The sequence below is a fragment of the Emys orbicularis genome, chromosome 7 (assembly GCF_028017835.1).
Source record: "Emys orbicularis isolate rEmyOrb1 chromosome 7, rEmyOrb1.hap1, whole genome shotgun sequence".
Taxonomy (NCBI): domain Eukaryota; kingdom Metazoa; phylum Chordata; order Testudines; family Emydidae; genus Emys; species Emys orbicularis.
Genome location: NC_088689.1, coordinates 76,052,368 through 76,123,981, shown reverse-complemented (window position 1 = coordinate 76,123,981; position 71,614 = coordinate 76,052,368). Strand labels below are relative to the sequence as shown.

The 71,614-nt window shown below is 49.3% G+C and overlaps 1 protein-coding gene across 1 annotated transcript; it reads right to left on the bottom strand.

Annotated features, from left to right (window-relative positions):
- Window positions 1–16,613: 16,613 nt before the first annotated feature.
- On the bottom strand, window positions 16,614–71,215 carry SYNPO2L (synaptopodin 2 like). Its single transcript, XM_065408333.1, has 4 exons — window positions 71,111–71,215; window positions 49,888–50,039; window positions 43,557–44,200; window positions 16,614–18,940 (listed from the first exon to the last, which is right to left on the bottom strand). The coding sequence occupies exons 1-4, from the start codon at window positions 71,213–71,215 to the stop codon at window positions 16,614–16,616; spliced, it is 3,228 nt and encodes a 1,075-aa protein (XP_065264405.1).
- Window positions 71,216–71,614: the final 399 nt, after the last annotated feature.

The following is a 71,614-nucleotide window of genomic DNA, read 5'->3' as shown; positions in this document are numbered from 1 at the left end:
TTGTTTCCCGGGCCCAGAATCGGCGTTCCACAGATAGAACCTGCCCCATCAACAACATGATCTCCAAAGCACCAGGGCCCGCAGTTTGAGAGAATTCTGTATCCATGTCCATGTCCTCATCACTCTCGTCGCCGCGCTGCCGTCGCCGCCTCCTCCTTGCCTTGTTTTTCTGGTCCTGGTTCAGCATAAACTGCATGATAATGCGCGAGGTGTTTACAATGTTCATGACTGCTGTCTTGAGCTGAGTGGGCTCCATGCTTGCCGTGGTATGGTATCTGCAGTGTTCACCCAGGAAAAAAGGCGCAAAACGGTTGTCTGCCATTACATTCATTGAGGGAGGGGTGAGGCTGTACCCAGAACCACCTGTGACAATGTTTTTTGCCCCATCAGGCACTAGGATCTCAACCCAGAATTCCAATGGGTGGGGGAGACTGCGGGAACTATGGGATAGCTATGGGATAACTACCCACAGTGCAACGCTCCAGAAATCGATGCTAGCCCCTGTACATGGACGCACACCGCCGAATTAATGTGCTTAGTGTGGCCACATACATTCGACTGTATACAATCTGTATCCAAAATTCGAATTCTGTAAATTCGGATTAATCCCGTAGTGTAGACATACCCTAAGATCCCTGGACTATAAATCAGTGTAGGGTATGGGGCTGGATTCCCCTTCCAATCCTTGGGAGAGTGGTGTGAAGCCTTCTAATACCAGGGAATAAAGATTACTCCTGGGGGAATTCTGCATCACTGTGCATGCACAGAATTTACGTCTGCCACAGATTTCTTTGCTTTCCTGCAGAAAAATGACTTTGTGATGGGGAAGGAAAGGGAAGCCACAAGACTGGTCATACGACCCTCCCCAGCAGTATTTTTTGGGTGCCCAGAGCAGCCGGCAGAGAGGTAAATCACTGTGCTGCAGGGGGCGGGACTGGGGAAGACCCGGCTGGTGGCTCCTACCCTGTCTGGGCTCAGCTGCTAGTCCTGGCTGGGCTGGGGAGGACGGTACTTCCTTTTCCCCTGCATCACTCCTCAGCTGCAGGGGGAGGGATCTCTGTACAGGGAGCTGCTGCCCCATCCGCCCAACCCCCATGCATTCAGACCCCCTCACACCCAGAGTGTGAGCTCTGAGCCTAACCCCCCGGCATCCAGAACCCCCCTGACAAGCCCCACTTCCCCCAGCATCTGAACCCCCCCACTGAGCTCCCCACATCCAGACCACCCTGCTGAGCTCTATCCCTCCCACACCTGGACCACCCCACTGAACTCCCCACACCCAGATCCCCCTGCCGAACTCTATTTCCCCCACACCCAGACTCCCTCCCCCGCTCACCCCAACCACCTTCACCTGGACCCACCTGCAGAGTCCCATTACAGTTGCACCCAGAACCCCCCAACAAGCTCCTGTGCATCCAGATCCCCTGGCACCCGGATCCCTCACTGAGCCGCCCGCGGCCAGGTTGCTTCACACACAACCCTCTCAACCCACACCTGGATCCCCCCACACTAAGCCCCTCCACATTTGGATCCTGCCTTGCTGAGCCTGCCTGCCCATACCTGGTGCACCTGACATGGAGAGGCAGGGCCCTGGGGTGTTTTCTGGGGCAGGCCCAGTCCTTGCGCTGTGTCAGGGTTGGGTGCAGCCTCACCGCTGAATCCGTGTCCCAGGGGGAAGCTGCACTGTGATCTCCCACCTCAGTGCAGCCAGTGCCCTGTGCTCCCCAATGCCATGCTGGAGCCTCCACATTTATTTGACATATAAAATTTGCAGAATTTTGGCACAGAATTTTACATTTTTTTGCACAGAATTTTTAATTTTTTGGTGCAGAATGCCCTTGGGAGTAAAAGATGACTTAAAACCCTGAGAGAAGAGTGGGAGGCTCCAGATTAGGGGCCAGTTGACAGGAGGTAAACCCTGAGAGTCAGCATTCTGCAGACAGAGTGCTGGGGAGGACCCAGAATGGATTAAAAGTTCAAGCCTGGGGGAGAGGCAGAAGTTACTTTTATTGTGTCTTGCTTGGGTGAGAGATCCCAGGGAGAAGTCCTGGAGCACTTCTCTGACAGAAGAGTGGGGCAGAAGAGGAGCCATGGAGGGACAGAAGATGGGGCTTGTTGAGGTGGTCCAGGTGCAGGGTGAGTGGGGCTTGTTGTGGGGGTTCTGGGTGTGGGGGGGCGAAGCTCAGAGCTCATACTCTGGGTGTGAGGGGGTCTGGATGCATGGAGCTTGGGCAGATGCGGGAGCAGCTGGGGGGATAGGTCTGACAGCCCCAGATGCTGTGCAGGGGAAGAGGAAGTCCTGTCCTCCCCAGCCCAGCCAGGACTAGCGTTGTGTGGGGCATTGATATCTTGGAAAGAGAGATTTCTGAAGTGAGTTGGCCAGACCACTGCAGGACTCGGGCAGCTGTCAATGGAGGTGTGCCAACAGTGAGACTCCCTTCTACACCCACCAATGCATGTGTACCACATCACTCATAACTCCTCCCTTCCCCTTCTGTAACCCATGTAACACCCCTATCCCTACCACTATGCATGTGTATTTCCTGGATTCCCCTCTCCCCATGCCCAGCCAATCCCCTGCTTTCCCAATGCCTATTCAACTCCCTGGTTCCCTTCTCCTCATGCCCACATTGGTCCCCAATCCCCATGACCCTGTGACTGGTCAGTAACCACTGTGCCTACATGACCCTCTTCATCATGCTTGTGTATCCCTCCTATTGTCTCCCCACCCCACATCACCCTCCTGCACCTCTCCTCATCGCTAACTCCCTGGTCACCTGTCACCCAGGGGAATTACATGGATGCAATGGGAAGGACTTAGGGGTTTACAAGGGCACAGGTGCTGGGAGCTACGTGGGCATGGGGGTGAGGTATCCTCATGAATGTGGGGAGAGGGGCAGGAGAGTTGTTTTAGGGTGTCATGGGCCTCTTTGTGCTGGCCGCATAGACCAGGGGGATCTCTGAACAGGAGAGAGACAAGTCATGGCAGCTGAGCAATCCAGTTATGGAAGAACTTGGCTGGATTCAGCTGAGAACAAGCCTCCCATATGGGGAACAAACTGGGGATGCAGCAGAGAGGTGGCTGTGCAGGAGGCTGCCTCTTGCAGAGTTAGGACAAGGCAAAGGAGAGCCAGGGAAGCGCCTTAGCCTGGGTTGCCTTGAACCTTGCGCAGTTGTTCGCAGCAGTGCAAAGTAGGTGTAAAACACTCCCAGTCTGACACAGGTGCAAACGACTAACCAAAGTGCAGGGTGTCCATGAGCAGAATGCAAACCCCAGAGGTCATTTGGGATTCCATTAGCTGAGTGCTGCAAGCCGGGCTCTGAGGATAAGGGATGTACCACTTTAAAGCCCTCCCTTTGACACAGCCAGCTCTTCTTGGGGGGAGAGAGGGAGGAAGATGGGTCATGTGACTCAATCAGCCTCTGGGAGAGATAAAGGAGAGGCCTGGGCAGTGAGAGAAACGGGGACGCGCCTGAGGGTGATAGGAAACTCTGGGACCAGGGGCGCCAGAGCCTTCCCAAAAATGCCCCCCACCCCTGAGGCCTGCCACCTTGAGACCCCACACCTGCCCCTCCTCTCCCCCTGGAGGCCTCTCACCAGCCAAGCCGGAAGCCGGGGCGGGAGCAGGACTGGGCAGCCCACCCCCTCCACCCACCCGTGGTGGCAGGGGCCAAAAGCAGCCCCCTTCCCGTGTTCCCGCCCAGGTCAGGTGCAGGGACCCAGGCTCCACCGCTCCCCACAGCTGCCCGCATGGCTCTCCCTGACCTGGCTGTAGCTGGGGGCAGGGGGCCTCAGAGCCACAGCCCTGCCATAATGTGAGCTGTGCGGGCAGCTGTGGAGAACTGCAGTGCACCCTCCACCTGCCCTGGATTAGGGGGGCACCAAGGGCAGCTTCAAGAAACTCTGCAACCTGCACAAAACAACATTTAGGGGGAGAATTTGCTAATATTAACCAGTTAATTTAGTGTAATAAGCTTAAATTGCATGTTTTGTTTGCTCAGTAATCTGCTTTGATCTGTTTGCTATCCATTATAATCACTTAAAATCTATCTTTTGTAGTTAATAAACATGTTTTCTGTTTATTCTATAACCAGTTTGTGTAATTCATAATTGGGGGAGGAGGGGCAAAAAGCTGTGCATATCTTCCTCCACATTGAGGGAGGGAGTGAATTTCATGAGTTTACGCTCAATAGATCTCTATACAGTGCAAGGCAATATAATTTTGGGTTTATACTCCAGAGTGTGTGCACACTTGAGTGCTGGGCAATCCCTGAACTGAGTCTTCCCACACAGAGCTGATTGCAGACTCTGTGTGATTCTACAGCTGGATGTCTCTCTACCTGTGTGTGTGCAGCTGGACAGGGTGAGGGAGCTCAGGCTGGTGGACTGAGCAGGCTCAGTGAGATCTCAGGACATCAGGTGGCACCCCAGAAGGGGGGTCCAGCCTGTCACACCATCTATGGCCCATTAACCCATTGGTACCACCAGAGGGTAAAATGCTCTTTCTCCTGAAAATAGTTTACAAAGGTTGACACCTTTGCATCCACTACCACAATGAAGTCAGCCTGGACAACAGGTAGTGAGGAAAGGGGTCTCGCCACTGTCCCTCCTGCATCATGCTAGTGAGAACTGTTTGGAGGGAGAAACTTAAGAAATCCCCAGTAACAAGCTTGGCTAGTCCATGTGCCTTGGACTTTCTGCTTCCTCGGGTTCTGAGCTGTAGTGAGAGTTTGGTCTGAATTCACCCCCTTTGTCTGTGCAGGGAGCTCTCACTGAAGTCAGCAGGCACAGCACACGTGAGTCTGAGGGGAGCCTTGAGTCCTGCATGGTTAGAACACCTCCTTGCAAAGGATCAGCTGCTGTGCATTTTACTATGCACAGTTGCCCATCTATAGCACTTGTTGGAATGGATTGCAGAGCAGCCTGCATGGAACTTCGGGGCCCTCCTGACCACTTTGTTTTCAAAAATATTTTGTCCTGACCTCACTGTGCACCGCAAACCAAAACCTTGCTACCTCCCAAAACTATTTCTGGAGAAGCAGGTGACCTTGCTAGAGCAGACAGGCCCTGCTACAGGCAGGCTGCGCTCCTATCCCCTGGAGATCCACTGTGAACTTGTAATGTACTGAAGCCTGGGCCACTGGACTCTAGTGATTTGCTTAATGAAGGGGGAAGAACTCTCCATGAGGCCTTATTCCCAGGGAGCCAACATGCCAGCGAGCCAGCATCCCAGGAGCCCTCTTCAAGTGGTAACAAACCACCTGCTGCCAGACCTCAGGGATGAGACCAGCCCTCCCTGCATATATGTGGCTCAGAGTAATTGTCACATGTGATCTGTGAATTCCAGTGAGCAAAAGATTAGAAGGGGAGGATTTGATAAGTCTGCCATAAGATTTTAAACCCTCCAGACTTAACACCACAGCAGATGAATGCGAGATCTGTAGCTGCAGTTGAGAAGAACAGTGGCAACATCTAGTGGCTATTTAAATTATAGCTCCATATTGCCTGTGGTTTATCGCACACCACAGAAAAGTACACCATACTTTACTGCATCATAAGTTATCTTACGACATGCTACATTATCCTTACTTTGATCTAGGCTGCTTTAGGTATATACTCCCATCAAGCACCTTAGAAAATGTTCTGGTCTTCAATTTCCCTTGTAGGCAGTACACTGGAGTTCAGGTTCCTCTTCATCTACCTTCTTAGCCATTAATAATCCCCTGGCTTTGCTTTAGGCTCATTACCTTAGTCCTGCCCCTCCCCCTCCCCCCCCCAGTCATGTAAAGTCAGTTTGTCTGGGTCCCACTGACATGATCTGCTGTGTTGAGAGGAATGACCCTCACTTGAGAAGGTTAACAGCGAATTTAATCAGAGCCATGGACATAGCAACTGGCTTCCAGTGTGTTTAAAGCCATCTGGAGTTGCTCATAATCTTCCTCACTAAGCTTTATTAAGCAAAACAAGTCACAGTCCCATCTTGCAGTCGGCACATATGCAGAACTTTGACTCCAGCAAGGACTGTACATGTGCCAAGACAAAAGATTCAAGCTTCTAGTGCCATCTGCAAGCTGCACCCTTTCCTTGGACCCTCCCTCTTACAAGTCAGTTAGAAATATACTAACTGGGCCCCTTGGACACCACACTATTGACACTTCTCCATAATCTGACAAGCAGCAGCCAGATTGTGTGTGGCCCTTGTAGGTATGGCTACGCTGCAATTAGACACCCACAGCTGGCCTGTGCCAGCTGACTCAGGCTTGAGGGGCTGGGGCTAAGGGGCTGTTTAATTGCCATATAGACGTTCAGGCTTGGGTTGTAGCCCAAGCTCTGGGACCATCCCACCTCGAAGGGTCTTAGACCCTGAGCCTGAACTTCTACACTGCAGTTAAACAGCCTCTTAGCCCCAGCCCCAGGAGCCTGAGTCATCTGGCATGGGCCAGCCGTGGGTGTCTAATTGCATTGTAGACACACCCTGTGTGAATACCCAGGGGGTGGGGAGCGTAGGGCCTGGGGAAAGGAGTGTGATTCAGGAAGAGACAAACATGTTCTGAACTAATGAGATTAGAGCTACACCTCCTTATGCCAGGAGTGAGTTCAGCCTCTAGTCTGAAGGCTGCACCCTAACTGCTGCTGAGAAAAATATGTTCTTGGCTTCCATAGCTGCTGCAACTACTAACCGATTGATGGCTTCGTTTGGGTGTATGTTGTATCTGATCCCCTTTGTCTGATCTTTAGTTGTAACTCCCGCCCATGGCTTGTCTATCTCTGATGCACCCAGCACAATGGGGCCCAGCCCCAGCTGGGGCCTTTGGGGCTACCATAGTACCACTAGTAATAACCCTAAGGGCCTAATGTTTGTGCTATTAAGACGACTCCAGGCCCTGACATGAAATGGAGTGGCACTGGGAACACATCTGAGAAGCAAGAAGTAACACAACAGAGAATGCAAGAAGCAGAGATTTGGGAGCCCATGCACGGTGGTGCAAAGGGAGGCCAGTGTTTTGGGAACTTGCCTGTTCCCCTTGTATTAAAGAAGCCAGACATTTCAATATTACCTTTCCTTTTGGGATTTCTATGGAAGCATTACAGCATAATTGGCACTGACACAAAATACGAATTGTTAATACCAACATCATGTCTGTCCTCCTTTATGGAGCAGAGTCACAGAAATCTACCACAGAAATTGATAAGATCAATTCATTCCAAAGTAAATACCCATGAAAGAGCCTAAGAGTCCATTGGAAAGAGGTTTTGCAACATCAGAAATTCTAAGCAGAGCAAACCAATCTAAAGCATCAAATATAATAAGACAACAACAACAATGAACATCGTTAGGACATAAGGATACCACCAATGGAACTGACACAGAAAGCGATAATATGGACACCCCATGGAGAGAGGAGGGCAACCTAGAGAAACATTACACAGAACAGTAGAGAAAGGAGCTAAATCCATGAACATGACATCCAGAAGCCTGAACACACCATCACAAGACCAGAATAAATGCTGGAAACTGGTGGACGCCCTACACACCTGAGGGGGTGGGAAGATAAAGAAAGATAATGAAAATTCCAGCCCTGCTGTGCTAGAGACCTACTTTTATTATACAGCGCCTGATCTCACTCCATGCCCTTTGTCATTCATTCTAATAGCAGCTGTTGAGTTCCCTGGCTCATTAAAACACCCACACAAGAGTTAATCTGTATGTGCAGTCATCCCAAGGCATTGCTCTCAGGTGGCTGCCCAGGGTCATGGAGGCTGCCACCATTAATAACAGGGGGAGTGATCTGCAGGCATTTTGCTTCCCCATAGAGATGTGTCAGAGATGTGTTCACCTCTGCTTTTTTCTGTCTGTGCATCTCCACTCTATGGGACAATAGGATGAGGGAGATGCTCAGTAACTCGCTGAAATGCTCATGAAAACCCCCTCAAAGGTTGCCTGAAAGGTGATCTGCAAAGAAAAATGAGTTGAGTTGATTTATGATTGCTTCTTTATGGTTGATTTAAGAAGAGACTGAAAGAGGCATATTTAAAAAAAAATCAGCCTTGAACACTAGAAATTCACATCCTATTTAAGTGGAGAATTAGCAAAAGGGTGATATCAAAAGAGCCAAGAGAGAGAAAGCTGAGCAACTGAGAGGGGAAGGGATTTCTATCTGGACTGTTTGTTTTCACTAATATCCATCTAACTCCAATGCCTACGTAAGTTTTTTGAATGAAGAAAGCCTTTGTTAAAGACTTGACACCCACACACACAAGTGCACAAGCCCCATTTAAAAAACTCCCTTTCAGGTCACCTTTAATATTGGAACAGGAGAAAAGAATGTATCCCACAACTGTACTATGGGGAGCAGCGTGGACCAAGAGCTCAGCCAGAGAGGACACAGGAATTGCCAGAGCAGACCCAAAGGCCATCGAGCCCAGTATCTGCTCTCTGACTGTAGCCACCACCAGATCCGTCGGAGGAAGATGCACGAAATCCTAGAATGGGCACTTCTGGAATAATTTCCCTGTAACAACATCTTGCCTCATCCAGCATTAGACCCTACCTCAGCCTCTGTTTCTCTCTTTGCCCAGGAAACCAAACCTCCATAACTGGCACTATTGTAGCCTTTTATTCTATTTAATGTTAATCATATCTAAGTGGGTTCTGCTCTGGTGGCTACAGTCTCAAGTTCAACAGAGTTACCTCTGTTTGTTCTAGATTTAGAGTTCATAGGAACACATAAAACTATAGGCAAATAACACATACAATTACAAGAGCATCTATCTTTTTAGTAATTTTATTAAAGTAACCAACAAAGCTATAAATTTCACAGCATACACAATTCCTATAAATACATGTGGTGAACTAGTTATACCTACAGACATACTCACATCCTCCTAGATGGTGTTAGAGTCTGTTGGCCCTCTCGTGGATTGACCATCAATATAATATGGGAGTGGTTCCTGCTGGAGGTTCCCATAGGAAGCCCAATTTCCCTGCTCTGGGCACCCCTTTTTATACTGTGCGTCTTTCTATACCTACATTCTGCACATGTAAATGAAAGTGTCAACCCTCACTTTCTTATTGGTTTATGTCCCCTGGAAACACAAGGGACCCCAAGTTCTATAGGCTGGGTAGGTTCTTGTCAACATTGACGTACCACCTTTGTCTGCGGTTAGGGCACGTGTTAGAGACAATATTTGTTGTTATAGCATTTTATGATTTAATTTTAATCTTCCCTGCTATACTTTCACAATGTTACCGATTAGTACCTCTTTCCCATCATCTTTTGGGTTATTTCTCAGTCATTGTCTTGAGCCATCACTTCTTGTCTCCAAGGCCTAAAATAGCTAAGCTAGAGTCTTGCAGGCCTTGGCCTACAGGCTTTTGCGTTTCAGCTTGTTTTACTCATGTCTACTACATAGTTCCTCTAAACACTGACTAATCTTATACTTTTATAATCCTACAAATCAACTCTAATTAACATACAGTGAATATATGTAATATAACATTGATTAATCATAACATCACACGATAAATGGATACCAAACTAAAATAATTGGCTACACTATTGAAGAGCTCTCTCCTTCCGAGACGTGGTTCATTAGCCCAAAGTTAGCATCTCCTCGCCTTCTCTGGCTCAGCAGTCCCACTTAAGGGTTTTGCCCCCTGCAGGTAGCTTCATCCAGGCCTTTCCCTCGGGCTGCTAGTGATAACTTCTTCCCTGCTCCTCCCTGACCCCGGAGCTCCTGCAGATGCCTCCCTGAAGATTTCTCTTTCCTCTTTATCCTCATATCAGAACATTAGGCCTCAGCACATGCTCTCCCCACTTCCCAGATCTCACTGCCAGACCCACTCTGGGGCTCCCCATCCTTGTCTTAGTCTCTGGTGTCTCTCTCCACTCTCTGGGGGACCAGGTTCCAGGAAGCCCCAGTTCCAGGCTCCCATCACATGAAGCCTGGCTGCCTGACCTAACCCCATCACCTAGCTGGCAGATAACTAGATACAAGTGGGACTGATTCCAACTCCTCCGAAAGTACAGCCCACACTGTGACACTGCCCTGTGGGGAAGTTTCTTCCCAACCCCAATCAGGCAGTGGTTGGTTTTAAAACCTGAAGTACCAAGGTTATTTTTGTTATTTTAAAATGTATGTAGGTATTAAATCCTATTATAACTGTGGATGTTCTCATCATCCATGTACATCTCCAGACCTTTTCTTGACTCCTGCTAATCTCTTAGCCTCAACAATATCTTGTGGCAATGGTTTCCCCAGGCTAATTGCGGGTTCTGTAACTATAACATTTCCTTTCATCGGTTTTAAATGTGCTGCTTGCATTGTTAAATGGGCACTTCTTTGACTTTTATAAATCAAAGGGAATAAAAAATATAATTTCATCTTCATTGTGTGGTTTTTCTGTACAGTGAGATCAAATGGAATATGCAGGGAAGGTGGACGTGATTTGGCAGCTCTAGTATCTGAACAAATCAAGGGACAAATGCAATGGTAAAGTGCATATCAGAAGTTTATTCCTCTGCACAAACAAGTGTAAAGTGACTGTAAATCAAAAACACAAAAGAAAACTATTTCCATACATATAGAAACCAAACCTGGTTCTCCTTCCACGGTCATCACCCCTCAGGTCCGTCCCCCTCTCTGAGCACTGACAAATTTCTTCCCAGGAGCACAGGGGAACTGCTAGACCCTGCAGAAGGAGGGGAGCAAAATCTAGCTAGGGAACAATCCTTGGTTGTACCTGACTAGTGTGTGATAAACAAATGAGAAAACAAAAGGGAGTGTTCCTACAGGTGTCCCTAGTGCGGTGGTGCCTAGGCCAGGGGCGTGTGGAAGTGAAAGGGAGATGACACTGCTTACCTTCGGGGCACAGCTAACAACATCTCAGTTGTTATCCATCAAGAGCAGCTACAAACCCCATAGCTCCCTGAAGAGAGGTTTGGGGAGGGGATGGCAATGTCCTCCAGCTAGCTAGTCCCAAATACTCCTGCTGTGGAGAGAGAGGGGGCACTGAATCCCACTGGAGAACAGACCTGCTCTGCTGCAGGTGCTGGGTTATCTTTAGGGCCCTACCAAATTCACGGCTGTGAAAAACGTATCACAGACCATGAAATCTGCTCTCCCCCCATGAAATCTGGTCTTTTGTGTGCTTTTACCCTATACTATACAGATTTCACTGGTGAGACCAGTGTTTCTCAAATTGGGGATCCTCCCCAAAAGGGAGTTGCACGGGGGAGGAGGGGTGTCATAAGGTTATTTTAGGGGGATTGCGGTATTGCTTACTTCTGTGCTGCCTTCAGAGCTGGGCGGCCAGAGAATGGCAGCTGCTGACTGAGGGCCAAGCTCTGCAGGCAGCAGCGCAGAAGGGTGGCAATACCATACCATGCCACCCTTACTTCTGCACTGCTGCTAGTGGCAGCTCTGCCTTCAGAGCTGGGCTTCTGGACAGCAGCTGCCACTTTCCAGCTGCCCAGCTCTGAAGGCAGTGACGCTGCCAGCAGCAATGCAGAAGTAAGGGTAGCAGTACTGCAACAACCCCCCTGCCCCCCCCCCCCCCACACACTCCTTTTTGGGTCAGGACCCCTGAAATTACAACACCGTGAAATTTCAGATTTTAATAGCTGAAATCATGACATTTACAATTTTTAAAATCCTATGACCATGAAATTGACCAAAATGGATCATGAATTTGGTACGCCTCTAGTTATCTGTAGGTAGGAGCCCCTGTGCCCTCCTTTGGAAGCCTGTCCTCAGCCTATCCTCACTTTCCCACTGGCACACACAGCTGTTCCCTAATCTTGTTCCTGCTCTCCTATCATCAAGACTCAGGGGAGGGGAGTGGGGAGCAGCTGCTGTGGCCAAAGGCAGCTGCTTCTCCATACCAGACTCATATGCGACATCTCCACCTCAGTCAGCCCATTAGCTCAAAGCTTCTGCTCAGAGCCACCAGTGCTAAGCATAAGCAGACTAAGCAATTGCTTAGGGCCCGGAGCAGCCCCTATTCTCTTTTTATTATGTGTTGGGGAGCACAAATATTCCTGCTTAGGGCCCCCAATGGGCTAGTACTACCTCTGCTGGTGGACGCCACAGTGAGCTCTCCTATTCCGAATACAGGGAGACCTAAATAGTTTTCCTGTCTTGCAATCCCTGTAATTTTGTAACCTACAAACATGCCAGAGAGAGAAGGGAAAACCATGGGGATCTATAAAATGGACCCCTCACTAAGTGTCCAAATGCTCAGTGAGGGTTGGGCCTGTCTCTGCAGCATGGCGGCGAGCTAGAACTTTACACAAACTTTCTGCCTAAATCGGCGTCTCTAACAGCTGGTGAATTTTACAATGAAGGTAGGCTCCAGGCAGAAGTCACAGGGGCTGGCCCTCTGAGGGGTCAGGCACCAGCCTCCTGTGACAAACTCCACTGCGGAGAATGAGCCAACTCAGATTCACCTAGGGCTGGTTAATGGGATGATTAGCTGGTCATTAATTTGTGAATGGAGCACTCCTAACCCTTGCAGACCCCAGTGTCCGGGTAGTAATTAACTACCACCCAACTACTCATCCCATTAACCATCCCCAGGCGGATCTGGGTTAGCTCATTCTCCTTAGCAGAGCTTGTCACAGGGAGGCTGGTGCCTGGCCCTTTAGAGGGCCCCCCATGTGACAGCGAGCTGCCCTGCTTTCGGCAAGTGGTCATGAGAGGGGTAACTGGCTTCTGCAGAGTAGTTATGGGATGGAGCCATGAACCACTCCTCCCCACTTCCTGGGGGAGTTTTTTCCCTGCTCTGGTGTGAGGTAGTGAAATAACAGCAGTAAGTTCCCAGCTGCAGTCCTCGGAGGAGACTCACTTTAGTTGCACTGAATCCCACCTCATGCTAAAAATGCACCTCTTGTATTCTGTCCTGTGACACCCCTGGGTCTCTCCTGCATAGATGCTGGCAATAGTGGCAGAAGCCAGCAATGGTACAGGCGGGCACTGTGTAGACTTCTTCCCAGCCCCAGGTACAGCTCAGCTGATGGATGCATCTCAATCCTGACTCACACCTCATGTCTATTGCAGCCCTCGGTCTTGGCCTGCAGCTTCCCCTGCTGCTCCAATCCTGGTCCTTGCCTGAACACAGGTGGACAACGGTGGGGTCAGGATGTGACGTGAACTGATGTCAGCAAAACGCTAGGCTGAGACCCATCTGAGACTCCTCTAATTTGGTTCTGAATACGGATTTGACTCCAGGTTTCTAGGGGTGAAAGTCCTAATCCAATGCACAACCCCCACCCTCCCTGTTCTCACCTCTTACTCTCACATTAGTACATTGCTCCATATTAGGATTCCAGCTAGGTCAGATTAAATCACCATTAATCCCAGTTTCAGATACTCTTCCTGAGACCTTCGTGTGCTGAACTAGAGCTCCCAACACAGTCCCTCCCTGAGAACACGCCCAGTCTCCTCTGGGTAATTCTCTGACAGCCAGTGGTATTAGAGCAACCACTTGCTTTTCTAATGTCTGTCTTCACTAGGGAGTTAACTCGAGCTTTTCACAGCCCCAACCTCATGCCTGTCCACACACAAAACTCTAGCTGTTATCTGAGTTTAATGGTGCTTCCCACCGGGGCTAATTAACTCATCATGGGTCTATAAACTAAAGCCCAGGTCAGGCTTTCACTTGGGCTGGTAACCCACCCACTTTGCAGTGTGGACCAAACCATTTGAGTGCTGATAGTCCTCCAGCACCTTCCCCCAATTCCTCCTGTGTGCCCAGAAGGAGAGACAAGTTCTCCTCAAATGCTCTGGGAAAGAATCACACAGCAGCTCAGGTTACTGCCGCACAGAAAGCCATGAGCTATGGCCCTTGAAGTCCTAACAACACACATGGGAGAGTGCAGGACCAGTGAGGACACTAACTCAGGTAGGGCCTCGCAGCATGGCTGCTCGCACCCAGGCAAGGCTAATATTGGGGGCTCTGACACTGGTGCAAATCACCTGAGCTGCACCATGGCTCATTAACGAAGGGCCCTTTGGGAAGTTCCCCTCAGCCCTGCTGGTGGCTGCTGGGCTGGTGAGTGAAGTCTGGAGAGGCTGCCACTGCCTCCAGTCCTGTTGCTTCTGCCTCAGAGCCCCCAGTGGAATGTGCACTACAAGCTCTGGGGCTGGGACACAGTGGCCCAGCTGGATTGGGGCAAATGTGAATGGAGCTGGCATGAGAATATGTTTATTTTACTTTGATTTTGTTCCATCTATCCCAATGACAGAGCTGCCTCTCGTTGTGTTAGGTTCCCCCACTCTCTCTGTCCCAGCAGACCATTGGGATGAGGTACCAGAAAGCTCTAGAACCACGTACCAACGGGGCATGCAGGAGCTCTAGTCTCTCATTGCAAAGGGGCCTACATCATAGGGCCTGGCCACACTGGGCTTGAGACCATGTGTAGAAAGCGAGTTTGGGTTTGGTTTAAGTGCTGTTCCAGCCAAACTGTTTTCAGACCCAGTTTGGTCAGACAGTGGAGACAGAGCTGTTCTGTGCTCTCCTCTGAGCTCAATTCTCTGCCTAAACCGAACCCAGTTTTGCTAACCCAAAGCTTTAGATCAGTCTCCTTTAATCTCGAATCCGAATTCAAAGGAAGGAGCATGTCTGCTGACTTGGAGACAGCTCACAGCCTGGGTTAGGGGTTCATAGCTGCCTGGTCTACACTTAACACATATGTTAACATAGCTGAGGCACTCAGCAGTGTGAAAAATCCAGACTCCTGAGCACCATAGCTATGACAGCCTAACCTCTGGTAAAGATGGAAGAATGCTTCTGTCAACCTAGCTACCGTTGCTTGGGGAGGTTCCTACAGCAATGGAAAACCCCCTTCCGCTGTGGTAGTCTGCATCTACTCAATGAGGTTACAGTGGCATGGCAACAGCACTGTAGCCGGGCCACTGTAGTGCAGTCATGGCCCTAGTCTCAGAGTCTCACTCCTTGGAGGTCACTGGAGGAGGGGCTGTGAATTCAATGGTGGTGACCCTACTCCCACCCCTTTGGCATCAGCAGCATGCATGCTTTCTCCTGTCTGCAGGATCAGGCTAGGAAAGCAGCTGAAACAAGAGGGAGGGGGCAAGGTTGAAGAGCAGGAAGGCAGACTGCAGGAAATGTGCAACCCAGAGCTCAACACCACCCACCCATGGCCCTTGCTGATACCCTGCATGGCTGCCTGGGGGAGGGGAGTGCCCCTTTGTCACATGTCCTTGGTGTAGGGAAGAGTCCATGCACAGCTCAGGTGTCTGAGGCCATCCTGCCCGAAACCAAGCTATGAAAGGAATGACTAACCACCTACCCCCAGTTCCAACGGGGGAGAGCTGTGCAGGTGAGTGACTGATGCTTTCCAGGGGATTTTAGGCTATTCTGTAACTATCAAACCCTCCGGGGAAGCTCTGAGTTAATGTGACTCCTCATGCACTACTCTTCTTCTCCCCATTGCCTCCAGCTGGGCTGGGTCAGCCCACATGAGGGGCCGACCTCCCCAGCTGAGCAAAGAGTCCTCAGGGAAACTTCACATTGCTCATCACCTCCACTCCAGCAGCTAAAACTCCTGCCAGAGCGGAGACTGACCCAAAAATCTGGTATGTGAATCTAAAGTTAGCCCCAACTCCATTACAAGCCAGCCCTGCACTCTCCCACAGAACCATCTCTCCCACATACAGCATCTGAACTAAACAGTCAGTAGCTGGGCCTCGTTTTGCTCTTCTGGCTTCCCAGGAAACCCCTCCTTCCCTCTCACATTCCTCCAGACTTACCACAGGCCCACATCGACCTTTCAGCCCTCCAAGCTGCCCTCTGCTGCTTGGAGCCAGCTGGGATCACCTCCTTGGGTGAAGGGCTCCAGGAAGCTGGAATTCCCAGGGTGGGACCCCGCTGGCTTCTCAAACACAACCCTGGCTGCTGGAAGAGCATGAGCACTCCATGGCTGTCCTGAGCAGGGCGAGCAGAGGTGCTGTGAGTCTGAGTAGATGCCCACATCCCCTTCCTGTCCCAGTGTCCCCTAAAGCACCTGCTGCTCCCCTGCAGAGGAAGGCCTGGGGAACACTGTCTCATTTCTCACTTCACTGGGGTGGGGTCAACCCTGGGTTCCAGTCATGTCTCCGCCACTCACTTCCCATGTGAGCCTGGGTGGGACCCTTCTGCGCACAGTGCCTTGTTGTCCGCAGCAATGGGATGGCACCTGCCTTACTGGGGCACTGAAAGGGTTAACAGAGTCTTGTTTCTAAAGCCCACTGGAGATGAAAAGTGCTACCTACCCCTTAGCATGACAGTCTGTCCCTCCCATTCCCCTGGCCCCAGAGACAGGGTTTCATTGCCATGCAGCTGTGGGCAGAAGCAGGCTGGAGACTATCGCCCTGTCTCTGTTTTCCTCCTGAGTCCTCTGGCTCTAGCCACAGCTGGGAAAGCTCATAGTGATGCTGCCAGGCTGAAAACAAAGGGGAGTGGGGGGCCTTGAAGGGAGTCCCCCCCCTTTCTGCCTTTTGCTTCACACACCCCAATTTATTGAGCTCACTTTAAAGAAAACCCAAGGAAACTATCTTGGTCAGGCACCCAGTCGTGCCCATGGGGGGAGGGATAGAGGGGATAGGTACTGGTTCACTGGTGCCCGGAGCCTGGCCTCCACACATGCGCCTGCATCCCAGTTTTGGCTGCTGAGAACCTGGGTCTAGCTGCCTGGAACCCGGAGGAGGAGGCTGGGTGTGGGGGAGTCCCTTGGCCCACCTGACTGAGCTCTGGGGAGCTTTGGTACAGGTTTGGGGCCTGGCTGGGACTGGCCTGGAAAGGGGCAGGGGTGGAGGGTGCGGAGGAGGTCATGTCCGTCTTCCACACTGGCTCATCCAGTGTGGTGGCGGAGCGGGGAGTGAGGACTGTGGGTGCCAGGCTGCTCAAAGTAGGCATGGGAGCAGGTGTGGAGAACCGCCGGATCTCGTAGGTCCTGGCTGTTTTCACAGGTGCCTGCTTGGCTGGGGTGAAAGACAAACTGGACTGCTGGGCTGGCTGGGGCGGAGGGTTCTGTGTGTCAGTGCTGGGGGGCTCCCCAAAACAGAACATGGCCGACTTTAGCTGGTAGGGTTGGTGGCGCATGAAATCAATGGCCTTGATCCCCGATTTCTGTCTGGGTGCCTTTTTCACTTTGCTCTCTGCTTTGCTAGCCTGAGACTTGCTTGCTGCTAAGGGGTAGAAGGGGGAATGCAAGGGGTTGTAAGCTATTGGGGGTGGGGCACGGATGTTGGATGAATACTTCCATGATGATGGTAGGGAAGGGGTGGGTGAGGGGGCCCTGGGCTTGGACCCTGGCCTCGGTGCTGCCTCCACCACAAACTTGTCCATGCGGCTCTGTCGCTTGGCGAAAAGCTCTGCCCCTTTGCCCTTCAGCTGTGGCATGTCATGGGCACCGTTTACTAGTCCGGCAGAGGCACCTTGCTGCTGAGGCTTAGGAGCCACTGGGGGAGGGGCCTTGAACTTGCGGCCTGAGGACTGCATGAAGTTGCAGGCCTCGGCTCCTAGGCTGAGGAAGTCCTCCTCAGGACCAGACTCAAAGCCCGCCCCTGGGTGGTCGCCTTTGGGTTTCTCATCCAGGTTCTGCACCAGAGACAGAAGCTCAGGGTTGGGTGAATTCTTCTTCTTCTCTTCTATGGTATTGAACATGGGCTTCTTGCTGCCCCGCCGGCGAGCCTCCTGCAAGATGCCAGTTCGGGGGGCTGGCACTGCGATCCGCTGCTCCCTGGATGTTAAGGGCTCAGAAGCAGGTTGTGGAGTAGTTGGGGAGACAACAGGATATGGCTGGCTTGGTAGCAGAGAGCTGCTCACCACGCTGGGTTGCTGCGGCGCTGGGCTGATATACAAGGAGGAAGAAGATGTCCCTCGTGGTTGAGGTGTTGCTGTAGCCCCCGCTGGCTTAGAGGGAGTGGTTAGAACTATGGAAGCCGTGGAGGTCATGGCTGGGTTTGTGGGTGTCTTAGTCTCAGGAGCACTTCCGCCTGTGCCTGGCTGTGGTACCCCTGGTGGTGTTGGCCTGCCTGGTGCTGGAATATACAGAGATGTTGAGGAGCTTGCTGGACCATTGTATGCCATCACTGATTCAGTGGGAGGTGGTACAGGAGTTCCTGGTGAGAAAGGTGGAGCAGCGGTGCTCTGCCCCCCTAGACTGCCACCACTTTTCTTGGGAGCCAAAGGCCTGAAGATGACGGAGGAAGTCACAGGACGCTGCCCTGAAAATCCAGGAGTGAAGGGCCGTGCGGATCTGTTGAAGAGGCCCTCTGTGCCTGGAGATGGCTGGGCACCTCCTCCAATGCTGCCCAGTGGAGACTGGACCTGAGCAGAGGTAGATGATGGCAGCTTGCTGGATAACTGTACTGCTTCCACATGGATACTCAGTGGGGTCGTGTTGGCCTTCTGTGGAGTAGGCACTTCTCCGTTCATCATGCTCTGCTTTGGCACGACACCTGGCGATGGCTGATGGCTCTCTGGCTTCTGAGCTGGGGCTTTCTCCACCATATACTGACCAGACCTCTCCCTCTGCTGCTCAAATAACCGTGCTCCTCTGCCGGAGGCTTCACTCAGACCCTGCTGCGTCTGCCCCAGCTGCTGCTCAGACTCTGGCTTGGGCTTTTCAATGTCCAGGTAAGTGTTATCCCAATCCGAGTGGTTGGTTAAGCTTCGGGCATCTGAGAAGCCTTCCTCATCAAATTCTGACTCACTGGTTGGGAAGACACCATCCTCCTCCTCGTAACAGCGGTCCTCGTCGACGCTCCCAAAGCTGACCAGGGTGTACTTCTTAGCTCTCTGCCTGCGCTTCTTGAACATCAGCACACCCTTGGAGTGAGGGTTTGGCGCATCCGTCAGCAGGGACGCAATCGTCCTGCATTTGGTTTTGGCTTCTTTCACATTCTTCTCCTGTGTGCTCTCACTGCGGTGCAGCTCTGCAAGGGAAAAAAGGAGGCAAGTTCAGGGCTCCGTAGAGGACTGGACTTACAAAGCTTTGGCAACAACTGGACTGAGTGTTTCTGGTGTCCATACAATGAGAGTCACTCCCACCTCACCCCGACCAGAACGTTAGGAAAAAATGACATGAACATAATGAAAATTGCAGCCCTCTCTTTTTCATGCACACACCGTGGGACGGGCTTCCCCACCTACTGCCAGGGACCCTCATCTTCCGGACAGCCAGCCTGTGGCAGAGGTCAGAGATGGCTCAGTCCCTGTTACCTGCTCAGACCCAGCGCTTTCTCTTAACAGAGATGGCCAAGGGTCTGACTGAATTTCCTGGGGGGTTGTTTTGTGGATATGTGTCCGCAGAAAATTGTTCCTGTTACTCATCAGGACATTTCAACCCGCACTTTGCAATTTGCACCAGGTGGAGCAGCTTGTGATCACCCCTGGGAAGCCCTGCTGGGAGGGCTGGCCAGAGACATGTCCCTCCCTTTTCAGAGCCCTGCTTCCTGGGAGAAGCGGGAACAAGCAGTCCCAGTGCTCCCCAGAATGCAGCAACCACTAGGGTGAGCAGGCCCCGCCCAGGTGTGCAAGGGCAGGAAAGCGTCTTGCTCCCCCCTCCCTAGCCCCTTGTGGGCTGCCTGTGAACTGGGCTGGACAGTGTCAGTGATGAGTGCTATGGTGATACTGTGAGCGCACCTTCACTGCCCCCTGAAAAGTGCGATAAGGACAGTACAAAACCTGCAGCCATGAGAGCAATGTTTCACGCTCTCCCATAACCTCTTGCCTGTGCCCAGCCAGGACAGAGTCACTATGCACATGAACAGGAATCCCAGCTGCCTGCCCTTCAGAACTGGTCAGCCAGGCCAGAAAGAATCCTTTTGCACAGGCTCTCCCATGGCCTTCGCTGCTGGAAAAGCCAACACCTGTCAGGGCCTTGGCCGAAAAACACAGGCTAATCATTTTCCACCACCTCTGCCAGCCTGCTGACCAGCAAAGCCCATATGATGGGACAGTGTGTTCTCTGCCCAGTGTGCAAGGTGAGGGGGGAGCTCTGAAAGAGTCAAGGGTGAACCCAAGGGCAGCTGTGAGAAGAGAGTTCATAGGCACAACTAGAGACTTGGACTCTGAAACCAACAGAAACCTGAAAGAAAAAATAATCTCCAAGTGATTTCTCATTCCTTTTTCTTGCTCCTGACCCTTTCCACTGGGGGAAAAGACCTTTCCCTGCTTCTCATCTGCACTGCATCCCTTTAACAGCAGCCTCTGTGCTTCGAGCAGCACCAGGAGAGAGGACAAAGATGCTCTCAGTAAGCTTCCACTCACTGGTCAATAAACTGCACAGCACCTTCCCCTGTCCTTCGAGCCCCAGCATTCCTGCAGCAGAGACACAATACGCAGTCCTGCTAAGGCGACCCCCACTGGATCTAGTGGGGGGGGGGCGGGATAGGAGAGGCACTAATGTACTGCTGAGGAATGCTGCTAGTTCTCCCCAGGACCTGAACTGCGCAGCCTCACAGATCTCACCTGGGGCCACTTTACCCCAGGGCATTGTTGCAACAGGGAAGAACAGCTGTGGACAAGTTAGCCCACAACGGGGGAAGGCAGCAGTGGGCACAGAGCTTGCCTAACCATGATACCAATGAGTCCTCTTGGGCCCTCTGTATCACCCCTGGGGCCGTAGTTTCCCTCTCCCCCTTCCCGCCCTCAAACAGCCCATCTGCAAAGGTCACAAAGCTGTAGCATGTGTCATTTGGTCCCTGCGGCTCCTGGTCACCCCATTCAGGAATATCATCCACTCCCACCCCAGGCTTTCAAAACAGGCTCTGGAATGTCAGAGAGGTTGTGATGCTAGGAAGCTTTCAATAAATTCAATGAAAGTCCCCTCACCAGGCTTTGCCTGGAGCCATTTCATAACAAACATCATGGCTCCAGGTTAGCTACAGCGAGGCAGCTCCAGACGGAGATCCAACAAGGAAAAGGTCAGCAGCTTCTCACTCCGTACACAAGAGCCAGCCCTCTCCCCTTGCAACTAGAGGGCTGGAAATAATGAGCAAAAATGCCAGTGTGCTAATGGCAAAAGAATGGGTGCCCCTTTTGCACTGGCATGCGCTGAGCTAGGAACCCCTCCCCCCACTCTTACAGAGTGGGTCAGTTCAGCATCATTGACTCAAGACTCATAGTTCACATCCTTTCACTGCGTCTTGTTGCTCCCCTGGCTTTGCCCTTCTGGAGTCAGCTGGGGGGAGTGGCGCCACAGGGCTACAGTCACAACTCAGTTTTCTCTCAAGCGCACAGTAGGGGAGAGCAGTGAGATTTCCCTCACAGAGCAGACCCCCACTGGCTAGTCTCAGTCACTCACCCCGTCAAAGGAACACTGCCTGGCTCAAGTTCTGGTTCCAAACCTGTTGAGGCTAAAAGCAGGGCCCCAGAGGTGAAGCCAGCCTCACTGTCCAGAGACATTCGCCCTGTGGGCTGTGAGGGGGGAGATTTCTGGCATTGGCAAGCCATGGCTAAGGAGCGGTGCCTTCAGATGCTAAGGTCTGTGCAGGCACAGGTGGCAGCAGAGCATCATGAAGGGTCTTAGCTCTGGAGTTTGGGGCTTGGAAACCCCTACTAGGAGAGGCTTAAAAGCAGCCAGGGTGTGATTCCACCAACACTGGGCCCTGCCTCAGTAACAATATCCAGATGCAGCTTCCCACCAGTCACAAGTTTGCCCCCAGCATCTTGCATCGTTCCAAGATTCCAGCCTCTTCGGCATTCATTAGAACTAGACTCCCTGTGCTTTGAGGTTCCTTGGCCCTTTACAGATAATTGCTAAGCCCCTTCCTGACACCCTGGCTTCCTGCCCATCCCCCAGTTCCTACTCCCCAGCTCACCAATAGAAAGCACTTTATTCCTTGCACTTTAAATCCTTCCCCACCCCCGGCACAATGTTCAAAGTATTCAAGTCACAAAGGCCAACAGCAATTTGAGACAAATGGGAGAGGAAAATGCTCTTCTGGCAACGCGTTAAAGTTTGGCTAGGAGAGCAGAGGAAGGAAGGAAGTCTGTACCTGCATAGGGCTGATCCAAGCTCTTGAAAGCAGCGTCCAGGCCTGGAGACTTGGGCATGTCACAAAGTCCATTTAACTCACAGCTCTCCATAGAGAGAGAGGCAGAGCAGCGCCCGGCTGGAGCAGAACCAAAACTCTCAAGCGTCCAAGCCCTTTGCTATCAGCTCCACAAGCCTTTTAAAGCCTCTCTTTTGTCTCTTAGGCATCTCTACCAAAAGCCATGAGGTCATGTTCTCTATTTTTATCCTCTGTGCTTCATCACCGGGCAGTGTGATGGACATTGTCACCTGTCACTTAAACACTCTCCCCCTCCTCTTTCCTCCCTCTGTAGCCTGGGTTTAAAAATAAGAAAATACGCTGGCTACCAGCAATCTTTGTGCAGTGCAAGCGTCAGAGAATGAACAGTGTTTCCAGCCCCTCGTTGTGAAGCATTTAGAGCTAAAGTACTCGTTTCTTTCCATACCCTTGGGTTGCTGCTGTCTCCTGTCCCACTGGGGGGAGCAGGAGAAATGCACACAAAAGGAGGGGGTACATTCAGCACAAACACTTAGGGACCACGCAGTTCTCAGATCAAGACAAGGAGGAAGAGATATAGGGGGAGAGATTCTCTCTTCCTGTGTGTATCACTTTTATTCTATGCCCTAGGAGACCCAGTCCAGGACAGGGACTCAGGGCTGCATTGACAGAGGTGTGTCAGGGTTACTGAGTGCCTGTACGTTCATGGTTGAGTTGAGTATGGGAGACCCACAACTGGACTGCAGAGGATGTTACCTACAGGGCTAAGGTGTGTTGGCACATCCATATGAAGGGCCGAGGAATGGTATTAGAAGGCAGGCACTGGATGCAAAGACTGGGATGTATTGGCAGAGCTGTGTGGATGCCCAGCACTGGAGAGAGGAGGGGGGAGGCGAGACAGAATTGTGTTAGAATGATGTGAGGACCTGGGAATGAGTAGTGATGGTGGGGCAGGGAGTGATTTGCAGGGCAGAGCTGGAGTTTGTTTTCAAACCTCTGTGGTGGAGGCTTGCACAGCACCTCTCTACTCTGTGTCTAGCTGGGTTTGTACCAACAGCTCGTCTTCTCTGTGAGCAATAAAGTCACTCTCAATTAAAACCCCCAACTTTTTTAAAGTGGCCTTACCAGGTGATTCTCCCTTTGCAGCAGTCAGAGATTTAGAAACACAGTGCCCCATGAGTCAGGCAACTCCTCTCCAGGGTTAGCATATTTAGAGTAGAGGCTGGCCAGTGATGGTCTGACAGTGCCCCTGAAATCCAATAGTCACTGCCTTACTGCAGTGAATGGGAGCTCAGCAGGTAATATCCCTGAAGAACAGATCTGCTCTCACATATATGGGCTCTCAGAGAGTGATAAAACAAAAGAGTTTAATCATCTTCCATTATGAATATTTATACATTCAGAAATAAAATACCTTAGGGAAAAGTCCTATAGAATCTAGTAGAACATGGTAACCTTTTAAAATTATTTTAAACTAACCTATGGGTGTCTATAGCAGGAATATCACTCTCTAATAACAAGCAGTTTAAAAATTCAAACAAGCAGTTTAAAAATTCTACAGGAAGGATATAATTCCACTAACTTCTATAGGTATTGAGGGTAATTTCTATAGAAACCTTTTAGTTAATTTCTATAGAATGCTGATTTGTCCCTATTACATTCTGTAGAAATAATCCATAAGGAGTAACTTATGCAATTAGGCACTGATCCTAGAAAAACTCATGCATAGGCTTATCTTTACTACCATGAAATGAGTGGAACTACTTAATGTAGGAAAGTTAAGCATATGCAGAAATTATTGCAGGATCAGGACTTAAGACAAGAACAAAAACAAGTGAATACACAAATTAGCTGAGCCACTCACATACCTAATACTGCGAGCTCATTTGTTTGCTACAGAACAATTAGGCTTAGTGGGAGCTTTTATTAATAAAGACCCAAGCCCTAAGAAGCATTATGAAGCAATCTCCATAAAAGAAGGAATGTAACTGCTAAGATCATAAATGGGAATCTATTCCTATGTGATTAAATAATTATGGAATGCTGCTCTTTCAAATGGTGTCACCTGGAATTCTATTTTTCCAGCTATTTCTGTTCCAGAAGGTCATTTTTCCATAGCTGATGTTGCAGATCACTCATTCAGTCAGTCATTAGAGGTTATGGAAACTTCATGTTCTTTAGATTTGAGGTCCTTTCAAAATAAGATCTTGAATAGGTTCCACTGGACTAAAAGGCATTTCCCTATTCAGAGCCAGCTTATCAACCCACAACTAGTGTTGGAGTTGCAAACAATAAGTTTATAAATAATTAATATATTATTTTCTTTAAATTAATGGCATAACTCTTGGGACAAAAAAAGCCCTTTCCTCAGTCCTAGGAACTGGAATACAACCATCACCTCTGAAAGGTGGTTTACTGATGTAAGCTCCCATTCAGCATTTAAACACATGTTTAACTTTATGCTTGTGCTTAGATCCATCCCTATTCAGAAAAGCACTTACTCCTACTGAAGTCATACTTAAGCACATATTTAAAATTCAGTCTATACTTAAGTATTTTGCTGAATCAGGTCCTTAATACTCTCAGGGGCCAAGATTTTCAAAAGTGACTAGTGATTTTTGGGAGCCCAATTTGAGACACCACTTTAAAGGGCCTTGATTTTCAGGGACAAGGTGCTCAGCCTTATCTGCAAATCAGGCTTCTTTAAAGTATAGCCCAAGTTACTACTTACTTTGGAAACTCTTGGCTATGAAGACTTAAGACATGGCTGACCCTCTGCTGCGCTAATAGTTAAGAGTTTTACCAAGGAGAGAGGGAGCGGAGGCATCTCCACTTTTCGCAAAGTCATGTGAGCCTTGCTGTTTCCTCCTGGAGCCCTGAACAATCTGAGGGAGAAGCTGTTCCCTCAGGCAAGTTCCCTTCCATCAGAAAGTGCTCATCTGAAGTACTCGGGAAAACTGCATGCAGGAGCGCTGCCAGCTTTTTTGCCGCCCTAGGTGGCGGAAGGTCCCGCCCCAAAATGCCGCCCCCGACAGAGGCGGCAGAAGGTCCCGCCCCCAAACTGCCGCCCCTGACAGAGGCGGCGGAAGGTACTGCCCCCGAAATACCGCCGACGACCGGGGCGGCCGAAGATCCGGCCACCGCGGTCGCCGCCTCCCAAATGTTAGTACCCTAGGCGACCGCCTAGGTCGCCTAATGGGTTGCGCCGGCCCTGACTGCATGTGTAGCCAGTGTTGCCTCCCTAACACCTCACGCTCAGTGTCACCTGTGTAGCATTCTGGGACAAGGCTACAACTGGGGAAACTTTCTTCTTGCAAAGTTCATAGCTGCTTTGGCTCACTGGAGCAGCACAAAGCAGCCAGGGCATACCAGTGAGTCTGGCTTTTGCATTTTTTGTGATAGCACTGCATCATTGACGTATATTCTCATTGTTTGCAGTGTTGTTAGAGCCATGGCCCCAGGATATTAGAGAGACAAGGTGGGTGAGGGTAGTGATCAATGTGATATATCTTGACTTTAGCAAAGCTTTTGATACAGTCTCCCACAGTATTCTTGCCAGCAAGTTAAAGAAGTATGGATTGGATGAATGGACTATAGGGTGGATAAAAAGCTGGCTAGATTGTCGGGCAGTGATCAACGGCTCGATGTCTAGTTGGCAGCTGGTATCAAGCAGAGTGCCCCAGGGGTCGGTCCTGGGGCCGGTTTTGTTTAACATCTTTATTAATGATCTGGATGATGGGATGAATTGCACCCTCAGCAAGTTTGCAGATGACACTAAGCTGGAAGGAGAGGTAGATACGCTGGAGGCTAGGGATAGGGTCCAGAGTGACCTAGACAAATTGGAGGATTGGGCCAAAAGAAATTTGATGAGGTTCAACAAGGACAAGTGCAGAGTCCTGCACTTAGGAAGGAAGAATCCCATGCACCGCTACAGGCTGGGGACCGACTGGCTAAGCAGCAGTTCTTCAGAAAAGGACCTGGGGATTACAGTGGACAAGAAGCTGGATATGAGTCAGCAGTGTGCCCTTGTTGCCAAGAAGGCTAACGGCATATTGGGCTGTATTAGTAGGAGCATTGCCAGCAGATCGAGGGAAGTGATTATTCCCCTCTATTTGGCACTGGTGAGGCCACACCTGGAGTATTGTGTCCAGTTTTGGTCCCCCCACTACAGAAGGGATATGGACAAATTGGAGAGAGTCCAGCGGAGGGCAACAAAAATTATTAGAGGGCTGGGGCATATGACTTATGAAGAGAGGCTGAGGGAACTGGACTTATTTAGTCTGCAGAAAAGAAGAGTGATGGGGGATTTGATAGCAGCCTTCAACAACCTGAAGGGGGGTTCCAAAGAGGATGGAGCTAGGCTTTTCTCAGTGGTGTCAGATGACAGAACAAGGAGCAATGGTCTCACGTTACAGTGGGGGAGTTTAGGTTGGATATTAGGAAACACTATTTCACTAGAAGGGTGGTGAAGCACTGGAATGGGTTACCTAGGGAGGTGATGGAATCTCCATCCTTAGAGGTTTTTAACATCAAGCTTGACAAAGCCCTGGCTGGGATGATTTACTTGGTGTTGGTCCTGCTTTGAGCAGGGGGTTGGACTAGATGACCTCCTGAGGTCTCTTCTAACCCTAATCTTCTATGATTCTATGAATATCTCTCATTGGTCCAACTTCTGTTGGTGAAAGAGACAAGCTTTCAAGCTACACAAAGCTGAAGGTCTGAAGAAGAGCTCTATGTAGCTCAAAAGCTTGTCTCTTTCACCAACAGAAGTTGGTCCAGTTAAAGATATTACCTCACCCACCTTGTCTGTCTCATATTCTGGGTGTCATTCACTGTAACCCTCAGCACTTACTCTATGGTACTATAGCCAGCTATACTCACTATCTGTATCTGTGCATTTGATTAGCCCTGAATTTCTTTGCATTTGTCTTTGGCATTTGATTGACTTTAGCCCATTTCTCCCATCTATCAAGCTCCTACTACATTTAAATAGCCCATCCTCTGGAGAACCAACTGTGCAACTCCTTCCCTTATTTATATCAGCTGCATATTGCTAAATGCACCATAATCTCCACTCCATCCTCTAAGCCATTCATTAAAATGAGTATTAGTGTTATTGACTGTCCTTATTTGTTAACCACAGTGAGCTCAGGACTGCAAAAGAAACAAATAAAACTAGTCCCTGCCCTGAGGAAATTGAAATGTCCACACTGGAGTTGGAGGTGTAATTTCCAGCATGGGTAGATGTACCTGCGCTGGCTCTGATCGAGCTACTGCGCTAAAAATAGCAGCGTAGCTGCCATTGCGCAGGCGGCATGAGGAGCCAGCCTCCCCAAGTACAATCCCTTCTGAAACCCTAGGTACTTACTAAGGGTGGCTAGCCTGTCCTGCTGCCTCTGCAGACATGGCTAACCTGCTACTTTTAGCTCGCTAGCTTGATCAGAGCAAGCGTGGGTATGTCTATGTGAGTTGTAAATTACACCTCCAGCTCCACCATAGACAGACCCACATAGGGCAAGACATGCTGGGAGAAGAGGGGAAGTGCTGACTTAAAGTTCAGTTTGTTTCTTTTAAATCCTCCTCTCTTCTGCAGTCACATAACATGGAGGTGGAGAGGGCAGCATGTGATTGATATAGATTAGTGTTTGCTGGCCACAAGGGAGAAAAGGCAGAAGTAGTACTATTGGACCCAGAATGGACACTGGCAGAACTCCAGTTAAAACCTCCTCCCAGTGAGACATCATGAACCATTAATAACTATTCTCTCTATTCTATTCTTAGTCAATTGTGTAGCATCGTACAGTGGTTCCACCTAATCCGCATGGCTTTCATTGCCTTATGGGAATATCATGTGGAACCATATCAAGTATCTTACTAAAGTCAGCGTGTACTATGTGCACTGTATTTCCTTCAGCGACTAAGCCTGTTATCTTGTCACATGGCTGTCTGATCTCTTTGGTTGTGATTAATCTATGTTGTTCATTATTTATCACCTTATTTTCTGCTGGTGCTTTCAAACTGGCTGCCACAGTAACTTTGTTGGAGCTAAACATACTGCTCTGTAATTCTCTGCATCTCCATGCCTCTTTCTTAAATATAGGCGCTATGTTTGCTCTCTTCCTCATAGACCTCTCCTGTCCTCCAGGAGCTCTCAGAAATAATGTCTGACACATCTTCCGCTAGTTCCTCAGGTTAAACCTCGAGGGTGAATGTGACCAAGCCCTGCTCTTTTCAATATACTCAGTGTAACAAGTTATTTGTAATCTGCTCGCCCCGATCCTGTCTTGTGAATGCTCCCATTCCTTGTTCATTAAGGGCCAGATCCTGTGCTGATGTAAGTCAGTGTAGCTTCATCTACTTCCATGGAACTATGCTGATTATACTAGGGGAGGGCCTGGCCTTACTTATTCTCCTGTTACTATTATCAGTTTTAAAGGAGACTAAAGCGAAGTAGCTGTCAGCATATCAGCTTTCTCTTTGCCATCTGTTAGCTGCTCTCCTTCCCTGTTGAGCAGCAGCCCTCCCCTCCCCCATCATCCTCATACTTCCAGTGGATTTGTATAAACCTTCTGCTGGTTCCCGTTTATGGCCTTTGCTAACAGCACCTCAGTTTAGACCCTCTCTTTGACTTTGTTCCTATACCTCCTTATTATCTCCCTAGAAGTTTCCCTTTCCACATCCCTTTCAGCCCTGATGAGACAACATGGGATTCCTATTTTCCATTTGCAGTGGGATTGCTTTCAACTGGGCCTTGGAGACCCTGGAGCCAAGAAACTATTCACTGTGAGGAGAAGGACTCAGAGGTGTATGTATGTGTTTATTTTAAGGTAATTATTGTTCCTGTCAACTTAAGACCTGAGCACATTACATAGTTACAAATAGATCACAGAATGTTGCCAGTAACTGGCAACAAGTCAATTTAATCACACTCATCTCCACCATGCCACACTTCAGCCATCAGCTAACCACATCCTCCCTTTGATACGTGTCTCAATCAGGGACTCGCTAAATTAATTATATTCACTTGGCAATAATGCCCTGAAAACCACCACAGCTGAGTGCTGCAAGGACCATGGGCTTGATCCTGAAGCAGTGAAGTCAGTGAAAGTTCTGCCATTGACTTCATAAGCATAAGATGAGTCAGCATGTGAGTAACTGAGTTCCAGAGACAGAGTCCCTCCACTGAATGGGTCCTACCTCCACACCAGGATTTCAACCCAGGGGACTAGGCATCAGGAACCCCTTGCCCAATCATAAATAGCATAATGGAGCATGGGAAGAAAAATGGTTCTGAAGAGGTTGGGTCTCCAATAGCTTGAGTTGCACATGGAAGAGAATGGGAAGCTATTGCAAAGCACAGAGCTCTGCTATGATGAGATTACCTCAGTGGTCGCTGTGGAGTGAGTGGCGGTATCCTGCACTGGGTGAAGTTTCTGAGTAATCTTTAAGGGTGATCCTAATTAGAGTGTGTTATAGTTCCCCAGCCTGGAGGTGACAAAGGCATGGAGAACTCTAGCAATGCCTAAACCAAGTGATGATGAAGAAAGGCACTTCAGGCCATCATTACAACCTGGGAGATCAGGAGCAGTGGTGGATCCAATAAGACGCCTAGAGTCTGAACCACTAAGACTAAGGGTGAGCATATCCCCTCAGTAAAGTGATCAGACACAGCCCCCAACAACTCAAGAGGCTCACAGTGCTTTCACCTCCATAAGAACATCATCTTAAGTCAGCTCACTCACATCCAGATCTCTATCTTAGGTGACAATGGGAAAACATGTGGGATATGTATCAGATGCAGAGCAGAATATCATCAACATACTGACAGTGTGGCAGGCCAAATCACCTTGTACCTCCTCATAAGAGCTGCACATACATGTTGAAAAAGAAGGATGCCAAGAGGGAAATGTGTAGGATCTCACAGGTCAGAGCCCCAGAGCCAGATAAGCAATTGCCCAGAACAACTTGTGAGATTGCTCAGAAAAGAATGAACAGAGCCATTGTAGAGTGACCCCTTCCATTCCTGCCAGGTCTTCCAGGACTCGGAGAGTCAACAAAAGCTCGTGAGCAAAGTCTGCAAAGCAGCTAATGAAATCAACCTGGACACCAGTGGTGGATTAACAAATTTGCCGCCCCTAGGCCCTCAAAAAATTCCCCCCCCCCCGCGCACGAGCTCACCTCTGCTCCCCCGCGGCAAGCCTGGGAGGGAGGGAGGCGGGAGAAGGGGAGTTGCGGCGCGCTCGGGGGATGGCAGCGGTGGAGCAGAAGTGAGCTGGGGCGGGGAGCGGTTCCCGGCCTCCCGGGTTACTCCCCGCGCCCGCGGGCCCCAGCTCACCTCTGCTCCACCTCCTCCGAGCACGTCGCTACTCGCTTCTCCCTCCCTGCCTCCCAGCGCTTTCACGCGGCAAGCCTGGGAGGGAGGTGGAAGGAGGGAAGCGCGGCGCGCCTGGGGGAGGAGGCGGGCCGGGGATTTGGGGAAGGGGCGGAGTTGGGGAGGGGGCACGAGCAAATTTGCCGCCCCTGCAAATTTGCTGCCCTAGGCCTAGGCCTTGTTGGCCTAGGCGATAATACGCCGCTGCTGGACACATAACCTCTTCCCAGGGTCAGAAAATGATAATCAACCCAGACATAAGTGCACTCTCTGTGCCATCCTCAAGCCTAGACTCTGACTGATAGAAATCCACACATAGCTGTAATCATCTCACTGACATCTTCTCAATAGCCTCCTTCTAAAACATGGAGAGCCAAGACAAGGTGAAAACTGATGGCTAATATTAAGTGATGGTTTCTTACCCACAGCTTGCTTACAGGTGGTAGGTAGGGATCGTGACTTGCCAAAGGGAACAGGAACAATCCCCATGGGAGCATGGGCCCTAATGAGGTTGGGCACCCCCGCCATGATTAAATCATGGGGGTGGTTGGTTTTCTCTTAGTAATGGCCATCTGCACGCTGACCAACATGGGCTGAAGGTCACTGCTCATTATTGCTCCCCATGGCAGGGAACAGACCTCAGGTGAGATCCACAGGACAGGGATTGGAACCATAGCTGGTTAACACCTTCCACCTCCAAACTGCGCCCATTGGTCTTCCAGACCCCCAGTAAGTAGCAGCACTTCTCAGTCTTATTAGTGACCATATAATTGTGATCATCTAAGAATCATGGCTGCCAAAGCTGGGGGGTCAAGTAGCGAAGCACAGACCATGGTGCAAAAGATTCAGAGTTCAAAGTGCTGATCAGATGGTCAATATTCGTCATGACCCGCACTGCCTACACTCCAGCAGCAGTCAGATAGCACCTTTACTAGGCTCACCCACACTGCATCCAGAGGGAATTTTACACACTCTCCACTGTATAAGGTATTTATTTATAAGCATCTCCTGACTGGTGTGGCCTGTACATCAGAACGATGGCTTAAAATAAAAGGGTTTCCTTTTCCAGTGCAGGATGCTGTAATTCTAGTGCATCCACTTAGGCAGCTGGGCCCATGTCAAGCAGAGGAGGAAATTCTCTCCCCCCGCCCCTTTCTCCGCACCATATATAGAAAGACTTGAGTTCCAGGGGCTAAAAATAGTCCAGCAGATAAGTTTAAAATGAGATATTTTGAAGCACTTCTGTACTGACTTAAATTCCTACCATAAGATAACAAGCTGGGACCAGAGCCCTGAACTGGTTTATCTGTCTTCTGCCTGGGGTTGGCACCTCTGTAAGGAAGGGTGGGAAAGTCTGAACCTGTTCCACATCTGAGTCCATCTATACTGTTGCTGAAAATAAAAAAAACTCTTCTGATGAGATGACTGAGAGGAACCAAACCTGGTGAAAAATGGATTTCAGAACAGAATAGAATGGTGCAGAGGTTTCCTGTGGTCTGGGGACACCATATGGACCTACCATTAGAGCTGGGTGAATAATAAATTTCTCAGTTTGCTAGCAATTCTGAAAAAATAGAAAAAATATTAATTTCAGCTTAAATTGAAAACGTTTTTCAAATTTTTCAGTGCGTCAGAAAGTTGATTTTTTTTTCCATTTTCAGCATTTTTAATTATTTAACTAAATTAAAAAAAAAGGAAATTTCAAAACAGAAAGTCATTTTCAATTGAAAAATTGTCAAACATTTATTTAGAAAATACCAATGTTTTGGGATTTTTTTCCAGATTTTTTTTCTCTAAATGAACAATTTGGCAAAATGACACATACTTGAAACATTTTGGTGTTACTGAATCTGCATTTTTTTTGTCAAAATATTTTTAGTTGAAAAATTTCAGTTCTGCCTATCAGACAGCTTTGGAGAGCCATGGAACCTTATAGACTGCTAGTGCAAGCAGCTGTTATCCTGTTCCCCGTTCTCTGCTCCCTATAGCCCTCCCTTGCTTCTTAGTCCCCCTTGATCCCCTGACTCTGCTATCACTGCAATGCATCCATTGCCCAACCTTACTCTCCCTATTGACTGTGCTTCTCACCACATAACAGGCCTGTGTGACGTTGCAGTCTATATGTTTTATGGAAATATGTTTATACGTGTGAATATGATGTAACTGTAATATGCTTAGTGTTTTTGTTGTGTGGTGTGTGGTTGCTGGTGAGTATTTGCTTCAGGTTGGGGGCTGTCTGTAAGCAAGGACTGGCTTACACTAACCCAGGAACCTATCTTTGCAACAAAGCCTGTTGCCAACTCTGTCCACATATCTATTCAAGGGACACCATCATAGGACCTAATCACATCAGCCACACCATCAGAGGCTCGTTCACCTGCACAGCTACCAATGTGATATATGCCATAATGTGCCAGCAATGTCCCTCTGCCATGTACATTGGCCAAACCGGACAGTCTCTACGTAAAAGAATAAATGGACATAAATCAGACGTCAAGAATTATAACATTCAAAAACCAGTTGGAGAACACTTCAATCTCCCTGCTCACTTGATTACAGACCTCAAAGATGCAATACTCCAACAAAAAAACTTCAAAAACAGATCCAACAAGAAACTGCTGAATTGGAATGAATTTGAAAACTGGACACCATTAAATTAGGCTTGAATAAAGACTGGGAGTGGATGGGTCATTACACAAAGTAAAACTATTTCCCCATGCTAATTTTCCCCCCTACTGTTACTCACGCCTTCTTGTCAACTGTTGGAAATGTTATCACTACAAAAGTTTTTTTTCTCCTGCTGATAATAGCCCACCTTAATTGATTAGAATCGTTATAGTTGGTATGGCAACACCCATTTTTTCATGTTCTCTGTGTATATATATCTTCCTACTGTATTTTCCACTCCATGCATCCAATGAAGTGGGCTTTAGCCCACGAAAGCTTATGCCCAAATAAATTTGTTAGTCTCTAAGGTGTTACAAGTACTCCTCATTCTTTTTGCTGATACAGACTAACACGGCTACCACTCTGAAACCTGTTACTTTGTTCTGTCTGTTATTACTTGAAACCCCTTAAATCCTACTTTTATACTTAATAAAATCACTTTTGTTTATTAATTAACCCAGAGTAAGTGATTAATACCTGGGGGAGCAAACAGCTGTGCAAATCTCTCAATCAGTGTTATAGAGGGCGGACAAATTTATGAGTTTTCCCTGTATAAGCTTTATACAGAGTAAAACGGATTTATTTGGGGTTTGGATCCCATTGGGAGCTGCGTGTCTGGGTGCTGGAGACAGGAGTACTTGCTGAGCTGTTTTCAGTTAAGTCTGCAGCTTTGGGGGCGCGATTCAGACCCTGGGTCTGTGTTGGAGCAGGGTAGCGTGTCTGGCTCAACAAGACAGGGTTCTGGAGTCCCAAACTGACAGGGAACGGGCTCAGAGGTAGTTTCAGCACATCAGGTGACAGTCCCAAGGGCGTCTCTGTGACTGAACCTGACACAGCCTGATTCTCCACTGCCCTACAGCTAGGGGTCAAGTCCTCCACTGGTGTTAACTCCATTTGCTCCTTCTGCTGTGGTTTACACCTGTGCTGAGGGAGTGTAGAACAATACCACCTCTGAAAATGTTTGTGCATTTTACATCCACTTTGCACAGGTATAAAAGTAACCACAAGGTGCAAGGCAACGGTGAATCAGACCAATGAACGTATACATTGGATAAATACCAACCAGATGGAAATTACAAGAGTCTGGATTAGAAATTGGATGACAAGCAGAGAGCAAAGATTACTCATTTAAGACCTCCAAGTGGGGCATCACATGGGTGAGCATTGGATCTTTATTATTTAATAGTGCCCCCAATGGTCTAGAGGAAGGTTTAAATTCAACAGTGATCAAATTTGCTAACACTACCAAATTGGAGGGGTAGTAAACATGTGGGGGTTGGAGTGATGAATTGACCTGTAAAGTGACCTGGAGTGGTTTGCATGCAATGAGATGAGTGGAGTGGCCAAGGACGTAAAGTGTTACGCATGTGCTAGGGAAAGGAAATAAACAGCACATCTACAAATCTGAGTCTGTGAAAGCCCCAGGACAGATAGGAGATAGCAACCTTAATATGAGCCCTTCACAGTATAACACTCTTACAGAAAATGCCAGTGTTATTCTTGCACTTGTGGAAAAGGATTCTTCTAGTTCCCTGTTCTTGGACAGAGGTTTCACTTGTTCATCTAGGGAATCCATGGTACACCCACATCTTGAATACTGTATGCAGATGTGGTCGCCCGATCTCAAAAAAGATAAATTGGAATTGTAAAAGATTCAGAAAAGGCAACAAAAATTATTAGGGGCATGAAATGGCTTCCGTATGAGGAGAGATTAAGAAGACTGGGACTTTTCAGCTTGGAAAAGAGACCGCTAAGGGGAGATATGATTGAGATCTATATAATCATGACTGGTGTAGAGAAAGTAGATAAGGAAGTGTTGTTTACTACTTCTCATAACACAAGAACTAGGGGTCACCAAATAAAATTAATAGGCAGCAGGTTTAAAACAAATAAAAGGAAGTATTTCTTCACACAACGCACAGTCAACCTGTAGAACTCCTTGCCAGAGGATGTTGTGAAGGCCAAGACCATAACAGGGTTCAAAAAAGAACTAGATAAATTCATGGAGGGTAGATCCATCAATGGCTATTTGCCAGGATGGGCAGGAATGATGTCCCTAGCCTCTGTTTGCCAGAAGCTGGGAATGAATGACAGGGGGTGGATCACTTGATGATTACCTGTTCTGTTCATTCCCTCTGGGGCACCTGACACTGGCCACTGTCGGAAGACAGGATACTGGGCTAGATGGACCTTTGGTCTGACCCAGTAGGGCCATTCTTATGTTCTTATGAACATAATGGGGTCACTCTAAATAGCCCTGTTGCAACTATACCAGGAATTCTTTGCATCATTGGGTATCTCTGCAGTTTAAGAATGAGATGGAAAAATTAGGGAGAATACAAAGAAGGGCAACAAAACTGCTACAGATTTGAAGGAGAGACAAGAGAGCTGGAGAAGTAGACTAGAAAAGAAAAGACTCAGAAGGACCTTCTGAATCAGAGTCTCAGTGGAAAAAGGGGGAAGGTTATTCACACACTAAAGGTGGCAGGGCAGGGATCCGTGGCCTGAGGCTAACGATGGAAGCACTCTGGCGAGGTAGATGGAGTTCTTCCCTGTAAGAGCAAGTGAGCCGTTGCACAGACTCCCTGGGAGGTGGCGGAGGATCATGACCGCCAAGATTCAAAGGCAGGTTAGATATAATGTTAGTGGGAATGAGGTAGGGTGATATTCTGCAAAAAGCAGGGATTTGATTGGACAATCTAAATGGTCTTTAATGGTCTCACAGCCTATAAATCCAGCACTGTGCTCCCATTACTGACCCACTGAGTCATCCATTCCCCGTGCGGAATCAAGTCCACTTTTAAAAAACAGCTGGTTTTGAACCACAATCTTGATTCACCCCTCTGGTTCAGGAGACTCCAGAGGGCACCCCCCCACACACACACCATCTCTGTGGGCATGGATCGGGGGGATCCCTCACTAGGAAAGGGCAGGTGGTGTTTGCTCAAGAGGAACTAAGGGGCTTCTCAATGGAGGGCAGCTTTAAATTGTGCGTAGGTGCCACCAGAGCCAGCAGAGGCTGTGCTGAATCCAGGCCCAAGCACTATAGTAACACCCCTTTCCAAGCCAGCACCACATCCCTTTGGGGCTGCTCTGGCTGGCCTTAGCCCCCAGCAGTATGATGCACTGCATGCCCCTTGCATGACCCTAGTGCCCCTCCAGCTGGGCTCCCATGGCAGCCAACATAGCCCAGAGTTCAGTCAAAGCCATGAAGTGCAGAATGTGAGTATTTAGGTGCAGAAGTTTCTCTAGCTCTCCTTGCCATAGCATGGGAACGCCTTTGCTCCTCTTACCACTCCCCCCTCGCTCCCCGTTCTTTTCTGTTATTCCTTGGTTTGTCACTGACCAGACCATTGTGCTATAGCCTGACCAGGGCAGAAAAGTTTGTCTCCACCCTTGCAGGCAGCAGAGAGTCACAGCCTAGTAAAAGGCCATGTGAACCGCCATGGAGTGCCATCAGCCTGCGAGTTGCTACTGGGAACTCTTCCACCAGGGCTCCTGCTGAGAGAAGCCTCATCCAAAAGGGAGTAAGTATATCAGGAAAGGAAAGTACTAGCTCAGCCTGCAATGGTGCTAGGAACCCCCCATCTAGCTAGCAACATCCTTACGTCACCTCCGGCCATGGGAGATTATTCTGCCATCAGAAATGCTTTGATTTAAATATGTGGCTTTCCTGGGAGCCTTCTGTGCTGACTCTGTCCTTGGAAATAAGCCCTGATGTAAAGCGATTGCTCGTCCAGTGCTAGGACTATCAGGTGGCAGAGAGCAGCTGGACATGCCTTTCTCAGCATTCACCTCATACTTGTACATTATTCAAAGGGGAAAAAATAGCTTCAGCCTAGGGGAGGTGGAAATTGCTCTTTTCGTTGCTGTCCTAAGCGGGGTGAATTCTAAACAGGCTGTGGAACAAACAGAACCAGCCAAGGCCTGGCCTTGCGTCATCGGTACTGCCAAGCTGGGTCTGATTTAAGATAGCACCTGCTGGATTGAGTCTGCCTTGTGACATGGGGCAGAGCAATAGCTCAGTGTGCTGCCATGAGGAAGGAGCTTAGCTTTGGAGGCAGTCTCCAAAGCTCCTTTGGGCAAGGAGACACAGTGGTATTCTCTCCGAAAAGGGAGGAAAACAGCTGTAGCGGTGGCCTTATAAGAAGACTCACAGACTCATAGGTCAGAAGGGACCATCGTGATCATCTAGTCTGAACTCCTGCATGTCACAGGCCACAGAACCTCACCCACCCACTCCTGTTACAGACCCCTAACCTTTGGCTGAGTTAATGAAATCCTTCAATCACAATTTAAAGACATCAAGTTAGAGAATTCACCATTCACTCTAGTTCAGGGGTGGGCACACTATGGTCTGCGGGCCACATCTGGCCCGCCAGCCGATTTAATCCAGCCCTCGAGCTCCCGCTGGGGAGCAGGGTCTGGGGCTTGCCCTGCTCCCGCACTCCAGCCGGGGAGTGGGCTCAGGGGCCACTCCGTGTGTGTGTGCCACAGCTCTGCATGGCTCCCAGAAGCAGCAGCATGTCCCCACACCAGCTCCTACATTTAGGGGAAGCCAGCGGGCTCCGTGTCTGGCTGCGCCTCCGCGTAGGAGCGGAGGGGGGACATGCTGCTGCTTCTGGGAGCCATGCAGAGCTGTGGCACACACTTGAGGTAAGCGCCTCCCAGAGCCTGCACCCCTGAGCCCCTCCCATGCCCCAACCCCCTGCCCCAGCCCTGATCCCCTCCCGCCCTCCGAACCCCTCAATCCCAACCCAGAGCACCCTCCTGCACCCCAATCTTCTCATCCTCAGCCCCACCCCAGAGTCTGCACCCCCAGCCAGAGCCCTCACCCCCCCACACACACACACAAAACTCCTGCCCCAGCCTGGAGCCCCCTCCCGCACTCTGAACTCCTCATTTCTGGCTCCACCCCAGGGCCCACACCCCCAGCCAGAGCCCTCACCCCCTCCTACACCCCAACGCCAATTTCGTGAGCATTCATGGCCCGCCATACAATTTTCATACCCAGATGTGGCCCTCAGGCCAAAAAGTTTGCCCATCCCTGCTCTAATTCAAACCAGCAGGTGAACTGGGCCCCATGCTGCAGAGGAAGGCAAAAAACCCTAGGGTATCTGCCAGGAGAAAATTCCTTCCCAACCTTAAATATGGCGATCAGTTAGACCCTGAGCATGTGGACGAGACCAGCAGCCAGACACATGGGAAAGAATTTCTGTGTAGTAACTCAGAGCCTTCCCCTTCTCGTGTCCTATCTCCAGCCATTGGAAATATCTGCTAATAGCAGGAGGCAAGTCTAGTGGTTACAGCAGGGGACTGGGAGTCAGGACTCCTGGGCTTTATTCCCAATTTGCTGTGTGACCACAGGCAAGTCTTTTAACTTCTCTGTGCATCAGTTCCCCCATCTGTAATATGGGGATAATATGAATGACCTACCTCACAGTGGGGCTGTAATGTGAATTAATTGATTGTACAGCAGTTTGTGGTCCTTGGATGACAGATACTATTGTACAACATATTGATAGAGCTGCACAGGTCACAACTCTAAAGAAAGGATGGATCTTGCCCTGTCATCATGTAAGGAGTTAAAATACTGCCTGGGTAGCAGGAAACACAAGGAGTAGGGTACATAACTGGAAGCCTCCTGATTCATACTGAGAAAGTAGGGCAATCGGCTAGTTATCTTAGGTGCATGTACACGAACGCAAGAAGCCTAGGAAACAAGCAGGAAGAACTGGAAGTCCTGGCACAATCAAGGAACTATGATGTCATTGGAATAACAGAAACTTGGTGGGGCAGTTCACATGACTGGAGCACTGTCATGGATGGGTATAAACTGTTCAGGAAGGACAGGTATGGGAGGAAAGGTGGAGGAGTTGCATTGTATGTAAGAGAGCAGTATGATTGCTCAGAGCTCCAGTATGAAACTGGAGAAAAGCCTGTCGAGAGTCTTTGGGTTAAGTTTAGAGATGAGAGCAACAAGGGTGATGTCATGGTGGGCGTGTGCTATAGACCGCCGGATCAGAAGGATGAGGTAGACAAGGCTTTCTTTGGACAACTAACTGAAGTTTCCAGATCAGGGGCCCTGGTTCTAATGGGGGACTTCAATCACCCTGACATCTGCTGGAAGAGCAATACAGCAATGCATAGACAATCCAGGAAGTTTTTGGAGAGTGTTGGGGACAACTTCCTGGTACAAGTGCTCCTCTTGACCTGCTACTTACAAACAGGGAAGAATTGGTAGGGGAAGTAGAAGTGGGTAGCAACCTAGACAGCAGTGACCATGAGATGGTTGAGTTCAGGATTCTGACAAATGGAAGAAAGGAGAGTAACAAAATACGGACCCTGAACTTCAGAAAGGCAGACTTTGACTCCCTTAGGGAACTGATGGGCAGGATCCCCTGGGAGGGTAATATGAGGGGGGAATGAGTCCAGGAGAGCTGGCTGTATTTTAAAGAAGCCTTATTGAAGGCGCAAGAACAAACCATCCCAATGTGCAGAAAGAATAGCAAATACGGCAGGCGACCAGCTTGGCTTAACAGTGAAATCTTCGGTGAGCTTAAACTCAAAAAGGAAGCTTACAAGAAGTGGGAACTTGGACAGATGACAGGGGAGGAGTATAAAAATATTGCTCGAACATGCAGGGGTGTAATCAGGAAGGCCAAGGCACGATTGGAGTTGCAGCTAGCAAGGGATGTGAAGGGTAATGAGAAGGGTTTCTACAGGTATGTTAGCAACAAGAAGAAGGTCAGGAAAAGTGTAGGACCCTTACTGAATGGGGGAGGCAACCTAGTGACACATGATGTGAAAAAGCTGAAGTACTCAAAACTTTTTTTGCCTCGGTCTTCACAGACAAGGTCAGCTCCCAGACTGCTGCACTGGGCAACACAGTATGGGGAGGAGGTGAGCAGCCCTCAGTGGTGAAAGAACAGGTTAAGGACTATTTAGAAAAGCTGGACATGCACAAGTCCATGGGTCCAGATCTAATGCATCCAAGGGTGCTGAGGGAGTTGGCTGATGTTATTGCAGAGCCATTGGCCATTAACTTTGAAAATTCATGGCAATCGGAGGAGGTCCCAGACAATTGGAAAAAGGCAAATATAGTTCCCATATTTAAAAAAGGGAAGAAAAAGAACCCAGGGAACTACAGACTGGTCAGCCTCACTTCAGTCCCCGGCAAAATCATGGAGCAGGTCCTCAAGGAATCCATTTTGAAGCACTTGGAAGAGAGGAAGGTGATCAGGAACAGTCAACATGGATTCACCAAGGGCAAGTCATGCCTGACCAACTTGATTGCCTTCTATGATGAGATAACTGGCTCTGTGGATATGGGGAAAGCAATGGAAGTGATATATCTTGACTTTAGCAAAGCTTTTGATACGGTCTCCCACAGTATTCTTGCCAGCAAGTTAAAGAAGTATGGATTGGATGAATGGACTATAGGGTGGATAAAAAGCTGGCTAGATTGTCGGGCAGTGATCAATGGCTTGATGTCTAGTTGGCAGCTGGTATCAAGCAGAGTGCCCCAGGGGTCGGTCCTGGGGCCGGTTTTGTTTAACATCTTTATTAATGATCTGGATGATGGGATGAATTGCACCCTCAGCAAGTTTGCAGATGACACTAAGCTGGAAGGACAGGTAGATACGCTGGAGGCTAGGGATAGGGTCCAGAGTGACCTAGACAAATTGGAGGATTGGGCCAAAAGAAATCTGATGAGGTTCAACAAGGACAAGTGCAGAGTCCTGCACTTAGGAAGGAAGAATCCCATGCACCGCTACAGGCTGGGGACCGACTGGCTAAGCAGCAGTTCTTCAGAAAAGGACCTGGGGATTACAGTGGACAAGAAGCAGGATATGAGTCAGCAGTGTGCCCTTGTTGCCAAGAAGGCTAACGGCATATTGGGCTGTATTAGTAGGAGCATTGCCAGCAGATCAAGGGAAGTGATTATTCCCCTCTATTTGGCACTGGTGAGGCTACATCTGAAGTATTGTGTCCAGTTTTGGTCCCCCCACTACAGAAGGGATGTGGACAAATTGGAGAGAGTCCAGCAAAGGGCAACAAAAATTATTAGGGGGCTGGGGCACATGACTTACAAGGAGAGGCTATAGGAACTGGGCTTATTTAATCTGCAGAAGAGAAGAGTGAGTGGGGATTTGATAACAGCCTTCAACTACCTGAAGGGGGGTTCCAAAGAGGATGGAGCTAGGCTGTTCTCAGTGGTGGCAGATGACAGAACAAGGAGCATTGGTCTCAAGTTGCAGTGAGGGAGGTCTAGGTTGGATATTAGGAAACACTATTTCACTAGGAGGGTGGTGAAGCACTGGAATGGGTTACCTAGGGAGGTGGTGGAATCTCCATCCTTAGAGGTTTTTAAGGTCAGACTTGACAAAGCCCTGGCTGGGATGATTTACTTGGTGTTGGTCCTGCTTTGAGCAGGGGGTTGGACTAGATGACCGGAGGTCTCTTCCAACCCTAATCTTCTATGATTCTATGATTCTATGGTAGCGGGATGCAGGTAAGATGTCCAAGACTAAGGGAGGTGGGACCCAGCTTTCTCCTTCCCCATAACATCTTGCTACAAGTTCTTGAGAGGAAATGATAGGTGAGGGGAATAGGCAGGGAAAGCTGGCCAAGAATGTAATACAAGGAGTAATGGAGTAATGGCCTTAAGCTAATGATGAATAAAGGCAGGTTTAGATTAGATAGAAGGAAAAACACCCTCATGGTAAGAGCAATTAGTGGAGCAGCCATCAAAGGAGATCACAGAGGTGTTACCTATGGAAATGTTCAAAAACAATAAAGGAGGATGGAGTAGCCGGCCCAAGAGGTCCTGTTTGGTCACTTTGGGTATCTACACTGCATTGTAAACTCAGGTCTGTGGGACTCAGGCTTGGGGACATTGAAGCCTGTGCTTGAGCATCCACATTGCATTTTAAACCTGGGTTAACAATTGCTGGACCTGGGTTTCACAGCCGTACTAACGTGTCCACACTGCATTGTGCAGACCTTCTGACTAGGGTCTGTGGCTTGAGCTGTGTCCACACCGTAAACCAACAGGGCTTGGGCCCAATTCACAGCAGGACTCAGGCTCTGACCCTCCCCCCAGCAGGGTCCTAGATTCCGGTTCCTGAGTGCTTGGTGACTTGATTCACACTGATTTGTGTGTGGACGGAATGGGGCTTGGGCTCAAATATGAGTCTTGCAGTGCAGACATACTCCTCTAGTCCAGTGGTTCCCAAACATGTTCCACCGCTTGTGCAGGGAAAACCCCGGCGGGCTGGGCCGGTTTGTTTACCTGCCGCATCTGCAGGTTCGGCCGATCGCGGCTCTCACTGGCCGTGATTCGCCGCTCCAGGCCAATGAGGGCTGCAGGAAGGGCGGCCAGCACATCCCTCGGCCCGTGCCGCTTCCAGCAGCTCCCATTGGCCTGGAGCAGCGAACCATAGCCACTGGGAGCCGCGATAGGCCGAACCTGTGGACGTGGCAGGTAAACAAACCGGCCCAGCCCGCCAGAGGCTTTCCCTGCACAAGCGGCAGAACAAGTTTGGGAACCACTGCTCTAGTCCATCACCCAGAGGGCAGTGTATGATTGTTCCCTAGAGTGTATTCTCTGGTGTTTCGTCCCAGTTTAAATATCTCAAGTGAGGGGGCTCCCACCACAGGGCATTGTCAGAGTTGGCTGAGATTTCCCCCCTCGCTTCGCCTCACTGGCATGCCCATGCTGCCCATGCATGAAAAGCAATCTCCTCTACTGGAGCTGGCCAGCTAGTGCCACATGCAGACACACCCGCTCCTGCTGATGCAAACAAGGCTGCAGAGAAATCACCTTCCAAAGGAGGAGGAAAGTGGACAGCCCCCCCTTGATCTTCATAGGGTGGGAGGACCAGCCCTAAGGAGATGTAAGCCATTGGTAACAATATTTTGGCATGGCTCTGAGTGGAGACTGTCTCCATTCTCTGAACCCAAAGTCTCTATCACAGTAATTCTCCTTGACCATGAGGGCTGGGTGTGACCCCTTTGGAGTCCATTCATATTGCTCCTTTGCTTGGACACAGCGGTGGCTATAGAGCGAATGGGGGTGCTTTGTCCCCAGGTGCTGCCCCCAGCCTAGGCAGTGAGAGACCAGGCTTAGGACTCACACCTGAGTCACTTCCCTGGAGCACAGGCATTACCAGCACTCTCTTGAACCCGGACAGTTCCAGTACCAGCCATCTCCCTCCTGTTTTCAACAGAAATCAGGATGGGGATGGGTGGAGTCCTGCCACTTTTTGTGCTTGAATTCTAGACTCCAAACATCTTCCCTGAGCGCCTGCCAGAGGAAACCCTGAGTGACCTAAGCCGCCAGCTCAGATCCCTGCAGGGCTGGCCTGGCCCAGCCTCCTTCCACACGAGAGAAGCTGGGTGAAGTGCTGGGTGAAGGCCTTTCAGCCTGGGAAGGGGAGTTAGCACAGGCAGGTTGCAGCAGGGGTGTAGAGAGGTGGGTCTGGGGGCACTTACTGGCTAGTTTGGCTTTCTCTGCATAGGTGGTGGTTAAATCTTCATCAACTGGGTGTTCTACTGGCCCCACCATGGGGATGAGGTGGCGCTCAGCTCGGATGGTCCTGGTGGCATGGGGCAAGAGCATGGCCTCTGGGGAGAGCTCCCTGCTCTCTGCTGGGGACGGCTGCAGCAGCACCTCGCTCTCTGAGAAAGGGGTGTCCGTGCGGCTGCTGAGCTGCTGCACGATCTCTCTCTCAGCCATGCCACTCATGTTCTCTCCTCCCTCTCTGGCCTGCGCTGCTGCCTCTGGAGTGCTGTCATAGCCACTCAGCTCGGACAGGGACACCTCGTCCTGTGGCTCTCCTGGCTTGTTGTTGGAGCCCCCAGGTGGAGAGCGAGGGCTCTTCTTGCGGGCCCGCCGGTGCTTCTCCTGGGCAATGTTGTCAGCGTCGCTGTCCGTCTCGCCGTAGTACGCCTCGCTGTCGGGGGGCGAGGTCAGGCTCCCCAGCTGCTGCCGCCGCCTGCGCTGTGGCTCAGGTGGGGTGATGGCTGGGGGACCAGCCGGCTCTGGGCTGACTGGGGAAGATGGGGAGAGCACTTGTGGCTGCCCAGGGGAAAGCGAGTGCAGGGGCCGCGTGCCAGACTGGTCTCTGCCAGCCATCCTGTGGAGAGAAGGAGGAGTGGCTCAGTGAATTTCAGTCAGTGGAGGAATTCCTAGGATGCAGGGAGATGGCACTCAGCATAGGGGAGGGACAGGGGCCATAAATGTCTCACCTATCTGGATGATACAGGCCAAAGTCAAACCCACCGTTTGCAGGTGCAACTCGGATGGCTACATCAGGGCCAATTCATCACTGACATTTCTCTGCTTCCTAGCTTGGCTGTGCTGGAAAGGGTGTTGGCTATACCTGCGACACAGGAATAGCAAGTGGCACCCCGTCTTCCCCTCCCCCAGACCTTGGGGGCTGCTATGCTTCTCAAAGGCATATTGTCTCCAGGCCCCACAGCAGGGGCAATGCACCTCCTCCTCCCCTGTCCATCCCAGCTTGGCTGATGAGAGCTGTAACTGAGCCCTGTACACTGATTTCTGACTGTATATCCCACGGGCTCAGTCCTGATGGTTCTGGCCAGGCAAAATATCAGTGGTAATTTTACTTGCAAAAGGCTGAGTCAGGACTCCATGATTTGGCCCCTTGAGTTCTCACTGGGGCTGAATTCTGCCATTCTTATTACTCAGAACCTGCTGTGTCAGAACTCCCACTAGGCTGTGTCTACACTTACAGTGGCATGCACAGTACAGCAACTCCTCACTTAACATTGTAGTTATGTTCCTGAAAAATGCAACTTTAAGTGAAATGATGTTAAGCAAATCCAATTTCCCTATTAGAATTAATGTAAATGGGGGGGGGGGGGGGTTAGGTTCCAGGTACATTTTTTTCACCAGACAAAAAACTATATATATATGTATATATATATATATATACACACACACACACAGTCTAAGTTTTAAACAAACAATTTAATACTGTACACAGCAATGATGATTGTGAAGCTTGGTTGAGGTGGTGAAGTCAGAGGATGAGATAGTTCCCAGGGAATGCCTTACTGCTAAATGATGAGCTATCATTCGGCTGAGCCCTCAAGGATTAACACATTGTTGTTAATGTAGCCTCACACTCTACAAGGCAGCACGAATGGAGGGAGGGGAGACAGCATGGCAGACAGAGACAGACACACACACCCTGTATGTGGGAGAGAGAGAGAGATTGCCCCTTTAAGTACCCTGACCCCACTCTAAGTACATTGCCTTTAAAAAAATCAGGAAGTTGAGACAGCAGCTGCAGCCAGCAAGCTCTCTCTGTCCTGAGCCCTGTCCTGTCCCCACCCTGCTCTACATGGAAAAGGGGTAAGCGGGAGCAGGGGGAGGAGTAGGGGGGAGGGGGACACCCTGACATTAGCCCCCCTCTTCTCCCCTCCCCTGCACAGCAAGCAGGAGGTTCCTGGGAGTAGCTCCAAGGCAGAGGGCAGGAGCAGCACATGGCAGTGAGGGGAGGGACAGCTGAACTGTCTGCAATTGGTAGCCTGCTGGGAGGCTGCTGCACAGGGAACTTAGGGGAGTGGGGAGCTGATAGGGGGGCTGCCGGTCCACCCTGGTTCCAAGCCCCCACTAGCTAGCTTTAACAGGCTGCTCTTCCTGCAAGCAGTGGACAAAGCAGGCCGCTGCCAAACAATGTTATGCATCCGAAGAAGTGGGTTGTAGCCCACGAAAGCTTATGCTCTAATAAATTTGTTAGTCTCTAAGGTGCCACAAGTACTCCTGTTATTTTTGCGGATACAGACTAACACGGCTGCTACTCTGAAAATGTTATAAGAGAGCATTGCACAACTTTAAACGAGCATGTTCCCTAATTGATCAGCAATGTAACAATGAAACAATGTTAACTGGGACGACTTTAAGTGAGGAGTTACTGTACAGCACTACACATGTAGCTACACCCTGCAGCGGAAGGCAGGCTGTATCCACACTTGCCACTATGGTGCATAGCTACATGCCGCAGTGCAAGGCTCTTGCAGCAGGCAAGCGCGGGATGCTACACTGCTAAAAATAGCAGCATTAGATGTGGGAGGCACGGCTTGGGCAAGTAGAGAGCCATGTAGGGTACATCTCTGGGGGTTCAGGCGTGTAGGGCATTCTACTCACCTAAACTGTGCCTCACTGTCTCCGCTGCTGTGTATACCTGTGCTAGCTGGGTGTGCAGTGTAAGTACGCTACACCCCACTGTACGTGTAGCTGCGCCTTCACAGTCATGTATGCACTGAGTCAGGACTTGGCAGTTTGGCACATGGTCTGGGAAAAGGTGGTTCAGAAGCGGTTATGCTTCATCTTTCAAACCAATAAACGCTTATGAAAGAAAAGTTCATATGGCGGCAAGGGAAACTTTCACCGTGAGCGTTATAAGGGAGGCGGGGGCTGGGTGTGTGCTTGTACTGCAAGTGCTTGGAGCAGGCGAGTCTCTTTTAAATGTAAGATTTCAGAGTGGTAGCCATGTTAGTCTGTATCAGCAAAAAAAACGAGGACTCCTTGTTTTTTTTTTTAATTTAAGGGTTCACGAAAGATAATTTGGTGCTTGGCTGGATAGTAAAAAAATGTAAATGACAGGCACCTACATCCTTTTTTCAAAAGGGATTGGGGCACTTAGGAGCCTAAATCCAATTGACTGTCAATGGAATTTTGGCTTCTAAGTTCCTAAATCCCTTTGAAGGTGAGTCTTAGACTTCTCAGTCAGTTAGCTGTTGCAATGCTGAGCGCAACAACACCTACATACCATTAAAAATCTGGGTCTTAGGTGTGTTTGAAAATTGTACCACTTGGCTTCCTCTCAATGACATGGAAGGGGATAAAATGTGAGAGCAGTGGGCAAGGGGGCTGTGTTCCATTTGGGCTCTGGTGAAGGGAAGAAGCGATAATTAGACTAGAGCAGTAGCACCATAGAGCTAACCAGCCTGGTTTACTCCAGGAACTCCGGCACTCAGGGCCTGCAGCACCTCATGATGCACTCTAGTGCCATCTGGCTAACTCACACGGTAATTCCCATTGCTACAACTGCTTACCTGGTGGGCACCATGGGTGCAAATCATGCAAGAGACAGCTCTGAATGAAAATGTGAACTGCTGAGGGGGCAGGACAGACTTGGAATTTGGTTCTGTTGGAAATGGGCTAGTTCGGGGCTTTTCAAACACTGCAATGGTGTGAGCCACATGCATATCTTGACAGAGATGTCTCATTCACACACCCCTTCCCACTGCTGGTTATTAGGATCACCTCCGCTCCCACTCATAGCTGCACAGGCCATCATCCCCTCCCTCATATGGCCTCCCACACCAACTCTTCCCTCTTGCTATCAGTGTCCCTTAATCCCTAAAATAAAAAGATGCCTGTCTCACTCCCTTCCTTCCCCCTGCTGCTTTTTTAAAAGTCACTTAGCATTACTCATTGTTGTGGGAGTCAGAGCTAGGAACAGTACCCCGGAGTCCTGGCTGTTAGGCCCCGTCTCTCACTCGCACACCAGAATCAGCACACTGACTCTCCCATCGGGAAGGAAATGAATGTTGTGCTGCATGAGAACATAAATATGGCTCAAGGAGCAGAGATGTAACAGGCAGCAGCATTTGGCAAGCGTCACTGAAGAGTCAGGCCAGCTAGTTATGTTATCCCAAAGCCATCTAATGCTGGCCTCTGGACAGCTGATTCACACACCCAGTGGGGAGACTGCCTGTGTCACTTTGCTAATTCAAAGTGTGTTGATTTTGTCCCAGTGGAATTTGTCCCAGCACCTGCCGCCTGCAGGTGGGCTCTGGTGTGGTGACATAAGGCCAGTGCTATTCTGGACACCTTCCGCAGGCCTCTCTTGTCACACTTAATCACTGGTAAGAGCCCAGAACCATAGGAGAACACAGCAGAATGTCTCAGTGCACTGGCTCACTCCAGCTAGACCAGGGGTGGGCAAACTTTTTGGCCTGAGGGCCACATCTCGGAGGGGAAATTGTATGCAGGGCCATGAATGTAGGGCTGGGGCAGGGGGTTGGGGTGTGGGATATGGGAGGGGGTGCAGTGTGCAGGAAGGGGCTCAGGGCAAGGGGTTGGGGTGCAGGAGCGGTGCAGGGTGCAGGAGGGGGCTCAGGGCAGGGGGCTGGGGTGCAGGAGGGGTGCGGGGTGCAGCAGGGGTCTTAGGACAGGGGGTTGGGGTGCAGGAGGGGTGGGCTAGGGGGCTCAAGGCAGGAGGTTCGGGTGCGGGGTGCAGGATGGGTTTGGGGTGCGGGCTCCAGCCCAGCGCCGCTTACCTCAAGCAGCTCCGGAGTGGCAGCGGTGCGCAGCGGGGCTAAGGCAGGCTCCCTGCCTGCCCTGGCCCCGCGCTGCTCCCAGAAGTGGCCAGCATGTCCGGCAGTGGCTCCTGGGGGAGGGGTGGGGCAGGTGGCTCCGCTGCGCGCTGCCCTCGCCTGTGGGTATCACCCCCGAAGCTCCCATTAGCCACCATTCCCCGTTCCTGGCCAATGGGAGCTGCGGGGGGTGGTGCCTGCAGGCAAAGGCAGTGCACGGAGCCTCTTGCCCCCCCTCCCCCGGGGCCGCAGGGACGTGGTGCCAGCTGCTTGCGGGAGCAGCGTGGGGCCAGGGCAGGCAGGGAGCCTGTCTTAGCCCCGCTGTGTCACGGGGCTGGCAATCCCATGGGCCAGATTGAAAGCCCGTACAGGCCGCATCCGGCCCGCGGGCCATAGTTTGCCCTCCCCTGCGCAAGATGGAGACCTGGTACTGATTCCTTGTGGGTGGGGACATCCTGCCCTTTTCTTCCCTGTTTGAGCACAGTCACCCTCAGGCCCCACTCTGCAGAGACCATCAGCCAGTGTGGCTCTTTATCGCTGTGGAAGTCTCCTCACAGGGACATTCACTAGTGCTTTGTCCAGTCTAGGGTACAATAGGGGTGAATTCTGCACTCTCAGGGAGAGGGAGGAGTTGGAACCTCCCAGGGCTTTTCTGTCTCTAACCTACAGGATTTACTCCCGACCTGGACTGGACCCTAATCCAGCAAACCCTAAAGCACTTGTTTAACTTCTCAGGAATAGTCCCACTGAAGTCTATGGGCTTACTCATGTGCTTGAAGTTAGTCCCCTGCTTCAGTGCTTTGCTGGATCAGGACGTTAGCCAGCCGGACCTCTTGCAGGCCAAAGGAGGGGACATGTTTGGACGTATGCTTCTGACTTCTTTATGCCTCTGTTTCCATCCCATTATTGGCCTTTCTATGAAATGCTGTCATTAATGCACCATGCCATTTTTCCTTTAATGTAATTGACCCATGTGTAATCAAACCCAGTTGTACAGAATACTCATTTATCTAAAGTAAAGCAATGTCACTAATGTTACTAATGAGTGTGATGAACTGTCTTGTGTGAAACACTGCCTGCTGCAGAATGGAATCATAATTGCTCATCTATGAGTCATATTCCCTGTATTGCTAACAATGATTCTCTTACCTAAAGCAATAGGAGCAGGAGGACCTGAGTTCTGTTCCCCACTGTTGCTGTGCAGTCTAATTGGCCGTGGAGTATGGCATAGAGACAACCAGGAAGCCCTAGGAGGTCATACATTTGTTGAATGCAAAGTCCTCCATAGGCCTGTTTTTCTGACTTGTTTTCATGCCCCAGTGTACTAGGACAAGACTGCCCTGCCTTGTGTAAGCGAAAGTGTTACCCGCATCCAGCTGTGTGACAGCTGCTGTGCAGAATGAAGCTGCGCTGCAGGGGGGCTGTATCCCTGCAGTTCGCTCCCTGCCTGGAGCCCGCACTCAGCTGTTACCTTTTCACACAGATGTGGAGCGTGTCGCTGGAGGAGTCGATGATGTGCATGGCGCTGGCGTGGGAAAGGCCAGCGCATAGCTCCCCGTTGATGGACACCAGCTCGTCGTTTTCCCACAGGCCCCCCCGGCAGGCTTTGCTTCTCTTGCGGATCTGGAAGAGGGAAAGCAGAGGGAGGTCGGGAGGGAGAGAAGGAGACTGTCTAACTCAGTTGACTTTCAGTGACTGACTTATTCATTGTTCTGCAAACTGTCCCCAGATAAGCCACATGAGGGCAGGGGGTGCTGCTTACTCAGAGCAAAGCACCAGGGGCTGCTAGGAGGGTCGTGGAGTCTAATCCTGGCTGACCGTAGGACCTCAATCAACCCTCATGAATCTCAGTGCCCGGGAAGGGTCCTTCTGATCTGCTAGGTGCAGAGCTGAGCTCTTCATTAGCCAGATTCCAATCTCTTAGTGTGAATTAACACCTGGATGCTCCTCTTCCTGCCTCTCATTCCCCACCCCACCCCCTGGTTTCAAAGAGTGTCTGTTCTTGTGGGCCAAGTATCAGGGGGTAGCTGTGTTAGTCTGTATCTACAAAAACAACAAGGAGTCTGGTGGCACCTTAAAGACTAACAGATTTATTTGGGCATAAGCTTTCGTGGGTAAAAACCTCACTTCTTCAGATAGAAGTGAGGTTTTTACCCACGAAAGCTTATGCCCAAATAAATCTGTTAGTCTTTAAGGTGCCACCAGACTCCTTGTTGTTCTTGTGGGGAGTGAGTAGGGTGACCAGATGTCCCGATTTTATAGGGACAGTCACGATTTTTGGGTCTTTTTCTTAGATAGGCTCCTATTACCCCCCACCCCCGTCCCGATTTTTCACATTTGCTGTCTGGTCACCCTAGGAGGGAGCGGGGGCACTTTCCCAGTTAGCCCATAATCCGGCTATGTCTCAGCTTCCCCAGCTGGGATGGCTGAAGCCGTCTCTCCGGTGGTCTTGCAAATAGAATGTGCACTATGCATTGGTGGCTTTTCCCTTTCTCCACCTCTAGACCCTTGGGATTGGGCCAGAAGAAATGACACCTGCATTGTAGGGCAGTGTTTCTCAAATGTGGCCACCATGGCCGCATGCGGCCAGCCACCAGAGGTCTTTCTTGCAGCCATAGCCTCCTGGGTAGTGATGGGGGGAAGCAGTAGCCCCTCCCCCAGGGCTGCCAGCCCTGCCCTCCTTTGCAGCCACAAATGCCAGAGGAGCAGGCAGCTGGTGTGAGTTCCCGATCTTCCCAGGGGTGGTGGGGCTCTGGCTTCCAGCTTCAGCCCTGGGGTAGCAGGCACCAGGCTCCAGACGCAGGGCTTCAGGCTCCATCCCCCAGTCAGGGGGCTTTGGGCTCCAGCCCTGGGCTCGTCCCCCCCACTCCCTCTGGCCTCCACTGCCTCCCTACCCACCTCTCCATCCATGGCTTTCTGGGGCTGTGTAAGTCTGCTGTGAAAAGCGATATTTGTATGTTTGTTAATATCACTTTTCACTGCCTCCCAGCTAGCTAGTAAGTCTGCTGTGAAAAGTGATACATACAAATATATATATATTAGTTTTCACAGCAGCAGCCATACTAGCTAACAAATCTAAAAACAAAAGCAGCCAAAAAAGCAAAAGAAACAACAACAAACTATACAAGAATGTGCAAAGCATCTTATTTTGTTTCTATTCTGTTTAGGTCCAGTAAAGAATAGAGACAACTGTATGTTATTTTTATTACTGAGTCTGCAAAAAAACCCCTACATAAATAAATTACAATGATTTGGACATGTATATGTGCATATTTATTTGTTTTTCCTAATGTTAATTAAGTATTTTAGGAAAAATTGTCAGAGTGGCCACCAACAAGAGTTGGCACTCTGAGGCCACCAAAAATTTTCTTGTGAGAACCCCTGCGAGGGGCACTTGTAATGCAGACAGGACAGGCACGGAGCTTGAATAATTATTAGCATGGATTGGATGGTGGGTCACAATACCTTCAGAGAGCTCCATTCCTAGCCAGGGATGCCTGTGTCATGATGCTTGGGTGGTGGAGGAGAGTCTCACAGAAGTGTCCCTGAAATCTCTGCGCCATAAGACACCCTTTTCTCTGCCCATTATGCCACTGTGCCACATGCCCCAAGGGAAATGTCCATGTGGTAGGACCAAACATAGTGGTGGTACCATGGTGGGGTAAGTTACACACTGGGGGCCTGGTTTTCACTTCCTTTTCACTAGCGTGAGTCAGGAGTAACTCCTCTGCAGCCAAACACTGAGCGAGGAGAACCATGCCCTAGGAGTCAGCTGATTAGGAAGCAGGTGTTGCTAGCAGGTGTCACCTACGCTGAGATGGCATTCAGTGGTTATGCAAAATGAGTGCAGCTCCCAGCCATCTAGCATTCTGTGGGACCAAACACAGCCCCCGAGGCAAGGGGACATAGCACTCATTGAAATCAGTGGGAGCTGCTCCTGCTTCTGCCAGGTTTGAATTGCTCCCAGCAGTGTTGGGGCTGGTGCAGGCATGAATTAAAGTAGAAAGGAGCATGGCCTCCTGTGCTCCTGCTGGCTGCATTTCCTGCTCCACGCCCCAGCTTCTGCCTCCTAAGCATGTAACTTACACCCGTTGTGCCAGTCACAGAGGGCCCCACATTGTGAGAAGCTGAGTGCTTCCAGGGCAAGGTTCCAACAACACCTAGTGTTGGGCCCTCAGGGCCACGCCTGGGCTAGTTATGTTACTTTATCACTTACATCCACCGAGACCTGCCTTGGGCCAGATGCTGCCTTGTTATGCTAATGTAAATCTGGAGTAACTGCTTGGCAGGCATTGGAGCTACTCTGGATCTATACTGATGTAACTGAGGCTGGTGTCTGGTCCCTTGGCGGCAGCAGAATGACAGCAGGGATGAATCTGGCTGCCTAAGGCTCTCTTACACCCAGTGGATAGTTTACCATCTCTTTTACATCACTGCTGAATTTGGCCCAGAAGCTTTCCTCCCTTGGGAGCTGCTGTGCCACAGAGTGAAAGGTTTCTCCTGTGGCTGTGGTGGCCTTCCTTCCTGTGTCGCTCCTACCTCAAGCAAGCCTTCTCCAACGCTATAACTGTTACTAGGCAGCATGTTGCTTGTGGATTAGTGGGCAGTGTCAGTTATAAAGTCACAGGGGCTCGTGGCTATGTGTCACCGCCCCTCAGCCAAGAGGATGAGCGAGAGGCTGTAAGTCACTCTACATGCCATCTGGCAAGTGGTGCTGGGCAGACACAAGCGCTACACCTTACTCCAGACGCTGAGTACAAGCCTTTGACACGGCCAGCTCTGGGGAGTGGAAGTCAGAGCCCTGATCATTGAGCACATGCTTTCCCTGTACCACTTGATGTTGCATTATTTGGATTATCACCTCTTCATTTAACACTACGAAGCTTCACTTGCATTGTAGACTGAAAAAGCGGCCCATTCTTTAAAGGCAGGGATGTACAGTTAAATGGAAACTGACAGGTAGTTTGGCCCCATAGTTAAAAACATAAAGGGACTGATTCTCATTTACACTAGGGCCCATGTACACCAAAGTGGCAGTGGAAAGCGGCCCTACAGTTGTAGTAAATTACAATAATACCCATTTTAAAGTTACTTTATGCTGCCAGAGTGGTGTAAAGGGGCCTTAGTGTAAATGAGAATCAGGCCCCAAAAGCTTTTACAAAACCTATCCCTCATAGCATTTTCCCATGAAATTGAAACAAAAAAAACGAAATGAAAACAGCTTTATTTGTGTCTGAATTGGTCCATTCCCCCAAGCCGCTTGTGCAAGCAAAACACATACACAGCTGTGTCAAGAGGGTCCAAATCACTATTACCAGTAGGCGTGAGAGGAGAATTCTGGTCTGATAGCACTGGCCACGTTGCATGCACTTAGCACAGGTGTGAATGATAAAACAAGATGCAGGGCAGTGGGGACTCAGGCCAGTGATTTTTAACCTAACAGCCAATGGCTGAATTTGCAAATGTTTCCCATGGATTTCTCCAGGTCCTGCAGTGGCGGGGAGAGAGAAACGAAGTCCATGCCGAGCATTTTATATCAGATCTAGTGCACTTTTGTGGTGGGGGGGAACCCCACAGTGAGCCACAGGCCTGGGACATTTAATGTCACCCCCGTCTCCACTGAAAAGATGCATTCTCCCACCTCTCCTAGTGTGTTGCTGCTCGTCAGCCAGACTCCCTAAGATTGGCAGTAGCCACGCTCCTTAGAAAATGTGAGGGGGTTGCACAAGGTGCTGAGTTCCCATTTGGGGAGGAGGCAGTTGTAGGGGCCCAGAGAAGGGGGTTCCACTGGAGGGCTTGGGGACTGGCTGATATGCAGACTTAGACCATCTGCAGCTCTGGTGGGTGCATTCCAGAGGCGTAGCGAGTGCCCTCCGTACCCTTCGACCGGAGGGGGCCCCGCAAGGAAGGCGGCCCCTAAAAGTGGCAAAATAAATACCACATTCCAGTTTCTGCATTGTAAGGGGCCCCGCCCGGACATATGTTCGGAGGGGGCCACCGTTCGGAGGGGGCCACGTTCTTTGTTGCTACGGCCCTGGTGCATTCCAAGGACTCCCATCTGCCAGTCAGAGTTGGAGTGGGCCTGTGGTCGAGGGTGGCACCGACCACCCACAGCAGCACCCCCACACACACCCAGCAAAGCAGAGGGGTAGGAGGGGCAGCAGCTTTAGTGTGGGTTCCTGGCTTTAGCTGCACCACGGAAATCATGAACCAAGAGCACCAGACCTGAGCAGCCATGTTCCAGGTCGCAGCACCCAGAGCGGGGAGCTGGGCCCAGCCCCACAGGATGGGAGCCACTGCAGTGCGGGGAGTGCTGAGCAGCTCTCCAACACCACCAGGACCTCCCCTCCACACCCGGCCGGGATTCAGGCTGCGGTGCTGGTGTGGAGGGTGCTGCTGTGGGTGGTCTGTGCCCCCCTCGACCACAGGGACCGATTCAGTCGGGAAGCTGTGTCCACCCCAGGCTGGGACTGAGAAGATGGTTTGTGCTGTGAGTTGTTTGTCTTTATCTTGCCACAGCCTCAGAGTCTCAGCCCTGTGCTTTGCCTGCAGGCTTAAACTAGGGGCTGGCTCATCTGAGCAGACACATCCATCAGTTCAGCCTCCAATCTCTCCTCACCCTGGTTCTTCACCTCCTCCTCCTCTGCAGCCTGGAATGAGACCATGAGGGCCCATAATAAACCCTGCCTGGAGAGAGAACAACTCCTCTGCTCTTATCAGAGTCCCACCCCCTGCCCCCTCCTGCTCGGGGCAGCTGTTAGCCAGACAGACAGAGAGACAATAAAAAAACTCCACACCTCCCAGCTGAGACACAAGATACATCAGAGACAGGACACAGAAGCAAGAAAGTCCCATGGGCATTTGGAGAAATACCACCCATTGCTCGAGGACCAAGAGGCTCCATGCTCGGCACCAGGTGGGGACTTGCCCTCAGACTGAGTTGTTTCTGATGTTGGAGAGAGAGCATAGGGGTAAGCTCTGTCAGCAGTATCAAAGAGGTTGCTCTTCCCATCCCATTGTGCTCCTACATGCCAGTTTGCGCCAGTTGGATGTGGGGATGGGGTGGAGACAGGCAGAACCAATGAATTGATCTGTCGGCCTATTTAGGGTCCTACAGGACCCTCCCTCACTGTAGTATCTGTGTGCTGGCCAGGGTGGGTGAGCATGGATGCTGGATGCACCCCCAGGCGGGGTGGGCATGGATTTGGGTGCATTTCATGCTCTCAGTTTAGTCAGGTTTGGACTTGGGGGAGGCAGGATGGACAGAGATCTGCAACGAGCAGGCTGAGGGGCATGATTCAATAACAGGCTTTAGCTGTGTTTGGGGGGGACTTTCCACTCAGCCACCAGCACAGGATCCTGGAGACTATGGCCTGGGCTGCGCACAGGTGTGCACCAGAAAAACAGAAGAGACAGGTATTTCAGTGCTAGCCCGTGTAGGCCAGCAAGGGGACTCCAGCTCCTTCCCATCCTCCCTCCTCCTTGGAAAAAGAAGCCAATTCCCAGTACAGGTGGAGAAATACAGAGCCTAAAAATAGGATGAAAGGCTTCCCAGCTGTCAGTGCTCCTGGATCCAGCTGCACATGGGTGTATCAATCCCCTCTCGGAGCAGAGCTAGGAACAGTGTATTCACAGAGCAGCTGGATTCTGCTGGGAGTTCTGTGTGAGCACAGCCCAGGGCTGAAGACAGCGGAGGCTATTATGGGAAGAGGAGGAAATATGCACATCCTGCAGAAAGGATGGGGCTATTTGGCAGCCATGCCAGTGTGGAGCACTATGCCAGTGACATCCATCTCTGGATGGGGAATGGTACAAACATGCTGACCACAGACTGGCCAAGTCACAGCCTGCGCGCCTTGCTCAGTGGGAGGTCAGTAGACATCACAGGCCAGGCATGCGGGACAGGCTGCCTTGCCGGCTGCAGGACCTACTCACCTTGTCAAAATAACACCCCCTGCTGGCCAGCCAGGAACCGTAACACCAGTAACTGGAAGGAGTGTTTGCCTATGGTCCTGGCTAGGAGAGAAAGGTGTTGGACAGCAGCTATACCAATGAAATGGGAAATGACAGGAAAAGCGGAATTTTAAAGGAACCTGAGGGAAATCCTCTCTGCACCCTGCACTGGCATTGTGGGGTGTGAGCCCCTTGCAACCCCTTTCTTGTCAATTTCAGAAGCTGCTTTGGTGAGCTCTGAGGAGGGGGCCCAGGATGGTGACCTCAGTGCTAAGGACCCTTGGTGTGGGGGCTTCTCTAGGGTGCCACTATGCTTGACACCATGGTTCCTCCTTTTGGAGAAAAACAACCCCCAAAGAATCTTCCCCTCCCACCAGTTCTCTGAGCATCATGTATCTTCCTGGCCTGCTGTTCTCCCTGCCCTATTCACCTCACATTTTCGTTAGAACTGGGATCACCTTCCAAAGGGCTAATTCAGCCCCCTCTGGCACCAGCAGCTACCATGGTGAGGAGATTCCAAAACCAGATGACACCTGGAGGTCCCCAGAGGGGAGCGGTTTTTCATTCCTCTCAGTCTCCATTTCATAGAAATCATAGAATATTAGGGTTGGAAGAGACCTCAGAAGGTCATTTAGTCCAATCCCCTGCTCAAAGCAGGACCAACCCCAAATAAATCATCTCAGCCAGGACTTTGTCAAGCCGGGCCTTAAAAACCTCTACGGATGGAGATTCCACCACCTCCCTAGGTAACCCATTACAGTGCTTCACCACCCTCCTAGTGAAATAGTTTTTCCTAATATCCAACCTAGACCTCCCCCAATGCAACTTGAGACCATTACTCCTTGTTCTCTTGTCTGCCACCACTGAGAACAGCCGAGCTCCAACCTCTTTGGAACCCCTCCCTCCCCCCTTCAGGTAGTTGAAGGATGCTATCAACTCATTCGCTTCTGTGGGATGACACACATGCTTACACTGAGGCATGTGTTTATGGCCTTTCCTGAATCAGGGCCTTGTGCATTTATGCAAATGAAAATACAAGAAATGCAAACGTGTCTAAAACAGGGATGTGTTTGATATCCCCCCCCCTTATGACTGTATTCCTCGTAGATTGCAAACTCTTTGGGGAGCAAACTTTTGTGTTTGAGCAGCACCTAGCACAAGGGGAGGGGGCTGATACAGATGGGATGTCCCTGTAATATAAATGTTTGTTATAATTTTTATCACTGTCTCCATTAGGTGCCGGTGAAACTAGGAAGTGGAGATTTAAAGTTGATCTTTGAACCCATTGGCTCAAATGGAAGTTGGTTACATTTCTGAGTGGTTTTTATAGCTCATGGTTTTCCTGATGTTTACATTTTTTTTTTGTTTTATTTTCAATAGTATGGGTTACTTCTGATATGAGGGTGAAATTCCCATTTAAATCAATGTCACTGGCATATGCATTTGAGGGCAGAATTTGGACTGATATTTCTAGTCTAAATCAATACTAATTAATGATAATGCCTTCTCTTGAAAAAATCTCTTATACACAGTACTCAAACCCTAACTGTATCCCCACCACTGTCTGTCTTAAGTACTTAGAGACCTTCATCACCATAGGATCTGAGTGACTCGTAGTCTGTGATACAGTTATCCTTACAATACCACTGTGAGGCAGGGCAGTGCCATTATTCCCATATAGCAGAGGGGGAACTGAGGCACAGAGGGACTAAATGACTTGGCCACAGTCACACAGAAAGTCTGTGGCAGAGCATGTCTCTAGAGTCTCAGACTAGCACTCTAACCATTGGACAATCCTCCTTCTACTATCTCCCCAGCTTCCATTTTTCCAGTCTACACATACATGTTCCTTTCCTATTTGCTCATCGATAGGGCTATGATTTTGTCCCAGAGGTCAAGGAAATAATGAATTTGAATAAAGTCTGTGAACTCTTGGAAATGGCTGTAAAAACACATTTGATTAGGCCCCAAAACTGAGTAGCATTGTTATCTGGCGCAAGGATATAGTGAAAACCACGTTGTTTAGTGACCTTTCTTTGGTGACTTATCTTTTTTTCCTCACACCTCTGCCGTGAAAGATGCTAAAAATTTCCATGCCAAAATCACAATCTTACTCATAGGCCATCCTTCCAAATCTTTTACTCTCTGAGGGCTCATTTGTCCATGGAGTTAAGGCAAATTAACTAAAGCTGTGAAGTTAATGCACATAAACTAAAGTGTGTTAAACCCAGTGTGGACACTCTCATTCAGAAGCTCAAGTGTTAGTTCCTGTACCTTGATCCTAGAACGACACGAACTAAGGCCACTTCTGAATGAGTGCATCCATCCACGGGTTTACTGCGCTTTAGCATATGTGCATTAATCTCACAACTTTAGTTAATTTGTCTTAACTTTCCTAAATATCCCCATGTAGATAAGCCCTTAGTTGCTGCTCTCTGTACTCCCGCTAGTTGTGACCATTAGCATGAAGAGTAAAAGTGACCTCCCTTCTACCACAACCCTAGGAATATACCCCATCTTTTCTTTCTTTCATTACACTGTCCGTTCCTCTAATTTCTCACATTTCATCAGCAGGGGGGAGGGAGAGGAAAGCAGTTAAGAAGGAAGGGAAAGCAAGGGAAGAAAGAAAAATAGGTGAAGGCAGCAAGTGAGGAAGACAGGAGGGGAGAAGGGATTGAGCAGAGGGAGAGAGCATGGAGGTAGGGCAGGGAGGAGAGTCAGGAGAATTTTCCTTTTACAGCCCCAGGGAGATAAAAGGACCAAGTGACTGCTGGATGCGGCTCTGGGGATTTTGTCAGAGCTTTGGGAACAGAATGCAAGTGGGGGGTAGGAGGGAGTCAGATGTGGATTGGCAGCATCTGTCCTTCCGTGTGAACTATATTTAGGTAGCGGTATGTGTGGGGTGACACAAGCTGGAGCACTAATAATGGAGATGTCCTGATTAAAACGCAGCAGCTTCGTGTCTAGTCTGATCCCAGCCAAGGGCCATTCTCGAAGCCTTTCACCCAAGCTCCCTGCTTTGCGCCACCCTCCCTGAGGAAAGGGATTGTGCTGTGGACAATCACAAGCAGTTTGCAGTGCCTTTCAGGAGTAAAGGTTATGGCTTCTCCTGCCAAAAGGCAGTTCCTGCAGTAACTGCTTACTCTCATATGTGGGACTCAATGTGGAATGGGGGTGGGGGGTTATCTTCCCCAAACCCCTGCCAGTCTCTCCAGCAGCCACCAGTAACTAGAGTGAAACAGGAGATGTGGGGAGACCCAGGCTGGTCTTCCCTCTTTTGCTCCCCTTGCCACACAGTGGAGGGCTGGAGGACAACAGTCAATCCTGGCTTGCAAAATGCATCCTATACAGCCCCTGAACATTTGCACAGTGGTATATGCATAGCGTGGTCTCTAGAGACTGAGCTAATACTTGTCTCTAGTGACCAGTCAGCTGGCAGGCACTGTGTTGGGCACATACCTATGCGTTTTACATGTAATGAACACTGTGCAATGCTGGACAAAGGATGCTGTCCAACAATCTTAACGTTTTATTTATTTAGCTTTGTATTTCATTTTAATAGTGAAAGTTTTACAGTTGAAGGGGAGAGGCTGATTTATGGAACTAGCTATAACGTGAAACCTTTTCAGGTGTGTGACAGCACCTGGGCAACAGCAGCTGAGCCAGCTCCAATCCAACACTGCACAGCCCGGGTTAAAAAGAGGTGTGCCTAAGCAGTGGGTGGAGGAGAGCTGGAAAGCTAATTAAGCCATTAGGCAGAGCCTACAAAAAAGCACAGGAAGGCAGTAAGAGGGGGGAAGCAGGCAGTAAGAGGGAGAGAGTAGGGTTGTCAACTTTGTAATATTTAAAAACTGGATACTCCAGCATAGGGTGACCATATTTCTCAAAGGGAAAACGGGACACTGTGTGGGGCTAGCCTGAGTCCCCCCTGCCACCCACCCCCTGGGCAAGGCTGGCCTGAGCCACTCGCCCGAGCCCCTTTCCTGGCCCGAGCCACACACCTGAGTCCTGCCCCCGCTCCTTGCACAGGGCTGGTGTCGCTGCTCGCTCGAGCCCAGCCTGCCCCCCGCATGAGGCTGGCATCACTGTTCCCCATCCCCCCACATGTTCCTCCACACCTCACTTTTTTGACAAAAGTGGGCATTTGTCCCAATTGCTCTTACCAACTGACCAAGTTAGCAAGAAAAAATAGGACAAATGCCCACTTTTGCCAAAAAAAAAAAAAAAAATCGGGACAGGGCTTAAAAGTTGCAGCCAAAAGTGGATGTATGGTCACCCTACTCCAGCAGGAGTGCCAGAATCTACCTGGCCCCACTCCACCTTCCGAGGCCCTGCCCTGCCTCTTCCTCCAAGGCTTCACCATGCCTTGCCTCTTTCCCAAGGCCCTGACCCCATTTGCTTCTCTTCTCCCCGGCCCCCATCGCTTGCCACTTTCCCCCCCCCCACCCCCACCCACGCCTGGGTTGGAAGGGACTCACCTGTGGAGCCGGGTTGGGTCCTGGGAGCTGCAACCGCCCAACACAGGTAGGAGGCAGCCCTGGCTGAGTAGAGGCTGGCGTGGTTCATAACCTGGCGCCTTCCCCTGGCCTGTGTTGACTGGACTTTGGGTGTCCGGCATAGGCACTGACTCCATGGGTGCTCCAGGGCTGGAGCTGGAGCACCCATGGAAAAAAATTAGCGGGTGCTTAGCACCCACCGGTAGCCAGTTCCCTACCTCCCACCTAGCACCTCCTGCCTGCCGGCGGCCCCGCCAATCAACTCCTCCCCCTCCCTCCCAGCCCTTCCGCCTGCCGTGATTAGCTGTTCCACGGTGTGCAGGAGGCACTGGGGGGGGAAGGGGAAGGAGCGAGGATGAGGTGCGCTCGTGGGAGGGGGCAGAACTGAGCGGGAAGGGGCAGAGCAAAGGCGGGGAGAGATGGGGTGGGGTGGGGCTTGGGGGAAGGAGTGGAGTGGGGGTGGGACCTGGAGCGGGACACTTTCTGGTCGAAAACTGGGCACCTGACAACCTCAGGACCTGCTGGGGTAGGGTGACCAGATGTCCTGTTTTTAAAGGGACAGTCCCGTTTTTTGGGACTTTTTCTTATATAGGCGCCTTTTACCCCCCACCCTGGGTCCTGTTTTTTCACAGTTGCTATTTGGTCACCCTATGCTGAGGGCTCCCTAAGAATGTAGGAATATGGCTGTATATTGTACAAGGGTGATGGGAACCAACATTGTAAATAAACTGCACCGGATGTTTTACCAGCACAAGGGTCTCTAAGCAGTTTGTGGACTTGAGCAGAGGCAGGAGCGAGTGGGTCCTGCCACAAGGTGGTTGTGTTAAATTTCAGTGAACATACATTGGTTTAAATTGACGTATTCCCCTACAGCACTGGAAACACAAATAGCGTTGTGTTAGAGCAGGCGAACCAGGGAGTGAAACTGACCAGCTTGCTTTCAGTAGCCAAGATGAGGGATAGCAAAAAATAAAACAAGGCGCATCAGTGGTGAAAAGTGAACTACGTTTGTAAAGTTATTTCCATGTCAGTAATGGAAGGCCTTATTAGCGACATGGGCAAGGGAATTTTTGTGATATACAGGGCCTGATTTTGATCTCACATACACCTGATTTCTACTGGTTGGCATCACTGTAGGAGAATCAGTCCCATTATTTTTCTTTAGCCTGACAGTCCATTCAAACAGAAAGCAGCAGACATAGACCACTCTGAGCAGACAGTATGGATGAGATTACCAGAAACTGGTCTTCTAAGCCAAAAGCTCAGCTCAAGGCTGGAAACAGATCTGTACATGGAGTTGACCACAGAGGATCGAGAGAAAGCTATGAAGATAAAGGTTTTCGATTACTTCACTGGGGAGAGAAGATGAGAACTGAATGAGATATAGCAACGTTGCCAAGCAATAACGCCAATTACACTAGAATAGCTACTGAAGGCATTAGATAAGTACTTGACCTGAAACAGAATGAAGCTGCAAGATATCAGGTTTTTATATGAAGGCTGGAGTCAGATGCATATGTCAGCAAGCTGAGAGCCCCAGCTTTTGGGATACAAACGATTCATCGAGCAGAAACCAAATCATGTGTGGCATCCCCAAGATCCACTTGCAGGCCAGATTCTGCTCCCATTGACATCAGTGGAGGCAGGATCAAGCACTCAGAGCACTATTGATCAGAGAAGCAGATCTAGCCCCAGACAAATGCCTCTTCATAGGGAGCGGGACTTTGCTGCTGTGGAAAGAGAGGGTGAGGGAAACTTGAACCTGAGATGGACAGAGCACAGTGAGCACAGGAATATGAGAGATCTAGAATGCCATGAGAAGGGGTGGGGAAAAGGCCCAACCTATGGGTAAGAAGTGTGGGAAACAGAACCACTCTGAGTCAGTGCCACATTTACAGCAGGAAGACGAAAGCTGGAGGAACTCAATGGCTAGAAGGATTGGTAGCAGTTTCATATAACAGCCTTTCACCTGTCAGTTGCTGGTTGGAATGCAGCTCTGGGCCCTGATTGCTCCTTGTGTTACTACAGTTTTTATGGCAGTATAACTGCATTGAACGCATTGGAGTTACCGTGGTGTAAAACTGGAGTAACAAGGCCCATGACAAAAGGGGCCAAACGTTGTTGGCCTTTAATTGGTGACCTACATGGAAAGTGTCTGGTGGTTTCAGAGCCTGAGGACTGCAGAAACAGGCACCACAATTGTCACTTATGATTCTTCTTGCTGGCAGCAGAGGGGCCAAAGCCGGAATGGTCATTAAGCTTGAATTACTCTCTGGGTGATTCCTTTGGGGGCATGGTGATAAAGCATTATGAGGGACATCACATTGCCACATGCCACACGTATTCTGGGGATAAACTGGTAGCCTCAGTCTCCAGAGCTGTCAATATGTTATGTTTTGCCAGCATTAAATTAACACAACATGTTATAAATAGCACAAGCTGGTGCAGTGCAGGGAAAGGCAGAAGAGCACAGGGTGGATTACACCAAACACATTAAAATCATTCCTGTGTGCCCAAAGCCAGTCCAGGGACCCAGACAATACCTGCACTTCCCAAAAATGCCATGAGAACTCTTCGCTGTTCAACTACTAGCTTGTTGCCCCAGTTTTTAATATAAGACCAGGAACGACAATGAGAGGAAAAACTAGTCTGCAGATATGGCACCAAGTGCTGGTGCCACATAGTAAAAGCATTCTGCAGCAAATAGGTAAATGCAAACTTAAAATAAAAATCCTTGCAAACAAAATTGCTTTGAGCTGGCATCCACCAGCAATGCAGACAGCGGATCGGATCATGGTTTACCACCACAATACTTTTAGTCTGAGAGACAATGAGGGCTGAGAAGAAAACATCTCTACCAATCATACTAGTAGAATATGAAGATGTAATCCCAGGAGACGAACACAGGCGTAGTAAAATCACCTTGCAAACGCACAGTCCTCTTGTGTATACCATAAGGCTAACAAAATGCAGAGTGCAATTGGCCCAAGTGGAGCACCTAAATAAAGAACCTATTGAGAAGGGACATGGTTGCTTTGACTGGAGCACACACTGTGTGGATCTGTAGCGCAGTGGTGGTGAGGAACCCATCAAAAACTCTTTACCAGATGTGGGTGATAAGGCAAAGGCAACATCCATCTCTAGTACTCAGGATGGCTCCTGGTATACAGAGCTGGCAGGAACCTTCAGGTGCCTCATGACATTTTGGCTGGCAGCATTAGGTATGAATGCATGGAGGAAATCAGATCAGCCTTTGGAGGCTTCCACTGCAATCGCTGACAGCCATCCACTAAAGGGACTTCTGGCCTCCAAGGGGATAGTAGCATCTGCCTGGCTGTGAGTGGACAGGCTATAAAGGATAGAACCATCTGAGACAGCTTCAGCACAAAGCTGGGACAGTTCTTACACAGCGGGCAAAAACTAAGAAGTAACAGTCAGCATGGATTCTACAGAGAGGGGAACGGGATTCAAAAGGGAAGAGTTTGAGAAAGAGACCTGGAAGTGGAATTATTCCTGAGGGCAAATTGTGAGGAGCTAACTAGGTGAATTAGTGAGAGTTACTGAGCAGCTGTAACATGAGACTGAATACACATTTATATGATTTAAGAACTGGTCCTGATTTCACAGCAAAACTAACACAAAAAGCATGGAACAAGCTCTTCTGATTTTGCATATGCTTGTCCAGCCATCCCTCTAGTCTTTTTATTCCATTTTGAGACGATGTGTCCATGTGCGTGCTCTTTCCTTGCCCTTAATCCTGAACACTGGTGATGCCCAGGGAATCGAGAGCCGGACTATCAGTTGATGTAAATTGGTTATGCAGATTTGCACCAGCTGAGGATCTGGTTCTCCGTGTACAGTTCACCTTCTGCCCTGGGCCTGACAATCCTAACACTTCACCTCATCTGGGAGGATGGGAGCTTTCCCAGGAGTCTCCTGCAAAGCCATTCTGTTCCTAAAGCTCAGTAGCAGGGCTGATCCTACCCAGTGTTACCCTCCTGCTGGGTGCCTAGCTTGCAGTTCTCTCATGCTCAAGATGCCTGTGCGACCACACACCCTGCGTGGCTGTCTGAGCTTTCTGTAGATACACTATGAACTGAGTTCCACAAGCACTGCTTCCTAAATACCTTCCGAGCGGCAGCCACAGCACCTGCCTAACTACTGAAAAGCCATAAAACAAGTTCAGGAGCACTCTGAAAGCTGGTAAGGGCAGCTGGGCCCTTTCCATGGTGCAGCCTGGATGTATTGGGCATGCAGAGGCCAGAGCTTCTGGCCTCTATCTACTATCTACTATGCTGCCAGCAACATTGTTTTTGTGCCACAGTGTGTTAGGGCATCCCCCTGTCTAGCTCGTTAATAAAATCTGTTGCCCCGTTAGCTTATTTATTACTGGGTTGACTTTTGGTGCAGCTTTCTGAGCTGTATGTTAAACCATTTACCCTTTTCTACTGTGGGTTTCCCAGGCATTATTGAATTCTTGCGTTTCCTTTAACTCGCTCTTCATTCCTGCCACGTCTGAGAGTTGTGATGCTGCCCTTCCTCCATGCCAGTGCCATAGTTTACATATGGCTTTACCATACAGGCATTACAGCTGATTGCCTATGTGGAGCAAAATAGTCACTAAGTGTCTCTGTGCTTGGCTGTGAGCTGCTAGGCACAGATATCTGCCAGTTAACCTACGGTACGAGATAACCCTAAAGCTGGCCCAGTCACCGATTAATATTGGTGTTTCAGAACTGCTGATAGTACTAGGGTCACTGGATCCTGGGCACAGTTGAGTAGAGGGAGCCATGTGCATCTCCCTCATCCTGAGACCAGCCTGGTTTGCCCCTTGGTGTAGTTTAGAGCAGGGCTGCTTTAAATTACATCAGACCGCCTATGGCCCCCAGGGGCTGATTGCCAGAGTGCAGCTCACTCTGAGCATGTCCCTTAAACCAGAGGCTGTGGAAGATGGGGTGGTATAGAAGCCAGCTATGCCAGTTCTGCATCAGCTAGGCCCAGCCTGGGGATCCAGCTGCTCTCTCCCCCTTTGTGCTGCCTGGAGTGGGGCTCACAACTGAGCCCTTCATGTAGCCACGAGGTTTAAAACACCTACTCAAGCTATGTATTCTCCTTGTAAGATGACTTGGTCTCTGTATGGAGAAGCAGCTTCAAATCCCATTTTTAACCTGTTTCTTTATTCAGTTGAGGCAAACTCAGTGACTGCATGTTGGAAAGAAGAGTTTACAACAAAAGAAGGAGATCAGGTTGGTTTAGCATGATCTACCTTTTGTAAAACCATGTTGTTATAAGCTGGGGACTCATCAGTTGGAAGTAACAGAGGAGGAGAAGGACCTCGGAGTATTGGTTGATCACAGGATGACTATGAGCCACCAATGTGATATGGCCGTGAAAAAAGCTAATGCGGTCTTGGGATGCATTAGGTGAGGAATTTCCAGTAGAGATAAGGAGGTGTTAGTACCGTTATACAAGGCACTGGTGAGACCTCATCTGGAATACTGTGTGCAGTTCTGGTCTCCCATGTTTAAGAAGGATGAATTCAAAGTGGAATAGGTACAGAGAAGGACTACTAGGATGATCCAAGGAATGAAAAACCTGTCTTATGAAAGGAGACTCAAAGAGCTCGGCTTATTTAGCCTAACCAAAAGAAGGCTGAGGGGAGATATGATTGCTCTCTATAAATATATCAGAGGGATAAATACCAGGGAGGGAGAGGAATTATTTAAGCTCAGAACCAATGTGGACACAAGAACAAATGGATATAAACTGGCCATCAGGAAGTTTAGACTTGAAATTAGATGAAGGTTTCTAACCATCAGAGGAGTGAAGTTCTGGAACAGCCTTCCAAGGGGAGTAGTGGGGGCAAAAGACATATCTGGCTTCAAGACTAAGCTTGATAAGTTTATGGAGGGGATGGTATGATGGGATAGCCTAATTTTGGCAATTAATTGATCTTTGACTATTAGCGGTAAATATGCCCAATGGCCTGTGATGGGATGTTAGATGGGGTGGGATCTGAGTTACTACAGAGAATCCTTTCCTGGGTGTCTGTCTGGTGAGTCTTGTCCACATGCTCAGGGTTTAGCTGGTCGCCATATTTGGGGTCGGGAAGGAATTTTCCTCCAGGGCAGATTGGCAAAGGGCCTGGGGGGTTTTCGCCTTCCTCTGCAGTGTGGGGCACGGGTCACTTGCTGGAGGATTCTCTGCACCTTGAAATTATTAAACCATGATTTGAGGACTTCAATGGCTCAGACATAGGTTAGGGGTTTGTTGTGGGAGTGGGTGGGTGAGATTCTGCGGCCTGCGTTGTGCAGGAGGTCAGACTAGACGATCATGATGGTCCCTTCTGACCTTAAAGTCTATGACTCTATGAGTCTATGACAGTGTAACCATTGATGAGTTCTAAATTAGCTGCAGCTTTAAAGAAAGTTCTTGGCATCACCGAGAACAGCTCAACAAAAATATTGGCTCAAAATATAGCAATGGTAGAACAAACAAACAATAAAAAAACAAATAAGATTGTATAATGTATTAGGAAAGGGACAGAGAATATTATGAAAAATATTCTAATGCCATTTAATACATCTGGTACAGGCTGCGTTCAGTTTTCTACATCTTGTCTCAAGTCACAGTAGATATAAAAAAGGACCAGGGAACAGCAATAAAAATGATTAAACATATCAAGAGCTTCCATATGCAGAGGACATTAAAAAAACACTAGGATGTTTACTTGACAAAGGAGAAGATTAAGAGGAACTATGAGAATGGTGCATTTATAATATAAAATAACGAACAGTTCAGAGCAAGTCAGCCAGGCACACCAATTTACCTTGCCTTATAAAGCAAGAGCAAAAGGCTACTCAAGTTAAACAGGAACTGGCTACAAGGAAATACTACTTATGCAATAAGAACGAGGAGTACTTGTGGCACCTTAGAGACTAACAAATTTATCTGAGCATAAGCTTTCATGGGCTAAAACCCACTTCATCGGATGCATGCAGTGGAAAATACAGTAGGAAGATATATAGACACAGAGGACATGAAAAAATGGATGTTGCCATACTAACTATAACGAGAGTAATCAATTAAGGTGGGCTATTATCAGCAGGAGAAAAAAAAACTTTTGTAGTGATAATACTCACCAGCAACCACACACCACACAACAAAAACACTAACCCAGGAACCTATCCTTGCAACAAAGCCTGTTGCCAACTCTGTCCACATATCTATTCAGGGGACACCATCATAGGACCTAATCACATCAGCCACACTATCAGAAGCTCGTTCACCTGCACATCTACCAATGTGATATATGCCATCATGTGCCAGCAATGCCCCTCTGCCATGTACATTGGCCAGTCTCTACGCAAAAGAATAAATGGACACATATCAGACATCAAGAACTATAACATTCAAAAACCAATCGGAGAACATTTCAACCTCCCTGGTCACTCGATTACAGACCTCAAAGTCGCAATACTCCAACAAAATTTTCAAAAACAGACTCCAACGAGAAACTGCAGAATTGGAATTAATTTGCAAACTGGACACCATTAAATTAGGCTTGAATAAAGACTGGGAGTGGATGGTCATTACACAATGTAAAAACTATTTCCCCATGCTGTTGGAAATGGGCCATCCTAATTATCACTACATAAGTTGTTTTTCTCCTGCTGATAATAGCCCACCTTAACTGATTACTCTCGTTATAGTTAGTATGGCAACACCCATTTTTTCATGTTCTCTGTGTATATATATATCTTCCTACTGTATTTTCCACTGCATGCATCCGATGAAGTGGGTTTTAGCCCATGAAAGCTTATGCTCAAATACATTTGTTAGTCTCTAATGTGCCACAAGGACTCCTCGTTCTTTTTGCTGATACAGACTAACACGGCTACCACTCTGAAACCTACCTATTAAATGTTTAATTAGTGTGCGGAATCTACTGCTGCACGATATTAATGAGACAAATACTGTAACTAAGTAAGGTTTTAGTCAGATAAGTAAAGGACTAGATGTTCATAATAATCAACTGTTTATAGTTAGGGTATAGTTAGCAGGACTATCAATTCTCATACCTCAGGGCATAAGCTGATCATTAGATGCACTATGGCCATTTTAACCCTTCCTATGAAGCATCCAACATTGGCCACTGCAAGAAACAGGATATAAGACTGGACTGACCATCAGCCTGACCCAGTATGGCAATTCCTATGTCCCTGTGTAACCACCATTCATTTATCATGCTTGGCTCATTTCCACTTATTAGGCCCAGATTAGTCTCTGGCTTGGTTGCCACTTCATTACAAAGTGTGCTGGTATATAGAAGCAATCTGGTACTATCTCCATGGGTATGCATCCTGCTGTAGGGTTCCTACAATGGTTTTCCTAATCAGTATCTGATCATTGAAATCCCCTATGAGCACAGCACTGGACTTTTTTGTAGGCCTCCCCCTTTATCTGCACAAACATTTCCTAGTACAGAAGCTCCCCGACTTATGCAAGTGTTCCATTTCGGAATGCCTTGCGTAAGTCAGATTTTGCGTAAGTCGGGACCATATCTCCAACAATTACGCACACACAAAAAAAGCTTACGGAACTTAATGAACTTTTTCCATAACTCCGGATTTCCGCAAGTCGGGTTTGTGTAACCTGGGAGCATCTGTATCTACAGCACAGTCATATCTGTAACATCTATAGCACCATCTCAAAGTTCACCTTTATTCCTATTTTATCCTTTCCCTCCCCATCCAAACAGTCTCTGCTGTGAGCCACAACACTAATCATATTTCTTGTATGCTAATGCAATGTTTTTCTATTTTAATCTTGGCACCCCACTTTCTCAGAGAGCTCCTTTCTTTGTCAGCTCTGAGTTCACTGACAATTCCTTCCTATCTATCTATCTATCTATGCTTCTGTGCCACACTCATCACTGCACTATCTGAATGCCATACCATCCAACCTGGGCAGGCCTGACTTCAATGACAGCTCCCTTCCTGACTGCATGTGACAGGCCCAGACGCATTGATAGTCCCTTCCCAAGTGCCATGCAAAACTGGCAACAGAAATAATCCCAGACTCTGCATAGTTTAGGAGATGCCAAAAATCCTATTCTCACAGAACCTCTGGATAGCTAGGCCCATGGGTGTTGGCTTTGTTTCCCCACAGCACACTGAGTTTGTGAAGAAGTTCTCTCTTTGGTGATCATCATCTTTCCCTATTTTAGAGATCTGTCGCTGGGGACCAAGCTAAGCTATTCTATGTTATTTGGCTGAACTTCTACAGAACGTGCCCTTCTCCAATGCTCTTCCACAGGGACAGGCTTCCTAAGAAACCAGAAGCTGCTGGTTATAGCACCTTCCTGCCCTTGCTGCTGGTGACACTGCCATCCTCAAATATCCTTGGGTCAAGGCTAAGGCAGCAGTTGTGAATTAATAAAGCAGAGGGATTTTTTTTCTAGCTGTCATACTTCAACACTCCTCAGTGATAACTTTGAAAAGAGAACTGCAGATCAGAAAGAATGCAATTCAAGGATTGTCTTGATTCCTGTTTTATCCTCCCCACTCCTACCCTCAGTTTCTTGGAACCTGAACCAATAGCTGTTGCTCATATTCAGCTTAGAAAGCAATTATATAGCTTCTGCCAATACAGGAGACTCACAGTAATTTGCACTGATGGCTGTGAGACCCATTGTGATGGTAGAATTCTGCAATTTACTGGACAAATATAGCTAAAAAAAAGCATGAACACTGCATCACAAAATGGCTTTTGTTCCTTTCATTTGACCACTGTCAAATAGTTTTAATGATTTTCACACTTCATAATGTGCCGCTGGATGTATTATACAAGCCTCAGTATATATATGAAGCCTCAGTAATATGAGCTCTCACTTCTGCACTGTTGCTGCTGTTATATCTTTGCTTACAAGTGAGGAGAATTGTGCAGATTATAAAGTGTCTGGATTATCGAGGTTCTGCTTGTGATGGGAGCAGTGATGGGCATCAGTGGAAGAAAGAGATCCTCGCCTGCCAGAAGCCTGTCTATTTCCAGCTCAGTAACACACATTTCAGAAACCTCACCCTTCCCTGGGCACTGCCAGACCATCCCACCCAAGATCTCCTTTCAGATCCACTAGGTTAATAGAGCATTACTTAATGACAGTGGGAGATGCCTGACTCTCCTATCATATCTGGGATCAACTGCATAGCCTTGCTCTGGACAGTTAACATCCTCCAGTCCTACCTTTGACACCTGAAGAGGTCTTTTCTGCTCAGAGCCCCCCTGCAGCCTGAAGCCCCAGGGGGCCCCTCCAGACAGCGTGACCAGCACCTCCTCTTCAGCTCCCATGACTTCAGCACTTTTGGTTTCTTTCCTTCTCTGATAACCTCTTCCACTCTTCAAAGCAAAACCCCAGCTCTTACAGGGTGGCAGCTCCCCCTTCCATCTCCACAAATGGCATCCACCTCCTCTGGAGTCCCCCGAAAAGCCCTCTCCTCACTTTCTCCCTCAAGCTCAGACACATGAGAGGAGAGTTCAGACCGATGAGCCCAGCCCTCCCTGCTCTTCTGCACTCTCAGCTGCTGTGCTGCCTATGATTAGGTATTTGATTCTGCTTTTGGTAAGGGGCCAGAGTTGTCCCTCACACGTGTCACGTCAATCTCACCCTCTCTGCCCCCCCACATGTACCATGGATCTCTCACTGACGTGTGGCTGAAAATAGCTCACCTCCTGTCCGTCTCTAGAGCT

Excerpts from the sequence above, each read along its gene's own strand:
- SYNPO2L (XM_065408333.1), bottom strand. The coding sequence starts at position 71,215 with ATGGGAGCTGAAGAGGAGGTGCTGGTCACGCTGTCTGGAGGGGCCCCC. Across the intron at positions 50,040-71,110 it reads GACCTCTTCAGGTGTCAAAG|ATCCGCAAGAGAAGCAAAGC; the intron begins GTAGGACTGGAG and ends TCCCTCTTCCAG. Across the intron at positions 18,941-43,556 it reads AGAGAAAGCCAAACTAGCCA|AGCTGCACCGCAGTGAGAGC; the intron begins GTAAGTGCCCCC and ends TTTCCCTTGCAG.